The 69,830-nt window shown below is 41.7% G+C and overlaps 1 protein-coding gene across 1 annotated transcript; it reads left to right on the plus strand.

Annotated features, from left to right (window-relative positions):
• Positions 1-6,566: 6,566 nt before the first annotated feature.
• Positions 6,567-40,632, plus strand: wif1 (wnt inhibitory factor 1). The gene is made up of 10 exons (XM_080191733.1): positions 6,567-6,781; positions 8,879-9,018; positions 20,716-20,824; positions 23,750-23,890; positions 26,867-26,962; positions 28,707-28,802; positions 32,606-32,701; positions 35,066-35,161; positions 38,896-38,991; positions 39,490-40,632. The coding sequence occupies exons 1-10, from the start codon at positions 6,655-6,657 to the stop codon at positions 39,609-39,611; spliced, it is 1,119 nt and encodes a 372-aa protein (XP_080047859.1). The 5' UTR covers positions 6,567-6,654; the 3' UTR covers positions 39,612-40,632.
• The last annotated feature ends 29,198 nt before the right edge of the window (positions 40,633-69,830 follow it).

Consider the following 69,830-nt stretch of genomic DNA (forward strand, 5'->3'; position numbering starts at 1 on the left):
TGGAAGTCAACCCATGGAGAGCGACTGGCCCGGATGGGGTACCTGAATGAGCACTCAGATCCTGCACGGACCAGCTGGCTGGCGTTTGCGCAGACATCTTCAATCTCTCTTTACAACAATCTGAAGTCCCTATCTGCTCCAAGAAGACAACCATCATCCCATTACCAAAGAAAAGCCAGACAGCTTTAATGACTACTTAATGACGGACATCCATCATTATGAATGCTTCGAAAGGTTAGTCATGGCACAAATCAATTCCAGCCTCCCAGACTACCTGGATCCACTTCAGTTTGCCTATTGCTGCAACAGGTCCACAGCAGACACCATCTCCCTAGTCCTGGACTCAACCCTAGAACACCTAGATAACAAAGACTCCTATGTCACAATCCTATTTATTGACTACAGTCAGCCTTCGACACCATTATTCCTATGAAACTCATTTCCAAACTCCGTGGCCTGGGCCTCGGCTCTTCCCTCTGTAACTGGATCCTGAACTTCCTAACCCATAGACCACAATCAGTAAGGACAGGCAACAACACCTCCTCCACGATCATCCTCAACACCGGTGCCCCACAAGGCTGTGCTCTCAGCCCCCTACTATACTCCTGATTCCCCTTCAACCCGATTTTCAAGTTTGGTGGTGACACCACTGCAGTGGGTTGGATCTGAGATGAGACAGAGTACAGGAATAAGATAGAGAATCTGGTGAATTGGTGCGACGACAATAATCTCTCGCTCAATGTCAACAAAATGAAGGAGATTGTCATTGACTTCAGGAAGCACAATGGAGAACATGCCCCTGTCTATATCAATGGGGATGAAGTAGAAAAAATTGAAAGCTTCAAGTTTTTTGGTGTCCAGGTCACCAACAACCTGTCCCATGCTGACATTATAATTAAGAAAGCCCATCAACGCCTCTACTTTCTCAGAAGACTAAGGAAATTTGGCATGTCAGCTATGGCTTTCGCCAACTTTTACAGATACACCACAGAAAGCATTCTTTCTGGTTGTAGTACAACTTGGTATGGCTCCTGCTCTGCCCAAGGCCACAAGAAACTACAACAGGTCATGAATGTAGCCCAATCCATCACACAAACCGGCCTCCCATCCATTGACTCTGTCTACACTTCCCGCTGCCTCAGCAAAGCAGCCATCATATTTATAAACCCCACGAACCCTGGACATTCTCTCTTCCACCTACTTCTGTCGGGAAAATGATTCAAAAGTCTGAGGTCACGTACCGAGCGACTCAAGAACAGCTTCTTTCCTGCTGACTTTTGAATGGACCTACCTCGCATTAAGATGCTCTTTCTCTACACTCTAGCTATGACTGCAACATTACATTCTGCACTAGCCCATTTCCTTCTCTATGAACAGTATGCTTTGTCTGTATAGCGCGCAAGAAACAACACTTTTCACTGTGTACTAGTACATGTGACAATAATACATTAAATCAAGATTTACTGTACTTTGAATGTAAAATGACTTTAAAAATTTATACCCGTATAGACTTCTTGTCAGCTCTTTCCATTTGAAATTCTTATGTGCACATTTATAATTAAACTCCTATTTAAACTTGTTGTAATTATACCCTCCCTTCCGCGGTGGCTTTGAAATGCCTTAGTGTCATGTTTTTCAATCCCTCAACCTGCACTGTACAGAAACTCCTGTGCTCTGATCATTTTTAACCTTGTTTTTAATCTGTCCAAACTACTCTTCATTTTGCAACTTAATTACAAATAATGCCATGAGTTGTAGAGAAAAATGAGGACAGAGTGTATAGTTTAAAAGTGGAACTCAATTTAATCTATGTGACTCAGCCCAATAATCTACAGCCCTGTCACCCCACTGCACCTGAAAATTGCAGTTAGTCCTGCCTCCAGATGTGAAATGCCACAGTAGATCAATTATACTCTTCAAATATGAAAATTAAAAATAACAGTGCTAGCATATGGTTTACTTGAACTCCCACTGATGCAAGCATCCTCCCTTCAGTTTCCCTTACTTTAATTCTTAAAATTATACTTACATTTGTCATCTTTTAAATTACACCCATGTTTTACCATCTGCTGATTTTAAAGTATATATTTTTTTGTACTCTTTGGATTAAGCATTAAACTGAAGTCCCATCTACTACTCACTATTACATGTAAAATTAAAACCACAGCATTATTCAAACTGGATGGAACCTCGCTTGGTGTTTGGGCCAGTAATTATCCCTCAAGTAACATCACTAATAAAAGATTATCTGATGATTCATTTTTGATTTATTGCTTTTTATGAGGCCTTGCTTTGTGATAATTGGCTGCTGCATTTCCCTGTAACAGGGATAACACTTGATAAACACTTAATTGACCGTGAAGCATTTTGAGGTCATGAAGGCAGCTAGGGAAATGCAAGTTTCTTTTCCTTACAGTGTCACTGTGTCACAGAACTTTCACTTTAGACAAGCGTTCAGGCATTCAGAAAAAACCTGGGAAAATTTTCCCCAAAAAATGGCAAGGTGCCATGTCCAGTGTGGATCCCGTCGGCATGAACCGGATCACAAACTTTAGACACTTGGAAATTTTTTTGTCCCCACGTGAAAAATCAGGCCCTGGGGAAGGTGCCCCCCCCCACCCTGGTATTCCCGTCTCTACCTTTGCATCTCGTGCAGCAACGGGAATACCAGGGGGCCCCCAAGGGGACGGGGGGTGCAGTCATCTGAGCTTTTAAATGGTTCCAGAGCACTTGTTCTTATTCAAGCCAGGAACAGGGCAGCGAGGAAACCAGCCCCTTGATTCATTGAGAGAGCCCTCACCTGGATGTCATGGAGGAGAAATGGACAACAATATGGTTGGCAGGAGGCCCTCCAGCAATGTTACAAATCTGTGGCAGTGCCAGCAGCCTGACCAAGTAGACAGGAGTGCAATGTTGGAAGAAGATGAATGACCTACTACAATCAGCAAGGGTAAGTACTCCCTGTCTCCTGTTGGCACTCCACCCTTCCATCACCCCCAAAATGTCACTGGAACATACAAGCCTCTCCTTTCAGGTTTCCAGCACTCATTATCTTCAACTCCTCCTCTGGCACTCCTCATTAGAATCCCTCTCTCCTTAGGTGCAATGCCCATATGTACCAGTTATCATTGACCCCCCAGACCCATCAGGCATCTGGCTCACGATATGCCCTTTTGGGTCCCTGCAGGAGAAGATCGTCCACAACTGGAGGGAGAGAAAGTAAACGAGTGGTGGAATGCTTGAACTGAGGACCCTGACTCTATTCAAGGGGAGAGCCATGGAGCTCAAAGGGGAGGAGTGGGAGTGGACCTGTCCTGAGAACGAGGTTGGCCTACAGGAGAAAAGTGAGGAGTCACTGCACCTTCATTCAGACAATCAATTCATGTGAGCACTTTGTTGTTCAAACTTTTGACCAGGCCATGTATTAAGACCTTGTCCCTTTCCATGCAGGAACATCAACTGAAGAACCTGGAAAGTAGTGTCCCACCACCCTCCCTCAACACCACCTTGCATAAAATCTTGGAGGATACTAATGAAGCATCACAACTCTCACCCACCATCACAGAGATATCCCTCAGTGGGTCACCTTAGCAGGCAGGCTTCAGTGTCACTATCTGGTGAGCATCTCACTGCGCCTGATTTGGTGGATTTAGGAATATCCTAGGGATCAGACAGTGGGAGGTATACTCGATCCCAGGACACAGCTGTGTCCCTGGCAGGTGCTATACCTCTGTACACGTTTGTCCCTCAGCTGCATGAGATGCAAAGGCAGAGCCGGGAATACCAGCATTCCTGCAATTCCAGTGCTGAATGGAGGAATCCCAAAGCCTTCTGTCGCAGGGGATGTTGCCAATGATGCATGGCTCAGGGATGTATGGAATAGATAATGCTTCCTATAACATAAAGATTCTGACTCTGAGAGTTGTCTTACTCCCTCATATTAACCTAACATCATGCTTTGGGATCCTGATGAATTAAACAATTTGTGTCAAGTAATCCTGGTACATAGAATTTAAATTGCACTTTTAAAACATCAAGGGTGACTTGCACTTCACAGAAGCCCTTCACTGTGTTGAAGTGTTTTGGACTAGATGTGGGGATAGGCTGTGGGGACGCGCAGGGGGACAGTGGGAGAAAAAGGTGACATAACATAAACCAAAAATATTTGATGGGCAGCATGTTTCCCTCATTTCTTTCAGTCACTGTGCCCATGTCTGAACCGTACAGGGTACGATTGATGTTTGGTGTGGTGGTCAAAATGTGGGTATGCCGGCGTTGGACTGGCGTAAACACAGTAAAAAGTCTGACAACACCAGGTTTTAGTCCAACCAATTTATTTGATAATAGACTCACAAGCCTTCGGGGTTAGTCCGAAAGGGGTTAGTCCGAAAGGGACTAACCCCGAAAGCTTGTGAGTCTATTATCAAATAAATCGGTTGGACTAAAACCTGGTGTTGTCAGACTTTTTACTGTAGTGGTCAAACTCAGGGATAGTCAATCTGACACTGGGGATAATAATTATTAGCTTGGCAACTCTACACAGTGATGGGTTTCAGCATATGACAGGATGAATGAAAGGCGGCACGGTGGCACAGTGGTTAGCACTGCTGCCTCACAGTGCCAAGGACCCAGTTCAATTCCCGGCTTGTGTCACTGTCTCTGTGGAGTGTGCACATTTGCCCCCATGTCTGCATGGGTTTCCTCCAGGTACTCTGGTTTCCTCTCACAGTCTGAAAGGTTAGATTCATCAGCTATACTAAATTCTCCCTCAGTGTACCCAAATAGGCACTGGAGTGTGGTGACTCGGGGATTTTCACAGTAACTTAATTGCAGTGTTACAGTAAACCTATTTGTGACATGAATAAATAAGAATTTGCCATACTTCAGTATTTAAGAATCCAGTCTTGTAATTAATGAGGGAAAGTTAATGAATGGACGAGAAGGTAGTCAAGTCTGGCCAGGGAGGTACCGGGGGGGGTTGTTGGGTGCTTAAGAGATGGGAGGGGTGGTTGGGTAGGAAGTGATTGAAGGGTTGTGGACTTACTCAGATGTCATACCAAGTTTAAACTGTCTGGACAATATCCTGCCCCAGAAGGACAAGACAGTAACACTGGGAAATAAGAATACTATTTTTCTTCTTCTGCTGTATAAGTATCCAGGTAAGTCACACATATAGAGCCCAAAACCTTGGGGCAAATTTTCCTGTTCTGCTCACGACAGGGATTGTAGCAGGCGAGGGGCAGACTGTGGACAGATCCATTGACTTTGGATGGAATTTTCTGGTTTTGGGATGATCACAGCCGGAAAATCCTGCCCTTTGAGTCCAACTCAGTGTCAGAAATATTTCAGAGGGTCCCCCAGGCAGCAGGGAATGAATGTATCCCAAGGTATAAGCTTCCCACATACACCCGCAGGATTCTAGCACAGATGTACTGTCGCACATCCAACGATCCGCACACCGGAAAGTTCAGACCCAGGTGATTTTTTTTGCTTGCTTTATAGTTGCATTATCATATTAGTGGAAGCAATAATGTTTCTGTTTGAAACTTATTTCTCTTGAGGGGGTGTGGAGGTTTTGGCTAAGATCAAGTGTAGTATAGACATGCTGCGCTTGGTCGAAGTCATTAGGTTACATTTTAGCTTCATTCGAAGCAATTTTTAAAAGCCACATCTCGGCCTTTTGGCTAAGGTGCAAATGAGATCAAGCCTTGGAGGAGGTGCAACGCCTACTCCACTCAGCCTGGATCATGTAGATCAAGCCCAAGACAGGAGGTGAGAGCCCTGTCTTGTCAGCTTGGATCAGGAATGTCTCAACTTGTTGACACTCTGAATTGGACTTGATTTGATTGAATTGCAATAAAAACAAAAAATATATAGTTTTTGATTTGGTTAAGGACATGTGCAAGCCAGCGCCCGCTCCAGTAGGAAAGGCATCAAGGTGCTGGGGGCTGGGAGGAGGGCAAAGGTGGTGCACTGTAAGTGGATGGGGATGCTGGGGCACAAAAGTGGCGCACTACCTGTGGAATTTTCCCTTCCTGCCCGCCACGGGAACTGTAGCGGGTGGGGTCAGATCATGGCAAAGGTCCATTGACCTCGGGCAGGACTTTCCAATCTTGGGGTGAGCGCGGCCGGAAAATCCTGCCCCGAGAAGTCTGCGGCAGTGACACAGTGGTTAGCACTGCTGCCTCACAGCACCAGGGAGCGGGGTTCGATTCCCAAATTGGGTCACTGTCTGTGTGGAGTTTGCACATTCTCCTTGTATCTGCATGGGTTTCCTCCAGGTGCTCCAGTCCAAAGGTGTGCAGTTTAGGTGGATTAGCCTTGCTAAGTTGTCCCTTGGTGTCGGGGGAACTAGGGTAAATGCATGGGGTTGTGGGAATAGGCTTGGTTGGGATTGTGATGGGTGCAGACTCGATGGGCTGAACGGCCTCCCTCTGCGCTGCAGGGATTCTACGTAGTGCACTGGAAGTCTGCTGCGGGGAGCACTGGAAGTGGGCGGGCGCGCGCGGCGTCGTGCGTCCTCTCGTAGGCGGGGGCGCGCGGAGTTGGTCGGGGGCGCGCAGTGCTCGTGCCCAGAGCAGTCAGGTTGTGTGGGACGGCGAACAGCGCGGAGCATCACTGAGAGACAGACAGAGAGCCAGGCTGAGACTGAGCATGGGCTGCTCCGGGACCGTGGCGCGGGCTCTCAGCCTCTTCCTCACCGTCCTGCTGAGGGAAGTGGCTCAGGCTGAGGGCAGCCTCAACATGTGGATAGATGCTCATCAAGCCCGGATACTGATAGGTGAGCACAACCCTTCCTCTCTTAGCCATGTAACACCGAGAAACCTCTCCAATGCAACTGGGAGCGTTTGGAAAGTTCGTGTTAGCAGTCGGAGCCTTTTATCTATTTATTTCTTTATTAATTAATTGACTCATTTGGATGGTGTTGTCTTTGGCAGTGCTTGGCTGTAATGTCCGGGCGCTCCCACCCCAACAGCTCCGAGTGCGACCTGAAGTGAAATGATGAGTAAACACTTGTGCTAATTGAGAGAGAATGAAGTAAACTTTTCTGTTTTGCGCACACGCCAATGTCTTTGGAAAATTAACTTAGCTTATTTTTGTATTGCTATGTCTTTTTTTTTGGATCCCTTCAATCAGGCTTTCGCCCCTGTCACAGGCTTTTTATCCAAGCCATAAACAAATGATATCTTCTTGGGACTGTGACTAAGGTAAACTTTCCCTCTTTTGTCCTTCTAGATCTGCCTGCATCCTTTGGTATGGTTGGCCACACCACCATCCCTGCTGCCCACTGGCGTCCATCCATGTGGGACTGCTCTCACACTGTTCCATTCTCATGTAATCATAACCAGAGAATCACTTGCAGTGTTTTTCTTCCTGCTACCTTGGGTGTCAGCCTAGGATCAATCCTTGACACCTTGCCCTCTGCCACCTCCTCCCCCCCCCATCTCATCTACATGCTGCTCTGTGGCCACACCAGCTAAAGATGCACCATTAGCTTTCACATGTACGCTGACAACATCCAGCTATAGCTTATTGCCAACCATCTCGACAACTCCGCCGTTGCTAAATGATCAATCTGCTAATCAGATATCCAGCACTGGATGAGCAGAAATTTCCTCCAATTAGACATTGAGAAGGGTGAAGCCAGCGGTTTTGGTCCCCGCTCCAAATTCAGTTCCCAATCATCAATTCCATGCCCCTCTTGGGCAACAGTTTGAGGTTAAGTAAGTGTGTTCACAATCTTGGTGTCACACTTGATCCTGAAAAGAGCTTTTGACCTCACATTCGTGCCATTTGTAAGACCGCCTATTTCCACCTGCATAACATTGCTTAACTTCATTCCTGTCTCACCTCACTTGTTGAAATCCACATCCATACCTTTTTTTTGCCCCTGTCTTTGACTTTTCCAACACATACACATATTCTACCCGCCACATGTTCTACCTTCCATGGGCAGCTGAGTTCTGGATGACCTGAGGTCCATGTCTTAATTCATAGCAAGTCCCGTTTCCCTATCACCCCTATGCTAGTTAACCTACACTGCCTTCACATCAAGAAACGTCTTGATTTTAAAAATTCCCGTTTTTGTTTACAAATCCTGCCGTGTCCTTGTTTCTCCCCATCACTATGATCTTCTCCAACCTCACAACTCTCTCAGATGTAGTGCTCCTCTAATTCTGGCCTCTTGTGCATTCCCAATCACTGATTCTCCACCATTGATAACTCTGCCAAGCTCTGGAATTCCCTCTCTACATGTTTCTGCCTCTATAACAGAGCTTTCCTTTTTTAATACACTACTCCAAACTTACCTCTTTGACCAAGCTTTTGTTCATCTGACCTAAAATCTTTTGTGCCCACATGTTTTGTAATGCTCCCATGATGTGCCTTGGGACGTTTCCTTACATTAAAAGCGTTATATAAGTATAAGTTGTTGCCTTCATCCCTTGGATTTTTGTATGCACGTTGTGTTGTTCGATGCAGCCCTTCCTGCTTCTGGCTAAAATAAAACAGCAAAATCAGTTTATGATGATTTGAAAATATGCTTATCTATTGTGATTATTAAGACAGAATACACGTGATGTCCACAAATGTTTGTTGAACCAGTGTGGGCATCAAACAGGCTGAAACCTCCTGACAGATTCATAAGTTTTGTTAAACTGCAATGATCTTTGTGATTACTTCAGAATATAAATGTGCGTTTACTGTTCTCCTTGAGGGTCTGGAAAGTAGTGATATTCAATTAAAGAAAGATTTATTGAAGTGTATCAAACTTACAAATGATTATGTTTGATGATTTAGTGTTCAGATAAGTTGCTGAGAAGGGTCAAACTGGTGCCACAATATTGGGAATAATTCTTGATCGTCCTGAAATTACCAGGTTTTGAAGAGGATATTCTTATCGTTTCTGACGGTAAAATGGCTCCGTTCACTCATGATTTCAGGAAAGCCCAACAGAGAATGCCAGCGATTCCAGTCAACATCCAGGCCATTAATTTTACCTGGCAGGCGACGGGGCAGGTAAGGAATGGAGCCAACATGATTTCATAACATATGTTCCAGTGTAAGCCATAATTATATCTACAAGTTTTGCCTATGAACTTTGAATTTCTTGGGGGTGGTGACTTTATTATTCTCTTAAGGGGCCACCATATACATTGAAAATCATTATATTTGTCTATGCAATAACAAAGATGGCTAATTATTAATCTAAGATAAATTTGCAAATTCTATAGTATGTGTTTCACAACATCACAAACTTAGCTCCAATAAAAATTGTACAGCATGCCAGTAAAGATTGTATTTCATCTCGACTTAACTGTTTGGAAGGATTTGTTTTTTAGTGTAGTTGACAGCAAGACTGAAGCAGCTTCAACTTTAGGTTGCTTTTCCAAAATGAAGATTGTACCATTAATAATAGCATTGAAAATAAAACTCCTAACTTGGTTAATTATGGAAAGAAAAAATAATTATTTAGAAGCTTGGAAGTATCTATAAAATTATAAATCATTATTTACTACAGATGATTGATGAATAATGAAAGAACAAAGTTTATTCGTATACTGTAATTGTCAGTATGTCTGTCAAATATGAATACTCTAATTGGAAAGTTTTTTTTGTTTACCTTTTACTATATTGATATCAACCTTGATTGTTAAGAATGAACACATATGATGTCCATAAATGATTGTTGAAGAAGTGGGCATCAAATGGGCTGAAACCATCTGACAAATTTATTATTTTTGATAACTGAAACTGCAGAGGTCTTTGTGATCACTCAGAATGTAAATGTGCATTTACTGTGTTCCTTGAGGAACTGGGAAGTAGCGATATTCAAATAAAGAAACACTTCAAAAAGTCTATCGAACTTACAAATGATTGTGAATATATGCCCAATGTGTGGCCAGTCGTGTAACTATCATTTTGCCCCGATTTCCACCACTCCCATAATACGTTGTCCTTTCAGCTTTAATGTCACCAAACATAAGAAATACCTTGTTTGTGGCCTCTACCCAGTACAGCTTGAATGTGGATGTGAATTTTGCCTGTAGCTTGTAAGCTTTGTTTTACAGAAAGTAGTTCTTGTTGAAAATGAACTCCTTTGAAGCCTTAATATTTTTATCATGTTCCACTGTGGTATTTTGCATCTTAGTGTTGTGCATGCCAACCAAGATTAAAGCAATGGGCCCAGGAGATACCACTTTATTCAGTACAATATGCATGTGGCAGCCATCTGTTCCATCTACTAACAGAAAATAACAGTGATAAACTTCTCAGACTTCTGCCAAACTAAGAGTTTATTGCCTACAGAAGAAGGTTTGATAGTTATCTTGTGGTCTACATCTGGTTTCACTGGAACTGTACATCATACAGACACAAACTTGGTGTTTATGTGGCAAACATCATAGCTGGGTTATAGGCTATCAAAAACAGAAAACATGCACTCTGGAGGAAGAGAGAATATAGTGAAGTATTAGAATTCAGATTAAGTACACACTTTTATTTTTGTAGACATTGAATCTTTATGACATTGTCTCAGTTTAACAGTGTTCAAAGAACAAGACAGATTTTACGTAGTACAGAAGTCAAGAAGTAATAATATACAAATTTTATTATTTCCAGGTAATCACTTAATTATTAGTTGACAAACTTTTAGTAATTACCACACAACCATTACTTCTTCAGTCTAGACAGTGTTACGGATGAAGCAGCGTGGTTATTGGCATTTAAGAGTGATAACCTCACTGGAATCAACAGGATTAAAAGCAAAGTCAAATCACTGCTGTTACACACAAACATACTCTAATCTATACCTCTCATGGTGGAGACCACTTTTCGCATATATTCATTATGTTAGTTATGTTTATAAGTGGTATGTATGTAAAATTATTTCGGGAGCATAATCTCTTTCCAGGTTTAACACGGTTATAAATTCTTTGATATTGCTTCCTTGTTGTTGCTCCCTTTAACCTCTGTTTAATATTCAAATCTGTATTTTTCTGCTACTGGCCTTATCGATAATTTAAGCACATTTAAAGTTGAACAAAATGGTAGCAATTTGGTAAATGTTGTTAGTAATAGTGTGATATCTAGAAAGCGTTTCATAAGTTAACTAAACAGAATTACAATGGTAAAATGACCTCAAAACTTAAAATCCTTCCTTCACACCACGAAGCAGTAAGTGAATTATTTTTAATTCCTGCTTTACTACATCTGTTGACCATGAAGTATGCACAATAAGCATTTAACTGATGCTCTTGAAATAAATACTGTAGTCCATCTTATGTTTATGTAAGCAGAAGTTGCCCAAAGAACTAACTGCTTTCAGTTTCAAAAGTAAAACTATGAATAACTTACAAAGAGGAATGCTGTTTCTTTAACTTTCAGACTCATTTGAGATAGTTCAACATTGTCACCCAATAGTAGTCGAATTCCATTGACACTCTGCTGTTTTTGACGGGGTTTTGGGATTTCATGCCATGGCTCAAGGAATACTTAAAGAACCAGGTACCCAGGCTCATCAGTCTCAACAAGAAAGGGAATAACCCATGGTTTTACTTTAGATCCGATGTGGGCTTAATAAAGGAAGAGAGTACTCTGGGGTTAGACTTACGCTGTTATCTTTTAGGATTTTCATGGTTCAAATACATCCTGGGAACAAACTGAAGTTTGATGTCCATTTTCGGTTTTATTCAAATGCATTTTAGTCATGTTCAGTAATGTGTTCAAATTCATTTCATTAGTGGACTTTGAATGAGTGAAGATTTGTTGAACACATTTTTCATTCTTTTGGCCAAAAAGTTACTAGTGGCTGATTACCATTCCAAATGATCATAATCAGGGGAAAAAGCAGCTTGAAGGTAATGGCACATTAGGGGGATTTCATCCTGAACTTCAAAGCTATCTTTAGGGGCTTAAGAACAAAGGCTTTGGGACACGAAGCATGCCTACTTTATCCGTGACGATTACTATTCAACAGCTGGATTAACCTTTCCACACAATGTGAACTTTCTCTTGTGACAGATTCATGTGGCTTGTTAGGACATGAGAGTAAGTGTTTTTAGAAAGGGCACAGAGGAGGTTTACCAGGATGTTACCAGGGATGAGGGACTTCATTTACGAGGAGAAGGTGGGAAGTGTTAGGACTGTTCTTCTTTGAGCAGATTTAAGGGCGGTACTGTAGCACAGTGGTTAGCACTGCTGCCCCTCAAGTGCCAGGGACTCGGGTTCGATTCCTGGCTTGGATCACTGTCTTTGCAGAGTTTGCATGCTCTCCCCATGTCTGCGTGGGTTTCCTCTGGGTGCTTCAGTTTCCTCCTGCAGTCCAAAAGGTTAGGTGCACTGGCCATCCTAAATTCTCCCTCAGGGTACCCGAACAGGTGCCGGAATATGGCGACTAGGGAATTTTCACAGTAACTTCATTGTAGTGTTAATGTAAGCCTACTTGTGATACTAATAAATAAACCTCAACACTTTAAAAGTGATGACTTAACCAGGGTTTTTGAGATGATGGGAGGTTTTTGAGAGTAAATAGGGAAGTAAAATATTCCCTCTGGTGAGTGGATCATTAATTGGAGGTTATGGATTGAAAATCATTGGAAGGTCACTGAGTGGATAAGGAATTTTTTTTCATTTCAAGGATGTGGAATGCTTTGTCTGAAAGGAAGTTAATTCCATAAATAATTTTCAACATAATAATTCCGTAAATAAATAAAAGTTGAACAGTCACTTCAGGATGAGAAACTTGTGTGGATTTGGCAAAAAGTGGGTATGTGAGACTAAGCATGACTGATCTCTCAAAAAGCCTGCACAATAAGCTGAATGGCCTCCTTCTGTGCAGTCATTTGGCAGGCCAGGATTCATGGCAACGTTACAGTAGAAAGATATAGATCGGGCTTTTAATCAGTACTCACACTGGCACACGGCAATAATTAAAATTTCCCGAATACTTCTCAGTACATATAAACATGGTTTAAGTTTAGTGGTAAGTGCTGAATATTTCCATATCCAAATATAGAGCCTGTGCAGCCATGTAGCTCTTGGCATCACCTGATGAAATTAGATGGATTAAAGCTAATGATCTGGATCATTCTATAACTATGGAGCAAATTGTTTCTAATTCTAGGGATTAAATATCAGCACATTTGTATCTCTCCTCTAGGTTTATACAAAGCAGAGGAAAATCATAATTGTATCTTATTCTTATTTCTATAAATAGAAATTTAGCTTAAGTATCAGTCCTTTCTGTGTGTGCCATTTTTTTTTTAACTGTTCTTGGCTGCTTTAAATACAACTGATTTCCTCCTTCACTTTTCAACAACATTCCTGTTCCGTGGACAGAACTTGATGGTTTCCATTGATGGGTTTGCAGATGGGAGGAAGGAGGGTGAGGGGTATGTCTCTCAGACAGCTTTCCCACCAGTCTCCTGCCTGCTCCAACCTCTCTGCAGTTTTACAGTGGGCCCGGTGAGGACAAGGCTGGCTGGCCAGCCCACCCTTGGCCCAATTTGAGGCTCTTCGCTGACCGATTAATGACACTCAACTCCCCAGCTAGCCTCAATTTCAAATTTCAGTGGTGGGCGAGATGCACTTCTGGGACTCAGGAGTTGCTGGCCCTGCCCTGAGGCAGGACTGGGGAGCTTCTGGCCCTCCTGTGAGGCTGGACTCGGGAGCTGCTACTGGCCCCGCCCTGAGGCGGGACTTCCTCCCAGTGAAGAGTGACAGTTCTATCTCCAATGAATTATTGTGGGCAGTGATGGTGGCAATGCATTCTCTGCTGACTCTTGAAGTGGCAGGTAGGAAGCCCCATCATCCTAAAAACTCCTGTCCATGTTTCTCTTGTCTTCAGTCACACCTGTTAAATGATTTCTTTCTCCTTGTATCTTGGAGATCCTCATAGCTCTCTCTGTCTGTGATTGATGTTGTTGAATATCATCATCCACCCCTTGCTTTTTTGGTTTCCCAACCATAACAAAATACCTATTGATCTTTCAGCCTTCAGCTCTAATGAAAGTTTATACTTGTCATGTCACAACTGGTTTCTCTTCATAGATAATGATTTATTTCCAATCTTTTTTCTCTTATTAGAGACTGTCCTCCATGTGTGTGAGATTTTACCAAATGCTGTAACCAGATAGACCAAATTTATTTGGTAGCACGAGCTTTCGGAGCTTTGCTCCTTCTTCAAGTGAGTGAAGAGTTGTGTTCAAAAACAGGGCATACACAGACACAGACTCAATTACAAGATAATAGTTGGAATGCGAGTTTTTACAGGTAATCAAGCCTTTACAGGTACAGACAATGCGAGTGGAGACAGGGGTAATCACAGGTTAAAGGGATGTGAATTGTCTCGAGTCAGGACAGTTAGTGAGATTTTTCAAGCCCTGGCAAGTCATGGGGGTTACAGATAGTGTGACATGAACCCAAGATCCCGGTTGAGGCCGCTCTCGGCGGAATTTGGCTATCAGTTTCTGCTCGGCGATTCTGTGTTGTCATGTGTCTTGAAGGGCAGCCTCAAAGGGCATCTTGGGTTCATGTCACACTATCTGTAATCCCCATGACTTGCTGGGGCTTGCAAAATTTCTCTTAACTGTCCTGGCTTGAGACAATTCACACCTCTTTAACCTGTGATTGTCCCTCTCTCCACTTGCATTGTCTGTACCCATAAAGACTTGATTATCTTACTTGTACTCCAACTATTATTTTGTAAATTGAGTCTGTGTCTGTGTATGCCCTGTTTGTGAACACAACTCTTCACTTACCTGAAGAAGGAGTAATGGTCTGAAAGCTCGTGTTACCAAATAGACCTGTTGCACTTTAACCTGGTGTTGTGAGACTTCTCATTGTGCTTACCCCAGTCCAACGCCGGCATCTCCACATCGCAGACCAAGTTCCACCTTATTTCGGGGAGATGAAATGTGTAGTCAAATGCGATGGCACATCTGTTGGAAATGAAGGGATCTGAGAAACCTGAAGCTAAGTGTCAAGAGTAAATATAGCATGTACATAGTTATTGCTAGGATTAGGAATTTAATCTGCTCAATGGACATGGATGCTGTAACAGGCTGTGTGTATATTTAAAAAAACGGAAATATGAAATTCCATAGCAGGCAGTAAACTTATTGAGGGCTCATAACACAATTCAAATAGTTGTTTGGTTGTATGGAACTCGAGCATTGCTGAAAAGAGAGACATATTTTGTCCAAGCTTTTTATCTCGCATTCATCAGAGCATTTCTGATGCATTCTCCATGGTGATGCCTCTGCCGGTTACAGTCCACTTGCTAACCATTCAGTATAAATTTGTTGTCTCCCTTGATTTTGTATTCTTGCAAAAGTCCTGATGAGTAGAAGACAAAAAAAAACTTTGATTAAAAAATGACATTTTTCCAGCAACACTGAAGTTCAAATAGTTGACAGTGGTATCTAAAATAATTATTAATTATTCCTAGATAAACTTGCAGTAACAATATCACATCATTTATCTTTCAATATGGCTTCTCATGTCTCAGCTACAGGAAGTACATATGCATTCTGAGACTTACCATTAGAAAGTGAAAAAAAGTAAAGTGCTTTCCTTTTCATAAATAGCTAGTTGATCTCCCATGGTGTTGCTCATAATGAGTGATTTGCTCACCTAATGCTTGCAGCTTCTTGATGTGTCACTGTGAGCTCATTGTGCCTCCTCCCCTTTTATTCTCAAAGATATATTTTCCCTCCAAAATTGTGTTTTTATTTTTGTGAAGAACAATTCTGATCTTTGTTTTTATGTGTCACTGTTAGGGTTTCCAACTGTAGTTGGATCTATTCTGGGACACGACATTGCATGACCACCAGCTGTAATATAGCTCCACCACTAGTCACCTGATGTATCACATATTTCTTTTTAACACCGATTTACAGAATCTCTGCTGTTCAGAGTGAGGTCATTTGGCCCATCAATTCTGCACGCATTCTCCGACAGGTCATCTTACCCAGGCCCATCCCCATCCTGTCCCCGTAAACCCCGCGTACTTATCCTGCTCATCCGCCTAACTTACACATTTTTGGACTGTGGGAGGAAACTGGAGCACCCAGAGGAAATCTGCACAGACACGGAGAATGTACAAACTCTGCACAGTCAGTCATCCAAGGCCAGTATTGAACCCAGGTCCCTGGTGAAGGAGCAATGCCACCCATAACTGTAAAAGCAAACAGACTCTTCTATCTAATTAATTTTTGACTGTCAAAGCCAAACAACCATTTTCCCCTTAACTAATAGTTTTAAAACTAACAAAAGAAAGTGTGCAAAGAAAGTTGACAAAATGCAACTTATTTAATGCTCTAAGGATATTTATCCTTGGTTTCTTGCAGTCATGTCCAGGAGATTAGTCTCCAATTCCTGGAGATTCTAGGAATATCCTCCAAGCAACCATAGTCCCTTCTGTGACTCTTTATTTCAGTGTTCTAGATTGTTTATCTATGTTTTTCCTCTAAACTTTCTCCAGGTGTCCCCAGTCTTATTGTCTATTTCTTTGCTACAGTTTCTTTCTCATTACAGGATATTGCTTTTTTCCTATGTGTCTCAACCTCTCTTTCTTTCTCTTTGTGCCTCCATGTATACTTCTGCCCATCAATTTTTCCCTGTGACTCAGACCCTTGGTCTGTCCCTGAAAACGATATCCATTTTCCTAGTAATTCCGAGTTCCTGAGTTCAAATCAAAGTTGTGGAAACTTATTGTGATAAATCTGGCAATTTGTGTGCTGGCACAAGCGAAAATTTTGATTTTATTTATTATTGTCACCAGGCATTGGGATACAGTAACAAGTGTTGTTTTGTGTGCACTATACAGAAAGCATACCATTCATAGAGAAGAAAAGGAAAAAGTGCAGAATGTACTGTTACAGTTATAGCTAGGGTATAGAGAAACATCAACTTAATGCAAGGTAGGTCCATTCAAAAGCTTGATGGCACAGGGAAAATGTGATAATTGAAAGCTACTTGGTGAAGCCACACCTGTAGTATTGTGTGCAGTTTTGGTGTCCTTATCTGAGGAAGGATGTCCTTGCTATAGAGGGAGTACAGTGAAGATTTACCAGGCTGATTTCTGGGAGGAAAGAGTAAGTCAGTTAGAACTATATTCACTGAAGTTTAGAAGAGTGAGAGGGAATCTCATAGAAACTTAAAATTCTAACAGGGTTAGACAGGGTAGATTCAGAAAGAATGTTCCCAATGGTGGGAAGTCCAGAACTAGGCGTCATAGTTTGAGGATAAGGAGTAAACCTTTTAGGACTGAGGTGAGAAAAAATTTCTTCACCTAGAGGGTGGTGAATGTGTGGAATTCATTACCACAGAAAATAGTTGAGGCCAAAGCGTCTGATTTCAAGAAGAAATTGGATATAGCTCTTGAGGGTAAAGGGATCGAGGGATATGGGGCGATTAAGGATATTGAATTTGATGATCAGCCATGATCAAAATGAATGATGGAGCAGGCATGAAGTGCTGAATGGCCTACTCCTGCTTCTAGTTTCTATGTTTCTATTTAGATTGTCATAAAAGCTGAACTGGTTCTCACATGTCACTCTACTGGGTCTGGCCTACATAGGACTGTGTTCCTACTCTCCAAGGGGAACTAGGGCTGAACAGCACATGCTGACTGTCCTGTGTTGTCCACATCCCAAGAACAAATACAAAAAAAATTCTGTAACTGTTGACAATCTCGTTTTCTCTGGTCTGTGAGTTTCTTTTTCTTGCTCATAAACTCCCTTTCTCTAGCACTCTAATATCACTTGTTGTCTTTCCAATCTCTCTTTTTGGCTCCCACTATCTATTTCATAGAAATCATAGAACCCTACAGTGCGGAATCCCACCCAGGCCCTACCCCCGTATCCCTACATATTATACCCATTAATCCCTCTAACCTACACATCCCGGGACACTAAGGGGCAATTTTTTAGCATGGCCAATCAACCTAACCCGCACATCTTTGAACTGTGGGAGGAAACCGGAGTAACCGGAGAAAACCCACACCGACATGAGGAGAATGTGCGAACTCCACACAGACAGTGACCTGAGCCGGCAATCGAACCCAGGACCCTGGAGCTGTGAAGCAGCAGTGCTAACCACTGTGCTACAGTGCCGCCCTGTTCATGTTTAATGTATCTGTCATGTCCTCTTATGTTTGTATCTGACTCCTTATACCTGGTCCTTAAGTCACCTGTCTGGTCCTAAAGACAAGCCCAGGCTTGCCTTGTACATCAACAAAGCATCACTGACCTAAAATGTCCTTCCCTCCAAGCCCCAAAGTTTTCTCAACAAAATAGTTATGAGTAAGAGTGAGTTTCTGACTTCTTTTCAGTAGGAGATAGTATGGCAGGAAGTGGAACTCTCCCTCACTACAAGCCCCAAATTCTTATTTTTGGAAGCCTCATGCATAGCAGTTTGCAGTGCTATGAGTTGAGGGGGGGTGGGGGTGGTGGTGGTGGTGAGAGGGTTTATCAGTCATGAGCTTAGTGTTGAGGAAGAGGAGGCAAACATCCCCTAAGTTCATCTGGAGGGGAGAAGAGAGGATGCCGAATCTGTGCTGAGACTGAGTAAATATGCAGTCTTTCAGATGGCCAGTATGTGGCAGCACAAAACAATTCGGGGTAATAGATTTTTCCTATCAAGTGAAGCCTTTGGCATCCTATTGTTGTGACCCACTAAATATTTGTGAGTACTCTACAAAACAGAAATACCCAGGATTGATTATGGGCCAGAAATAATGTTGGGATGTTAATTATGTTTTACCTGAATCTTAAGATTTCACCTGAACCAGTTGGAGTTTACTATCTACAAATACTTCAGGGTGTCTATAATCTTCTGATTATTCTAAATTTTTATTCTAGATTATTGATTATTTTAAAGAAAACACAATAACCTGATTTTTATAAAATAAACCTGAAGTAAATACCTCATAAAATTGTTCAGGCTTCAAAAGCCATTTTGTGTTTCTTCCTTCAGACTTCAATTTAAAAAAAATGTTTTATCACACCTAAATATTTCTGATAGCAAATGAAAAAAAACACATATTTAAACACTAAGATGATTATGGGTTTGAAATAGACAACTAACGTCCATTAAATTTTTTATTATTAATCATACAATTTCCCACCAAAATTGAGCAGAAATATTATTTTTTTTTATGGGCTGTGGGTGTCGCATTTAAGACTTAACCATATTCCTGTGAGTCTGGAGTCACATGTAGGCTAAACGAGGTAAGGATAGATTTCCTTCCTTAAAGGACATTAGTGAAGCAGACGGGCTTTTCCAGCATTGGTTTCATGGATCATTAGACTTTTAATCATTAGATTTTTAATTCCACATTTTTATTTCATTCAAATTTCACCATCTGCCCTGGTGGGATTTGAACCTGGGTCCCCAGAGCATTGGCATGGATCTCTGGATTATGGGTCTAGCAACAATACCACTACGGCACTGCTCCCCACCAGCAGGATTATAAATGTTCTGCATCAATATATGATGCAAGTTCCATGACCTCACTGTGAGCATTCACCTTGGGTTAAATAAAGTTGCATTTTACAATCCATGACTTGATTTTGAATTCACAAGTTTGACATCCCCTCTCCCAGAATTCTTGATGATTGGTATGGTTCTATTTATTTTTTTGAGTCTTTCTAGTGAGGAAGTAATAGATTCTGATCTCTAATTAGTAACTCACTTTTTAAAAGAAGGTAATTTTTACTGCACCTTTGAATTTTTCCCGTTCTGGTCATGTTGATAGTTTTACAACTTTTTGGTTGTGATCTTTCGGTTTTTGGATGTGTTACTTGCAGAAATTTAAACGGTCAAACGAGCCCTGTTTTGATCTGAATTGGATTTCAGGTGTTTGAATCAAAGTCTTGAATTTAAATTTATTTATACGTTTTTTTTACCAGTTTTGCTTCTCTCCTTCTGGAAGTGGTGCGTCTTACCAGTATACACTTCCACAGGCACAAATGTCATCTAAAACCGTGTCTATATGTGACCCTGACAGCCAATACTTTTAAGTTATTCATCTATAAAGGGCATTATGTTTCACCTAAAACTGACTTTATATACACACGTGAATTCCAGCAGGAACAGCACTTAGGAAGGTAACCTGACTGTTTGCTTTCTCCCTTGCCATGCTACTACCTTAACAGAGATTAGCACAGATTGGTATTTCAACTACACTAGGTAATACATTCACTCACTGAGTTAACTGGACACGCTGTTCCTTTTTGTAAGGTGCATGCATAATCAAAAAACATAAAACTGCAATTACTTGAAAGAAACAGAGATAACATTTATAATATAAGTTTATACAATCTGGACAAGTTGTGAAATATTCTAAAATTCTCTGTTAAGACTTGAAAATTACTGAAAAACTAATCTGTAGAGGTGTGAAAAAGATATTTTGTGGCAGGTCACGTCACAAAAATGAACCATTAGAAAACAAATTTTGTAACAAATCATTTCAGGCTCTATACTTTTATGAATTTCAATAACTTCAGTCATTGGATAATCAACAGATGTGTGGTTAGGTTGATTGGCCATGCTAAATTGCCCCTTAGTGTTAGAGTAAATTAGCAGGGTAAATACATGGGATTACAGGGATAGCACTTGGGTGGGATTGTTGTTGGTGCAGGCTCGATGGGCAGAATGGCTTCCACACTGCATGGATTCTATGAATATTAATTCTATAAATAATCATTACAGGCTCTGTATTTTTATGAATTTCAATCACTTCGGTCATTGGATAAAGATGTAATGGGAGATCCAACTGTGAACATTCCATTGCGGGCAACAATCTCTCAGAAGGCCACAGGTCAGTAAATCTTAGGTGTTTCTTATTTTCTTTCAGTATTAAATCGATTGTTTTTAAATTCTAAATGTTCGAGTTACCACCCCTGCTTTACCTGTACTAACAAGAACTAGTTTAGAAAGTAATGCTACAAAACTGATTTTAATTATAAAATATGCTCAGTTGTGAAAATAATTAACAATGAAACAAGCAGACTGAATATAAGTAGATTTAAAAGGTCAAATTAAAATTGAAGTTTGCTTTTCCAAAAGTTTGGGTGTTTAACACACTGTTGGTAGTGACATTGAGCCACAAGACTGGAGGTGTTTAATTCTGAATTCCTGGTCTGTGCTGAATTAGATGATTCTACTCTGGACATTTGAACATGAGGCCCCGTCATCACTGGTAAGGAAGGGAAAACAAACTTGACACAGTTCTGGATCACCTATATAAATGACCCCTGCTGAATTATGCATGTGAAGACATGATACAGTTTGATTGTAATGCTTCTCTCTTCTCCATCCCTGCCACCACCTTATTTCAAGTACCTGACAACACTCAATGTTAGGCTGTTAGAATAGTGCAAGGCGGTTCCCTATATTAATCAACAACGCCAGAAGGGGAGAGAAGATTGTAATTTTTAAGCTTCTCTTATTTTTAATTTTTTTCTTATTTGTCACAAAACCACCTTCGCATCTTGAGCACCTTCCTAATTTTTACTAGATTTTTTTTCAGTTCATGGAAGACTATGTTGAAAATATACTTCAATGAAATGTAGCTTGCTTGATTTGAGTGGTTCAGAATTAATTTATATTTATGAACTTACTGATAAAATTGATTGAGTCTTGGGTAATTTAAGCGACCACCCTATTCAAAATGATCTCGATTAACATTACTTTTCTCAACACAGTAATATAATTTGCTGATCTATTGTGTTACTGGTAAAACCACTTGGTTGTAGAGATCACTTTACTGGGTAGCAGAAATTCACACGATCCTCTACAGTTTGGATTGCATAACAGTACTTATTCAACAGTGTAGTTGTGTACTAAAGTTACAGGACCCCTGTGTTTCATCCTCTAAGTTGGAATTCTGTCAGAGGAGAATCAAAAGCCACATTGTTTGAAAAAAAAACACCGATTTGGAAATTTTAAAGAAGTTAAAATATATGCAAAGCTTAAATTCCAGGGAGGTGCAGTTTAATTCAGTGTAGAAATGTTTGACAACTTTGACGCTAGTTCAGTAATTATGTAAGGCTTATTTCTCCATGCTTTCAGTGGAGAGGATTGTTGAAGATGAAGGAAAGTCTCAAAGGAGCATCTTGTGTTTAAAGCTGTGTCCCTATTTATGGGAGAAATTAATGTATGTTTTCCAAAATCCTTGCAGCTTTGGTAAAAGAAATTACAGTAATTTTCTTAATGTGTGAACCCTCTTCAGCTAGGCGGCAGTTGGATTTCATCTGCAAAATCACATGTTCAAAGGCAGCTGTACGGGTAATACAACTGGCCATGACTTAGAGCAGCCCAAGTACCTTGCTGCTGTAGGGTAGGTCCTTCCATCCATAGCTATTCATAGTCCACAAGGAGCCATGGACATCTCTCTCTGTTTGTGCAAATTCTGCATGTGGTTGTCATTTCACCACCCACCACCAGTCCTGTTTCTGATGTTACCCATCAGTCCAGTCCTGCCACCTGATATTCTTTTGTTGCCGGCATCAGGCTCCCACTTGCCTTTTCCACTTTCCATTATCCACGCAAGGCCACGGTCACTGTCCAAACAAGTTAGCAGCGCGTTAGCTTTCAACCTCTCTTTGCTGGCAATGGTCCCACTCCAAAAAAGGTGGTGACCTTTTCTTTAGGTTTGCCAGGTTGAGACCCAAAATAGGTATTTGTCTCCTTAAATATGTTAATGAGTTAACTCCTATTCAAAGACCGGTAAAATCTGTTCTCAATGAGCAGCTCAGGATTCTTCAGCCGCCCCTGTGGCGGCACACAAAGGGGAGCTGCTTCAGTTTTAAAACAGAACACCTTCTACAGGTCCTGGAGGGACAGGAATTACCAGAGCTCCCCCCAATTCCACAGTCCTCACAATTGAGCCCTCCTCAACTTTTGACAGCTCCAGTTTCCTTTCAGGTGCTTAGCTGAAATAATTTTTCTCTTGGGGCAAACTGCTTTTGGAGGAACAGGAAATGTGGATGGAACCTGTGGCCAATTTCAGGGCAGCAGTGGGCCTCGCTGATTGGGCACATTGCACTTGTGCGACATAGAGTCTGGGCTTGTGTTTTCCACAAGTGTCCCTTGGAGATGGGTTTGTTCGGTGCCAGGAATCAGAACAGATGTCAAACCAGCCTGAAATGCCCACTGTTTCCTGTGGAATTATTCGAGGACACATCCCATCAGTGGTGTCTGGATGGCACAGTGGTTAGCATTGCTGCCTTACAGCGTCAGGGATCTCAGTTCAATTCTCGGCTTGGGTCACTCTTGGGTCACTCCCTGTGTCTGTGTGGGCTTCTTCCCACAGTCGGAAAGATGTGCTGCTTAGATGCATTAGCCATGCTAAATTCTCCCTCTGTGTACACGAACAGGTGCTGGAATGTGGCGACTAGGGGATTCTCACAGTAACTTCATTGCAGTGTTAATGTAAGACTGCTTGTGGCACTAATAAATTAATTTTAAACTTCTGCAGAATGGACTAAGAGGGGAAAGAGAAAACATCCTATCTCAGGGGCTCCATTCCTGCTACAAAATTACTTCTTCAAGTAACACATCAGAACACTTTCTTGGTTGGATGCGTATGTTATTAAAAAGAAGCGAAGTGCCCTTTGATTATTTTCCCTCAGTATTCCCTCCTCCTAAATTTTGGAAAATTTCCAAGGATGTGTAAATGCAGATAGTGAAAAGAATTGCCTACTAATTTTCAGTATTGATGCAAGCTGCTGTGACATTTTAGTTGTACAGATTGGATTTCCTTGCCTTGGCAGCCAGGATGGGGTCGCAGCTTTTGAAGTCACTGTGGTCATAATGGATGTTGAAGGGAATGTTGTTCTTCGAACACCTCATAATGCAATATTCTTCAAAACCTGTCAAAGAGGTAAATAATTTTTTTCCTAATCGCTATGTTGCGTTTGTCATACAAATACATTTACATGTTTCCATTATTTATAGTAAGTCTACCAAATTCGTTCTTTTCTGATTCAGATTAGTGCTTTGTAAAATTATTTTGCCAGAAGTTTGAATTCATGAAAAAAGCAAATGCATTACCTCAGCAATACAAAATAAACAGTCACACCAAAGAGATCAAATACTTGAAGCCAAGGTGTGCCTTGCCGACGTAGCTGTGGGAATTGGTGGGCTTGTAATGAACATTTGTGGTCAGTGAATCACTGGAAATGGAGACAGAGTGATCAAGGAGGTGATGGGAAGTGTCAGATTTGGACCATGTGAAGGTGAAGGAGGGAATGAAATAGGAAGCAAAATTGATAATCTTTTCCAAGTCCATAAAACCCCTATGGTGCAGAAAGAGGCCATTTGGCTCATCGAGTCTGCGCCGACAACAATCCCACCCAGGCCCTATTCCCGTATTTTACCCCCAATCCCTCTAACCTATGCATCCTGGTACACTAAGGGACAATTTAGCTTGGCCAATTCATCTCACTCTCACATCTTTGGACTGTGGGAGGAAACCGGAGCACCCGGAGGAAACCCATGCAGCCACGGGGAGGATGTGCAAACTCCACACAAACAGTGACCCAAGCCGGGAATTGAACCCAGGTCTCTGGAGCTGTGAACCATCAGTGCTAACCGCTATGCTACCGTGCCATCCAGATGAGAGTATGAAGAAGCACGCAAAAAGTTTTCGAGTGAGCCGGAGTATTGCAGGAACAAGCAGTGTTCCACATAACCCACAAAAAAGATAGACATACTGAGGCCATGTACCCATGGTCGCACATTTTATTTGCAGGAAGTGTGAAAGGCTAAAGGAGAAATTGTTGAGTGACAGAGCATGTTCAGCCAGTCAGGCAAAGGAGAATGGTGGTGGACAGGGATTGTTTGGGCCTCCACTCAAGGAAGAAGTGAAGAGCCCTCAGACCCTCTTGATGAGGGATGAAGGTGTAGAGGGATTGGACGTTCATAGTGAAGAGGGAGGCAGTTAGGGCCAAGGAATTGGAAATTGTTGATATGATGTAGAGCATCGGAGGAATCACAAATGCAGTTTGGAAGAGAATGGACAAAGGGAGAGGGGATGGAGTGAAGATAGGTAGGAAGAAATGAGTTCAGTGGGGCAGGAACAGACTTAGAAGCCCACCAATTCCCACAGCTATCTCAACTACAGCTCCTCATACCTTGCCTCCTGTAAGGACTCCATCCCTTCTCCCAGTTTCTCCGCCTCCATCATATCTATTGTGATGATGTCATCTCTGATAGCGGTGCTTCTGACATCTGCCTTTTTCTTTAACTGAAGATCCCTCCCCTCCCCCAACTTCTGTGGTTGACAGGGCAATCAGCTGGGTTTGATCCATTTCCCGCATCTCTGCCCTCACTCCTGCCCCTCCTTCTCAGAACTATGATAGGGCTCCCCTTGTCTTCACTTTCCACCCCAGCATCCTCCATTGATTCCACCAACTGCAGCATCATCACACCACTGAGCAAATCTTCCCCTCAGCAATCCACATCCCCTCCCTCCACAATCACCACTACCACCATGAGCATTCTACAGCGCACAGGAATCAACATTGAGTTAGACCGTGACTTTTCGCCTCCATCCTTACATTTTTATTTATATCCCAAACATTTTTTTGTCCCTATTGCAAAAACCCTCTGTCCCCAACTGAGCCATCTTCACTTATTCTTAAGTTTTGCTATAGCTTTGTTGCACTCTCTCTCAGCTCCTACTAATCGCTGTTCCACTGCCTCTGAAATATAATCACGTTTTCCCCTCTCTTTAAGTCTGAACATAAGAACATAAGAACATAAGAAATAGAAGCAGGAGTAGGCCATCCAGCCCTTCGAGCCTGCCCCGCCATTCAATAAGATCATGGCTGATCTGTCGCTGCTCAGTTCCACTTTCCTGCCCTCTCCCCATAACCCTTAATCCCCTCTCCTATCAAAAACCCATCAACCCGCGTCTTAAAAATATTTAGCGAGGAAGCCTCCACCACTTCAACGGGCAGAGAATTCCAGAGATTCACCACCCTTTGAGTGAAGAAGTTCCTCCTCAAGTCCGTTCTAAACCGCCCCCCTTTTATCTTGAGGCTGTGCCCCCTAGTCCTATTGTCTTTTTTGAGCGGGAAGAGTCTTTCCACCTCTATCCTATCCATCCCATTCATCATCTTATACGTCTCAATGAGATCTCCTCTCATTCTTCTAAACTCTAACGAGTACAAGCCCAGTTTATTCAGCCTCTCCTCATAGCTCAACCCCCTCAACTCCGGTATCAGCCTAGTAAACCTCCTCTGCACTCCCTCCAAGGCCAAAATATCTTTGATATCTGATATCTTTTTGATATTTTGATATCTGAAGATGGGTCTCGAAATGTGAACTCTGTTTTCTTGCCCCCATAGATGCTGCCAGATCTGCTGAGATTTTCCAACCTTCTGTGTTTTGTCTCGGATCTCGGCATCTGCCATATTTAACTTTTTTGTTATTCTTTAGTTAATCAGTTTGACCCTTGTGGTACAAGATTATAAAAGGAAAGATTCCATCCTGCTATCTGTTCACTCTGTACTTGCTTTTTTTAAAAGAAGAACTAACTGGAAAAAAATAGCAATATTTAAAAGGTTGTAAATTCAAATTGAAAATGAATTTGGCATTTTTGCCAGGAAACACTTTAATTGAAACCCCCTGCCCTAGAATCATTTACTAAGTATAGGAATGAACCTTAACTAGCTGAAATTTTAAGAACGAAGTAACTTTACTGCATCTGTGCTTACAATAATTGGTACAGAGCAAACTACTTCTGCTTATTGTTACAAATGCCATCCTTTATGAATCACATAAATAAGACAACACAATTATGCATGCATTTGTTACTGAAGATTTATGCAAGTATTCTTTCTTATGTGCAAAGCTAAATGCCCAGGAGGTTGTCGCAACGGAGGTTATTGTACAGAGAGACAGGTCTGTGAGTGCCCTGATGGATTCTATGGACCTCATTGTGAGAAAGGTAATAATAAAAAAAAAGCACATATACTATCATTTAACTGTGAATTTTTAAACCCAGTGCAATCAGGATGGACAAAAGTTTTACGTGCATTTCAAAGATTGATCAGTTCTGTGACTGACTCACTACTTTTCTGTTCAACAAGACAGTATGCCTTTTCTCTTGAGTTGTTGCTTTAAGCTAGCTGGAGAAGGGAAGGAAAGTTGGCAGGCAAATCACCTGGCGGCTCTCGCACACCTTCTAGCAGCCAGTCACAAGGCTGTATTTGTCTGGCCTCTTGGCAGCGACATGATGCAGAAAGCCTACAGAACAGCGCAGATGAAAGGAGCACAAGAATGAGTTTCAGAATGAATAAATAAATTGAGAGCTATTTGAGTTACTCCGTAAGCTAAAATAGTGGATTGAAGTTGCGTGTTATGTTAGAAATATAAAACATTTCAAGTTCACCTCTGCCCTATATCAAGATGCACAGCCTTGTTACTTGAAATGAAAAGTGATGGCTTGTGATTATGCCCGCTTTGCTGGCTTAAAGAACCTGACCAAATGTATCAGCTCAAAGTAATCATCACAGATTTGTACACTTCACCACAGGTATATACTTTGGCATATTGTTGCCTTCTTTGTCCACATTTGCTAAAAATTCTAGAAGGTGCAAAGATTAAATGCTATAGAAGTTAATATTTTGAACCGTGTGAAAACTTTTTTGTCAATCTTTTTATTAATTATAGTAATCTTGGAAAAAAGATGCCTAGATGGCCTGTTCATCTGCATCTGATTTGTGGTGTTTTTAAGTTTAGCCCAGTGAAGTCAACAAAAAAACATTTAATATTTTTTAATTATCTGATGTAATCCAGACATTTGAATTTTTGTTCCTTACCCTGAGCACCCTTCAGCTGCAATGTTTCTGAAGTGTGCTGCGGCTGTTTAGCGCCAGGATCGATTAAAGTTTCTACTATTTCCACAGGCTGGCTCCCTCATGGGACCTAATGCTGGTGGGAAGGGCTGGAAAATGAGATACAGTAACAGATCTCTCAAGACTACCACTGCTTCTGAGGGACAGTACATGTTCTACAGGAGCTCCTATCCTGTGATGTCCAGCCAGCAAGCTCACCAGAGAATAACATGGGAGGCTGGGAACACTACCTCATCTATATTAAATACATTCCGTCTCCAGCTGTCTTACCAGACTTCACCATGCAGGAAAGGCACTCAAAATCCTGCAGTAATATTAAAAGGGGAGGTGTCTGATCTTCTGAGACCCGCACACCCCACTGTGTTTCTGACTTTCACACCCGGGGTGCATCAATGCCTTCAAATTTTACTTTTAAGATGCCAACCTAAAATGAAATATATAAACTGGTCCCGAAAATGTGCAAGCCAGTCAGCCCAATAATTATATTAGGATTAAGCCTGTTGTTCATTCCACCAAGTATCTGGAGTCATCCAAGATAGGACTGTTTATTGGCGGGCCATTACCCAGAGTAAATTTACCTTTGCATGTTAGACCACTCCAGCCCACTTCCCTCACCTCATTGAAGTGCCTTGGGGCGAGGTTGTCTGCTGTCTTGGTTGGTTGGGGAAGCAAACAAAGATGGAATAAATAATGAACGAAAAGTGCATCCATCTTTTCAACTGTATTCTTTGCGATGAACTACCAATTAGTAAAACATTTCCAGGACAAGCTGCTCTGAGAATCAGTGCATTTCTAAAAATTGATTCAAATTTCCCTCTTGTTTCATTTTGTTAGCTCTGTGTGTCCCCAGATGCCTAAATGGCGGACTCTGCGTCAGTCCTGGATTGTGTATCTGCCCTCCAGGATACTTTGGTATTAACTGTGATAAAGGTAAAAGAAGAACATGGCTGCGTTTCCTTCATTTCATTCAGATATATTTGTTGAATATTTGTGTTAATCAATGTGAGAGATGTCTGTGGAAGTAGAATACTTCTGGCCATGGGATCAATGAACACAATCAGGTGACCTATAACATTAAGGACACTTAGAAATGCACCACTCTCACAACAAAATCTGGTTAACAATTACAAGATAACAAGTGTGTTTTTGTCCATCGTAGGTATGCATATGTTCAAAAATGTTTTCTGATCAACCAATTATTGTCAGCTATAATTCAGCTCTTCCACAACCGTGATGTTTAAATAATGACTTTCTTCTCACTCCTTCCTTCCCACTTCAGTCCAGACTCCTGATACTGATTTAAAATTTGGCAACAGCCCTTGTAGAATAGATACAGGGAGAGGAGATTTAAAGTCAGTAGCTGGACTGGAATCAGGAAGGAAAGTTGGCATTAAAATATCAGCGTACTGGAGAAGCCAAGTTGTTGCTCCACTCCCTTTGGAACTTGTTAAAAGGAAAATGTAATGCTGATCATGTTTCACAATTGTATTATTCAGATTGTAGCTTTATCCCATACAGATGGAGCAGTGTGGGATGCTTGGTGCGCTACAAATACAGCAAAAAATCTTCCTCCACTCAAAGCCTGTAAACCCAATCTCAATAAAGAGATTTGCTGTATCAGTGTGAAATTATTCATTTCTCACAGTAATTTCAAGTGATACTGCTAATCAGGTGCCAAGTTATTGTTGTGGAGTGTTGGTTACATCTTGGTGGGTTTGAAGGCGTCATCGTAGCTATACATAGGCTAACTAACTACTAGAATTAAGTAGAAATATACAATAAAGAATCCAAGCTGGGAGCTATCTCCATGCTTGTTTCTGTCCAACACTATACTGACCCCCAGGTGTGGGTTATATGTTCTCTTGCGCCACTGTATTTTCAATACTGTACTTAGTCCCATGTTAACCCTATATTTGCCAGACCCTTATTCTAATCCTCCCCCTCAACAAATCTGTATGCAATGTATATTTTAAGTGATGAATTATATTGTTATTGCTATCATACATTAATATTGTCATTATTGCATTATCATTATTACTACACTATCACTACCCCATCTCCCCTATTCAAGAGCTTTAATTTTAAAATTCATGCACTCAAGAGGCCTCATATCCCCACCAAAACTTATTTGCATTATTGTTGGGAGGCCTGGTAGACTCTTTGACCACTGGTTCTTTCTGTTTGTTTGGAGCTTAAGCTTGCATTGAAATATCTTTTTATTCTTTTCTTCTATTCCTGCATGTTTAACCATAGTTGGTCAGTTCAGCTGTTCCATTGATTGGTGGCTGCTATTCTAACTCATTTCTTGCAGGATGGACAAAGACTGCTCATCTTCTTGTCCTTCTTTTACTTTTTGAGGTTCAATGAATACATGCACGATCTGCTGACTGCTGCTATTTGGCTCCAGAAAGTCTGCAGATGGGGAGTTGCAGTGTATTCTTGATGGTTTTAGTGTTAACCTGTTGTGTTGCCATTGGAGCCAGTGAATAAGCCTCATTGGACTTCTGATCTTTTGTATCCTTCGCTTGAGTCATCTTGGCTCCTTCCTGGGTCGCTGGCTGGTTTGATCATTGAAAGTTTTCTGATGCCTCTAACAAGAATAGACAAAGCTGCTCTGCAAAGAGAGAAGACAGTTCACGGCTGAAGTCTCAGTCTGGACATGTTAGTTTGTTTGAGTACTCGGCAACATACAGTTCTGTTTGGTCAACTGCCATGATTAACGACACTAGTTACCTTGGCATCATCTGCCATGTTGAAGAGATGCAAGGCCATACATGCATCCCTGCTCAAGTGGAAGAAAGACTGTTATGGATGACATGCATCAACTGGAAAATCAGTTTGCCGGCATCTCTTAGTGGTTCCAAGATAATACCAATGACTCGAACCTGGTTTCCTCCAGGCTGATAAAAAGATGTGTTTGTTTTTGAAACCAAAGGTCTTTTAGCCCGGTTCTTCATCTGACAGTCTCCTCTATCTAATTAAAAAATTGTTGAATGGCTATTGACAGAAAGGTCTGCATTCCAAAATGAGAAACCAAGATCTTTGACCTCACCCAGAAGCAAGGCTGTGTTTCTTCTAGGTTTATAGTCCCAACCTTGTAGATAATCTTTGGGCCTTCTGCGTGCTTTTGCCTTTCACAATTTGCCATTGTGTCCAAACCTGTTACACTGGAAACTGAACTTGATCTCGCCTGATCTCGTTTTGTTCTACAGCATTGATATGGTTGCTCTGATGGCCAGGTCAGGTATTGCCTTTCGTGGCCCTTTGTTGTTTAATTGTTGAACTGTAGGTTGGTTCCTGCTTTGTGATTTACTTTCTCTCCTTACAATGGTCTTGTGTTGCTCATGGAGTTTTGACTGTCTAACTTTTTCAGATTTAGATTGCCCTTTGCATTCAAGAAGTCAAGTTCAAAAGAAAAGGAAAACCACAACAAGGGGAGCAGTACAGAATTAATGATGAACTGCAGGACATCATTGCTATCCACAGAGCTTAGAAAAGATTTATAGAATCATTATGGTGCAGAAGAAGGCCATTTGGCCCATCGAGTCTGCACCGACACTCTGATAGAGTTTCCCACCCAGGCCCAATCCCTGTAACCCCATGCATTTACCCTGCTAATTCCCCTAACCTGCACATCTTGGGACAGTAAGGTGCAACTTAGCATGGCCAATCCACCTAACTGGCACATCTTTGGACTGTGGGAAGAAACCGGAACACCCAGAGGAAACTCCCGCAGGCACAGGGAGAACATGCAGACTTCACACAGACAGTTACCCAAGGCTGGAATTGAACCCGGGTCTCTGGCGCTGTGAGGCAGTCTCTGCCACCATGCCACTTGTAAAGCCTTGACAGGATTGTCGAGCAACATGAACAATTCATCTAGATTAAACCATGGAATAGAAGGATATAACAGGGCATGCAACATTTCAATAGCTTTCAGGCATTCAGCAAACTGTAGCGAAACCGCTGTACCTCCACTGTGTTGTTGCCAAGAAACCCTGGTACAGAGGGAACCCAAGCAAGGACCCATCACATCTGGCCATCTCCAACCCTTCTGCTTACAGTCCTACATTTAGCTATCAAAAGCCAGTTTATTATTAATTATAGCAAAGCCAGTGCAATTATTTGTATGAGTACTTACTACAAAATCTGCAGGATCGGACGCAACAGATTTAGCTGCAGTTTTAAAGTACGTAGCAAATAATGTTAGTTGCACTTCTCAGTGCAAGTTGCAAAAGAACTACATTATCCTGTCTTGGAAATGTCTCACCATTCCTTCATCATCACTGGTTCAAAGTCCTGGAAATTCATTCTTCACTGCACTGTGCGTGCATCTTAAACATAAGCGATATACCATTCAAGACCAAAATGAATAGGAATTTCTTCTCTCGGAGGGTAATTAGTCTTTGGACTTCTCTTCTGCAGAGATTTTGAAGGATTGAATATATTTAAGGCTGAGATGTTTTGACCTGCTTGGGATTCGAGGGTTATTTATGGGTGTCGGGCAGGAAAATGAAACTAAGGCTACAATAAGTTCAGCCATGATCTTGTTGAATGGTGGAGCATGCTGAGTGGGCTGAACAATTTACTCCTGCTTCTCTCTCTCTTATCCTATGTTCTTATCCTGATCACGGAACATTCAAGTCATTTTGTGGGCAGTACCTTTTGTGCTACACTATCTGTTATTAAGCATTATACCGAACACCTTATTTTGAAATTAAATTTTATTTCAGCAAACTGCAGCACAACCTGTTACAATGGTGGAACCTGCTTTCATCCTGCCAAATGCATTTGCCCACCAGGCTATGAAGGGGATCAGTGTGAAATCAGTCAGTATCAACTTTGTACATTTACATATACCAGTGGTTTGTTTAGTTGTTTGTATTTGCCAGAAGTGTTTGTCAAAAATGGTTGCTTTCTGATAGCAGATTATTTACAAATTATACGCTTCAACTATTCGCTGTTATTTGCAGTTAGTAGTTGCTTTGTGCCCGCAACTGACAAATGATTAAACTGATCAAAAGATTTCCCATGCTGGTCATTTGTTGTTGCTCACACAACTAACTAAATTTTTTAAAAAGTCAAAGTAATTAAACCTTGATGTTATATTTGCCAGAAAGATTGTTAACTTTTAAGAACAAACATGAACTTTCAATTAGTAGCTGAAAGGATGATAAGAGTTCATATTACAAGATGTTTACTGTAACAAAAGACTAAAAGCACTATTTAGTAAATATTTTGTTTGTAGGCAAACAAAATGAAATACCCTTTCTTTCAACTATGAAAAACATGTTTTATGACTATACATTACACTATCCTTTAAGATTGAAATCTTCCAGAATTAGCCCAAAATAATTCTTAGCTCCTAAGTGTTTAATCCTTTTTTTTCCTTTCCCAGAAAAGGTTTTAATTCCAGAGTTGTTTTTCACAGTGTGAGTTTTCTACAGATTTCTCCCTTAGCTAAAGCTAGGCAAATATTCTAGCCTCCTTTTAACTCCTCACAAAATTTGGTCCTTTCAATCCAAGGATGAACTTCCAACCACATTGTGATGCAGTGAGCTGTAGAGATTTTCAGCCTCTCGATGCTCTTGCACTTACCCTGGCAGACTACCGTGCCTGTAAGTTTTCAAAGAAATCTTCGACATCCTTCCCCTCTAGGAACCTATTTCCATGGCAACATGAATCATACAGGCCTTGTATCTGGGTAGAGATGCTGATTACTTATCCTTAGAGCCAAAACTCTTTCATCTTGGAACAAAATGGACAGTTTAAAGCACAACTATTTACAAGTTGACATTCTCAATACTTTAATGAGACTTTGGAGACTCGCAGTCTATCTACTGTTAGTACACAAGCTGCTGCCGTTGTCTTGTAGCTTGCACCTTCTTCCCAGGAAAATAATCTAAGGCCTCTTTAATCTCAAACAATCAAACCACCCAGGTTTGTTGTCAGACAGACTGCATTCAACAAAGGTCACATGACCCTCTTCATTTTCCACTAAATTTATCGACAGTATCCCAAAAGATAATCTTATAAACCTCATAATTCTAACATTTGCATTAATTATTAAAGAAAGTGTCTACAACATGTGCATGCAAACATTAAATCATTTAAATGAACTTAATGCTATACAGATCAGTCATGATGTTATTACCGTGCCAGTAGAATAGGCTTGAGGGGCTTAATGATCTACTTTTGTTCCCACGCTGGCCACAACATAAGCTGTGCCTGGCTCACTCACGCAACAATGCAAAGCTCAGTGGCATCCTTATTCTAGCATGTTGATTTCAAAGGTTTTATTTTTTGTTTACAAATTCATTTTATGACCTTGCTGTACCTGACCTCAATAAGCTCCTAGCAGAAACATCATCTTATGCTGTCCTTTTAATCTGAACTATATTGTGTTCTCTCACTCCCCTTCATGGTTATGATTTTGGAAATCCCCCTAAGCATTGCTATATCTCTCACGCCTGCAAAGGTACCCTCTCAATATACTTTTCTAACCAATCTCTCATATTGTGTTTAATGTTCAGTCTGTTGAATGCCTTGTATCATTGTATATTTGTACATGTTAAAGGTGCAGTAACCTCTAAAATATGTTTCAAATTAATTCTAAATATATCGCACAATAAAGCAAGCATAAAATACTCAAGGAATCATAGAATCCCTACAGGGCAGAAGAAGGTCACTCGGCCCATCAAGCGTGCACCAACGACAATCCCACCCAGGCCTTATCCCCGTAACCCCATGTATTTAGCCTGCTAATGCCCCTGACACTAAGGGGCAATTTAACATAGCCAATTCACCTAAGCTGTACATCTTTGGAGTGTGGGAGTAAACCCACACAGACATGGGGTGAACATGCAAACTCCACACTGACAGTCACCCGAGGCTGGAATCGAACCCGTGTCTCTGGCGCTGTGAGGCAGCAGTGCTAGCCACTGTGCCACCATGCTGCCTGGAATAAGTACTGCAAACAAAAAATATATCCTGACTTTTAGCTGCTTGGTCCTAGTTCACTTGGGTATAACAAATGTCAAATCCTTTTGTTTTTTTATATTGCATCCCACGTATTGAACTATTTTTCATTAGCTGAGTTAATTCTTTCTTATGTACTCTTGGAATAACTGAAATATGTTGGATAGTTAGAAATGTGAATCTCACAGCAGAAATCTGTTCATTCTATTGCACAGGTAAATGTCGGCAGCCGTGCAGAAATGGAGGGAAATGTACAGGGAGAAACAAATGCAAATGCATTAAAGGTTACCAGGGCGACCTATGCTCTAAGCGTAAGTATCTTGCAATTTTAAACAGGCCTTTCTTTTTTCAAACTTCTCAGTACAGCATAGCCAATGTCTTTTAATTTTCTTTAACTATCATTGAAAGAATCATGTAAGGAAGATGAAGGAAAAAAGATGTCATAGAGTAGTGCAGCCCGGAAACAGGCCCTTCGGCCCAACCTGTCCATGCCGACCGTGGTGCCCTCCCAGCTAATGCCAATTGCCCACATTGACCCCTATTCCTCTAATCCTTTCCCATCCATGTACTTATCCAGATGCTTTTTAAACCTTGCTATTGTACCTGCCTCAACCACTTTCTCAGGCAGCTCATTCTATATACTCCCGAGTATGCAGCAACTTTTAAAATCAAAACTAAAGTTCAATTTCCCTGGTTGGTTATTTTATCCTTTGATTCTCCAGTAATTGTGCTGTATGTTGTACACTGAAATTTGTTGCATGGCATGTGCTTTAGTGACTGAGAAATACAGTGATCCTGGAGATCAGCGCTCCTTTGACTTCAGAGTGAACTTTTGTTTTTATTCATTTGTGGGACACAGGTGTTGCTAGCTGGCCAGCATTTATTGCCCATCTCTAGTCATAGAATCTCTATAGTGCAGAAGGAGCCTTTCAGTCCATTGAGCCTCCATCAATAACAATCCCACCTAGGTCCTACCCCTATAACTCCACTATTTACCCTGCTGATCTCCCTGACACTAAGGGGCAATTTAGCATGGCCAATCAACCTAACCTGCACAATTTTGGACTGTAGGAGGAAACTGGAGCACCCGGAGGGAACCCACACAGGTACGGGGACAACATGCAAACTCCACACAGAGTCACCCAAGCCCAGATTTGAATCAGGTCCCTTGCGCTGTGAGGCAGCAGGGCTAACTGCTATGCCACCCTTGAACTGAGTGGCTAGCTGGGCCACTTCAGAGGGCAGTTGAGAGTGAACTGCATTGTTATGGCTCTGGAGTCACACGTAAGCCACACCAGATAAGGATGGCAGCGTTCCTTGCCTAAAGGACATTGGTGAGCCAGATGGCTATTTCTGATAATCGACAACGGTTTCATGGTCACCTGTAGATTCTTATTCCAGTCGTTTTTTTATTGAATTCAAATTTCACCATCTGTCGTGGTGGGATTTGAACCCTGGTCTTCAGAACATTAGCTGACTTTCTCAATTAATGGTCTAGCAATAATACCACTGGGCCATTGCCTTCCACCAGCTCCAAATAGGATTTCATTGTAAATAAATTGTGCTTTCAAGAATCTTTGGGAGTGAAATTGGCCAAAAATACAGAATGAGCCATAGCTAATCAGTGAAGTTGAAGTTAGTGAGGAGGAAAACTGGGGGAAATGTGAACTGAGCTGCTGATTCGCTATTGCTGGTTCTGCAGCTTTGTTGAAGACTAGTTCCATCCCTTTTGCTTCCTTTGATTGTTCAGTGAATAAATGTGTGACTGTACGTGATACAAAATGACAAGCTCTTTTGATTTTTTTATTTTGCTATCCAAGCTTTTGCATGCATTATGACTCTTTTAGTGAGACTGGCAGGCGCTTGTAGAGTTGTACTATATCAAGGAGTTGACCCAGTTTTAATACAGCCTTTGCTTTCAAGTGTACTCAGTGCTCTCAATTACAATTTGACACCCAAAGCTTTAGTTTGGAATGAATTTGACACCAAATTTGATAGTTAAAGATACCCAGCACCCTCAAGCCTGTAGCCAGCGCACTCAAAAGTTCCAGATGTGTTCAGCAATCTGCATTGAAAAATATAAGGAACTTAATTACTTAAACTGAATAAACTCAGATTTAAAAAAAATTGTCCAAAACAAACATTCCACTGTATAGTATATCCTTAAAAGCATAATCTGAGCCTGGCAGTTCTTAATTCATTTTATTCTGAGTCTGCACTTTTCACCCAACCCCTCAGGCCTCAGGGTTGAAACAGTGTCTCTTCCCTTGATATCAACTCTCTCCCCCCAGCCTTCAAAATTTCCTTCCTCTCTCCAGCCTCCAAACTCTACCCTTGATTCTCCTGTCAATCTCCATTACTTTCCGATGACACCCCACTCCCCCAGTCGCGGCCCCCATGTCAACTACAATTCTGCACCAGGACTGGCTGGAAAATGTCATTTCTGTGAACAGATCTCCAGGTAGGGGTGGAGTGGGAAGAAGGGTGAGGGGAGGAGGCAACTGGAGAGATAAAGGAGAGGAGGAAGGATGGGAGTGGGGGAGGGGTAAGGTGAAAGGAGGGGAGCGGGAGTGAGGGTGGGGAGGAAGGAGTAGAGTGGGATGGAAGAAGGGGAATGGAAGGAGGAAGAAAAGGGGGAGGAGGGGTGTAGAGATGGAGACTGGAGTTGGAGGAGGCTGCAGGGGGAGGGGTAAGTGGGGATGGGTTGGGGATGCTGCATGGGAAAGAGGGCTGGGGAAAAGAGGTTAGGATGTATGAAAGGAGAGGATGGGAATGAAGGGAGGGGCACAGACTAAAGGTGAGGGGAAAGAAGTGGAGTGGGAAGGTATGGGCAGGGGAAAGAGAGGAGGGGGTAAGAGACAAGTGGGGGGGATGAGAGGGGAAGCGGGAGAGAGATTTGGGAAGAAAGGAAGGGGGAAAGAAAGTGGGAGGAGGAAGACAGGAATAAGAGGTGTTTGCGGGAGGCGAATAAGGGATGTGGTGGGAGGAAGGGGTGAGAGAGGTTGGGTGAGATTGTGTGTGTTTGACTCTGTACACTACTTATATAATCAGTTGGGATTTAGGAAAATTTTAGTTTAGTTGAAAGAGTCCATTTTGTAGTGATTACTGCAGGATGGCAAATTGATGATAATAATGTCAGTTGATAACTATTATTTGACATCCCAAGGATGTTTTTAAGTGAAAATGATCCCCAAATGGTCAGTTCTGACTGAAAATGAAATAGAATAACAGTCAGATGATTGCTTCTGAGTGCAAGTGATGGCAGATGTTGACAAAATGATTGCATTTGAGAACAATTGATGTAAAATGATGGCAACTGATTTCACTTGACATCAAAGAAATGCTTTTGAAAGCAAATTATGTCAAGTGACATGAGGAAAAATTATGAAAAATAATTTTTGAACGGATTAAATTCATGGGAATTCATGATTGCTACACAGGAGGCACTTGGGCCAAATAAATTTTCAGGCCAATTGTCACTGGTTTTATTTCAAAAAATGAAGGTATTTTTGCTGTAAATGATGTGGTGTTGACATTTTAGCCACAGTCTAAAATGTAAACTTGGCATAAATAAAGTTAGGTGAAGACAAATGTATACTTAATAAATTATACCCATTTTGGGAAACGAAAGATATTTTTTAAAAAGTTTATTTCTTAATGTCACAAGTAGGCTAACATTAACATTGCAATGAAGTTACAGTGTAAATTCCCTAGTCGCCCAAACTCCGGCACCTGTTCGGGTATACCAAGGGAGAATTTAGCATGGTCAGTGCACCCAACCAGCAAATCTTTTGGACCGTGGGAGGAATCAGGAGTACCCAGAGGAAATCCCATGCAGACATGGGGAGGACATGCAAACTCTGCATAGTCACCTAAGCTGGGAATCGAACCTGGGTCCCTGACGTTGTGAGGCAGCAGTGCTGGCCCATATATCCATATGAACTGCAACTTCAATGAACCCACTATGCTTATTGTGTGTGCGAAATCCTTAAGCCCAGAAAAAAAATCAAGACAAATTAAGCTTTCGTAATTTGCACTTTTGCAGCTGTTTGTGAACCTGACTGTGGACCACAAGGATCCTGTATTGAGCCCAACAAATGTGAATGCAGAGAGGGCTGGCATGGAAGACAGTGTAACAAGAGTAAGTGGGAACAGAGGGTTATTGCTGAAACCCTGACCTATTTCACAGCCTTTTTTGCCAAATAATGTGGACAACGTATTTGATCTTAAGAATGTATTAAATCCCAGGTAATTTGATACCTTTCAACTAATTACCGTGGTTCTTTGTCCCATTTAATAGAGACGAATCTAACCAATAAATCACCTCCGGAATAAATTTAATGCTTTAATGCTGGATTTGGTTTCTCTTGCAAGCCAAACTTCAGTAGAACATCGAGTAATCATTAAATGGAAAGTATAGCTGGTTACTGTAGCTAATTGAGACTGTAGATTGAATGCAGAACATATCTTTGAAATCCTATCGGTTTAGCGTATATTTGTTGACATATTCCTGCTGTCCACTGGAAGCGTATTCTGTCACCGAGTCTGCTTTGCAGCTAATCCAAAAATCACATGAATTGCACAGATGCTGGAGACGCATCAGTTGGCTGTTTTTAGCCTCTTACTATTTTTTTTTAAGGATATGGAGCAAGCCGATTGAACACCCTGAGGTCAGCAAACTTCAAGCACAGACAGCATACGCCTTTACCTAAGGAGAACATTGAGAGTCACGTACCGCCCGAATCTAATTACATTTGGTGAAGGAAAACATCTGAAACGTTTTTACTGTATGTACAGTTTACGACTCCACTAAACCCACTGAGTACTAAGTTTTAAAAAAAATCTGTAATGGAAAAACCACTCCTCTATTTTGCCATATCTCCAGAACAATACTTAGGTTGGAGCAAGAAGCTTTCTAATGATATGGGAATATTCTTTCCCTCTTTTGCATTTTAAGGGAATCAGTGTACATTTTTAGCTCAAATATTTTAATATTTACACCTACGAATTTAAATTAATGAACTTATAGAGAATACATACATTTGATGCAGCAATAAACATCAAAGAAGTATTATTTATACACAGCCTCTACTACTTACTGAAGCCAGGGTACCTGGCACAGCGGCCAAAATGAGGTGCTGGTTTATGTATTTTAAATATGAAGATATTTGTACACAGAAAATACATATTAAACAAATTAAGTTTTCAGAATATCTTTGATATCAGCATGAATATTGCCTAGAGATGAAGTAAAAAGTAGTCAGTTGTAGAGCAATATTAGCCTGTAATGCAAACGTTCCATTGGAAAGCAGACCTGTTTTGGTACACTATTCTGTAGTCTGATATAGACTTCACTGCAAACAACGTAATCTACTGTCTAGATTTTTTGCTTTCTGGCACGAATCTGTGCAAATACAATTGCCCGGAATTCTTTGTAAGTGAAGGTAGAGTGTAATATATCACTGAAAACTCTTAAATACAGCTGCTACCTGACAGCAGGCTAGACACTTCGGTCCGAATAGCTCCTAAGCACAGCCACAAATTGGCTTTTTAGATGAGGTGGAAAACTTACATCGGTAGAAGTGCCATATTTTATGATTTTCTGAATTAATGATATTAGCAATCCACATTTATCTAAATGTTATGTTCACATTTCATTTTGTCATTTTTCAAAATGCTAAAAGACATAACTTTTTACTATGTTTAATATACAAGACAAATTAAGAAACTGCTGTATGCATCTGTATAAATATGAACAAAATAAAGACTTCATAATCTCATAAAATTTGGGTGCAGTATAACTATTAAATACATGATGCTGGTTATTTGAAAGTGCTCAGGTTGCTATAAATTTATTCCCTTGCTATACAATTACACAATAAGTCTGTGGGTTGAATTCTCTCAGTTCTGCTGTGACAGGCTTGTTGAGGCGGGTGCAGAGAATCTGGTGGGAGCCACAGAGTCAGAAACCTGTTGGAATAAAATAACATTGCAGTTCTCCCAGTGGCTGATTAATGACAGGTTGGTCTTCCAATTGGCAGGTGGCAACAAATGCTATTTGCATACATTTCCATCTCATGAATGCTCATGAAAACAGCTGGCCATCAGAATCCTGTAAAAAGTCTGACAACACCAGGTTTTAGTCCAACCTATTTTCCCCACCTGATTGTCTGAATAGTTCTCCCACCATTGATAAATTTGGCAGCAGGGTAAGATAATCCTTGGAGTACCTGTCTTCTTGGGGATGCCACAGATGCACATTGAGGAAAATAAGGTTGGAAGGGAGAATGTCCTATTCCATCTGGTTAGAATCCTAAAGCTGGCACAGGCACAATATTATCAAATAAATAGGTTGGACTAAAACCTGGTGTTGTCAGACTTTTTACTGTGTTTACGCCAGTCCAACGCCGGCATACCCACATCAGAATCCTGTCAGGCCTTCCCATCTTGCATCCTGCCAGTGGGTAGTTGCATTTGACTGATAAAGAGTAGCATGCACAAGATAGTCCTCAGTTCGATACAAACTTCGAAATAAGTGCAACATGCATAGCCTACTTGGCATTGTGTTGCGTTGTTCCTGATGCGCTGTACACCAGTTTCTGTCCTCCATCTCCAGGCCAAGTTGGTCTTCATGGACAGCATCATGTGGCTGGACATAGGGACGCTCCTGTGCCACAAATTCAGGTCAATACTGTGCTGGGGTTGGGGTATGCAAAGTGCCACACACTAGTGTCTACGTGGACAGCACTATGCTACAGGACTGGTGCAGCCATCAATGAGTGTGTACATGCAGCGGATGGGATCATTTATCCATTTCGGCACTTGCGATGGACGACATTGACATCTTGGGCAACTGCCTCCCAGGCCAGGAATGTGGGGCTAGCCAGCTTGTTTGAGCTGTTCCTGGGTAAAAGGAGACACCAATAGGGTCACACTCCCTGAATAAGAACCCCGGGGATGGTGAAACTGGTGCTACCTACTTCCTAAGGCTGCTGGCCTCTTCCCTCTGGATTCTGGACATGAGTTGGAGGGAAATTCATCTGCGAATAATTAATGAGCTTCCAAGCACTGAATCTGGCACAACTGAATAAAAATATACTATATGTTGTATACTTGTACGCTACTTTCAAATAATATTCATGTCTAGTGTGAATATCTAACCATCCTTGGAATTTCAAGGCATGTTCCAGTACTTACTGGTCTCCACCTTGTGGGACAAAATAAAGAATTATCAGATTTTAGTCTTTGAATATTGCTGACCCTGTACTGCAAACTACTTAAAAAGTAGCATGATTCCAGATTTGACTTGCTGAAAATCAACGGCTGTGTCAAGAGGTTGTATAATATGTGTGCGCATAAAGAAGAACTGAACAAAAAGAGTGTACAAATCCATGTTGAAGAAATTTTCCCCACCTGATTGTCTGAATAGTTCTCCCACCATTGATAAATTTGGCAGCAGGGTAAGATAATCCTTGGAGTACCTGTCTTCTTGGGGATGCCACAGATGCACATTGAGGAAAATAAGGTTGGAAGGGAGAATGTCCTATTCCATCTGGTTAGAATCCTAAAGCTGGCACAGGCACAATTTAGAATCAGGGAAATGGTAGTGGAGACCTATTCCACATGTCCTTTTCCATCACTTACTCTTCACTATGTCAAAATAGCTTTCAGTGAAAGTTTTCAAACACATGATTCAATAAATTACAAAATATGTCATTATTTGATAGTTTAAATTTTTTTCAAAGCCATCTTTGGGTATTAAAATTGAAAAGTACTGAGTGTAAAAATGTATGACTTTTTTTCACAATGCATTTTGAGTGATTTGTAAGAAAAGAGCCTCTACCACCTGGTAATATTACAGTGACCATTGCTGGGCAATGTTATAATCTCATATTATTGTGCCATCTAGTGGTATCTTATTTAAGAGAAGACAATTGCATTTGAAGCAGTTCAGAATTCACTCATTCAATTGATTCCTAGGATGAAGGGGTTATCTTATGAGGAAAGGTTGGATAGATTGGGCCTGTGTCCATTGACGTTTAGAAGGAGGAGAGGTGGTTTTATTGAAACACATTTCAAGGGCAATTAGGGACAGCAAAAAATGTTAGCCTTGCCAGTCATGTTCCCATCCCATCACAGAATCCCTACATTACAGAAGGAGGCCATTCAGCCCATCATATTTGCACCAACTCTCCAATAGGGGGTGGGGGGGTCTTGACATGGTGGATGCTAAGAGGACATTTCAACTTGTGAGAGAAGTCTAGAACTGGGGGAATAGTTTAAAAATGAAGGGTCTCCCATTTATGATGGATATGAAGAGGATTTCTTTCTCTGAAAGTTATAAATGCGTGGAATTCTCTTCCCTAGAGAACACTGAAGACAGGATCAATGAATGTATAAGTCAGATGTCGATAGATTCTTGACTAACAAAGGAGTCAAGAGTTAGGTAGGAAAATGGAGTTGAGATCACAGTCAAATCAGCCATGATCTTATTAAATGAGCAGGCTTTAGGGGCTGAATGGCCTGTCCCGGTTCCTAATTCATATGTACAGGCAGTAGTCTATTTTACTCAAAAATAGCTAGTCACCTCATTCATTTTATTAAACAGATGGTGATAGAGTGGTTGGCACTGCTGCCTCACAGCACCAGGGACCCAGGTTCAATTCCTGTCTTGGGTCACTGTCTGCACGGAGTCTTCTCCCCATATCTGTGTGGGTTTCCTCCGGGCGCTCCGGTTTCTTCCCACAGTCCAAAAGACATGCTGGTTAGGTACGTTGACCATGCTAAATTCTCGCTCAGTGTACCCGAACAGGTGTTGTCGGAGTATGGCGAGTAGGGGATTTTCACAGTAACTTCATTGCAGCCAGCTGATCCAGCCAATCATGTAAAAAATACCATTTACAACAGAACAAAAATAATTTAATAGTTCACGATTAAATCAATAAGAGGCAAGGAAAGATACTTAGAGGAAGATAAAAGGAGAAAAAAAAAAGCGATAAGGTGCTGAGATATTATTTTCTCCATGGACAATGCCAGGTGATCAGCTAGTTATTTTCCTGCTCATTTGTGTGAAATGTATACACTTTCATGGATTGAGTTTTATTTTAAAACCAGACTCTTATGGTGTAAATAAATGCACAGCATCAAAAGAAAAATATATGGAGTGCACCTTGCAACAAGCATGTAGTTTCTTAAAAAAACATCTGGTACAGGGCATGGTTTTAATGAGCCACAGCTGCCCACCTCAAAGAGTGAAATCTGTGACCTGTAGTTGTTCACCTAGACTTTAAATCTCATTTATTCATATTACTAGAAGTAAATCGTTTATTAATATAATTTTATTGCCTTTTTAAAATTTTGCCCAGTTTTTAATCTTCCCCTGGCAGCACATTTCCTGTTGTTTTAATGTGTAGGTCGTGTGGTCCACACAAATGCCATTCCCTATCCCATTCTCAGTTCAGTGCCTGAAAACAAGTGAGAGAGAGGTCGAGTAAAACATCTCCCGATTCATTTTCCATCCTTCACCTCCACCCATTCATTCATGGGGTACTGGCTGATTTCTCCTCACCGGCGCCGCACAGCAATGGCCAGCGTTGTAAATTCAGCAGAGTGAGAGATGGAGGCCAAAGTTCTCCTGGCTGTTCATGCCATACCGTCGCTGCCAGCGAGGATGGAGAATTTAGCGCTCAGCAGTGAGACCAGAGAATCCCGCTGACGTGAATGGCTGGAGAATCCCACACAAAGTCTTTGTCCCATTAATTCTTGGAACCTGCATTTGGGCTCAGCTTTACATGTCAAGTTTCTTATTGTCAATATTTTCTTATATTCTTCCATGGGAAGGATATGAGAACTGTGTGGCACTGCTGCCTCACAGCACCAGGAATCCAGGTTTGATTCCAGGTCTGGATCACTGTGCGGAGATTGCACGTTCTCCCCGTGTCTGCTTGGGTTTCCTCTGGGTGCTCCGGTTTCCTCCCACAGTCCAAAGATGTGCAGGCCAGGTTGACTGACCATGCTGATTTGCCCCTTAGTGTAGGGATGTGTAGGTTAGGGGATTAGCAGGATAAATATGTGGGGTTACAGGGATAGACTCTGGGCAAGATGCACTATTGGAGAGTTGGTACAGACATGATGGGTTGAATGCCCTCCTTCTGTACTGCAGGGATTCCATGATGGGATGGGAACATCACTAGCAAGGCTAGCATTTTTTGCCATCCCTAAGTGCCCTTGAAATGGGTGGCTTTCTAAGCTATTTCAAAGGGCAATTAGGAATCAACCACATTGCTGTGGGCCTGGAGTCATATGCAGGCCAGACCAAGTAAGGATGGCAGATTTCCTTCCCGAAAAGACATTAGTGAACCAGATGGGTTTTTACAACAACTGATGATGGTTTCATAGTCACCATTCATAAGACTAGCTTTCAATTCCAGATGTTATTAACTGAACTTAAATTTCACCAGCTGCTGTGGTGAGATTTGAACTCATGGCTACAGAGGATTAGTCTGGGCCTCTGAATTAATGGATCAGTGACATTACCTGTATGCTGCTATCTTCCTAACTTATAATTAACACTGCAAGAAGCAGTGCCATTTTCATGGCAGTCTATGAATATATTGAAGAAATAAGGACACTGGCAATGGGAAATGTCTAAGATAAATGGAAATGGAAAATTAGAAATGCTGTAAATTGTTCATATAGATTTGCTAGAACTAGCAGATACATAATTCAACATCAGAACGATAAAAGCTTTAAGGAGCTTGTTAGGGCACTATGATCCAGACAGTTCCCAAGCTTTTTAGTTTGCTTACCATGCACATTCAACTGGAGCATAAAATACATTGCGGGCGGAATTTTCTCACAATGTCCAGAGTGTCAGTCTCCAACTGAAAACTGGCATGTATCTCTCCTGATGCACAGCTGAGTTTTCAGACCAGAACTTGAGTCACTCAGGCAGGTTGGGGCCTGATAGAGTTGGCAGGGCCAACCCCACAGAGCTCAGGGCATCATCTTTAAAGGGTGTCCCTGATCAGAACTAAGGTGAAACCACCCCTGCCCACCCCCCCAACTCCCTCCAGCCCCTGCACACCTCAAAGGTATTGGGGGGCTCAATCCCCCCCACAACAGTTTTTGGGGTCTCCCCATCTGCCCCCCATGAACCAATTATCATGGGCTCTTGTCCTACTCCCCCCCCCACCCACAACTACCAAGACAGTATCGCCACAGATCCCCCCCTCATACCCATTCCTCACTGAATGCCTGCTTCCTGTTCAATGCCCGCTCCCCATCCTTACCCGTTCCTCTCATTACTGCCAAGTTCCCCCCCTTCAAAGACTTTGACTCTCATCAGCCCCCACCACACATAATGAAAACCACTCGCCCCAATTGGGCTCTCTAGAGGGCCAGCCCTGGCATTGCCCTGACAGATGTTGGTAGAGATAGGTTGGCAATGTCCAGGCATGCCCCCCCCCACCTCTCTCTGGGGGCCTTAGTGACCTTGGTGCCTCCAGCAGGACCTCTCAATGGTTTCTTGGTAAAAATGTTGTGAACCTCTCTGACCTGAGGTAACCTCGACAAGGTTTGAATATTTGGTGAGGGAGAATCATGTTATAGTTGGCTTTAAAAAAATTGCATCAGCTAAAGCCTCGGTTCTATTGGCCACACTGATCCTTTATTCCACCTAAGCCTGGGTGAACCACCATCGCAGACATCAGCTAACGCCAGGTACAATGGGTTAGCCTCGTCATTTGCTTGACAATGGTTTCACCCCTGCCAGGTATCAGGCCATTCCCCTCATAGGCTTGGGTCTACTTTGGGCATGCCATCTGCTTGGCCAACTGGGTGCTGGACAAAACTGTCCCTCAGTCTTTCTGTGAGTATTTCCCAGTGTCTCCACAGACAGCAATTATTCTGAATGGCAAATTCCCAATCTTAACATCAAGGAAGGTACCAAGTGAAAAGCCAAGGGAAAATCAGTGCCAGTCTTACGTAGCTTCTAGAGTATGCTTCAAAAGTGTCTGGTAGAAATCTTGGGTCTGCCTGTCTACCTTCTTGGCTAAGAATATGTGGTGCAAAGACTTCTAAAGAAGATAACTCAGAAATGTACAGACCCTCAGTATCTAAAACCTGTAGGTAGCCTGAAGTTTTATATTTTAATTAATATATATCCTTCTTAGACTTATTCTTCCTTTCTCTAAGACAATGAAAACATCGTTATTTTGTCTTTGAAAATAACACATTCCAAATGGTGATTTTAATGCGAATAACATTCTTTGACAGTTATAGTAGAGGAGGATTTTTTAAAAAAATGTGTAATCTAAGCCTCATGTATGTTAGACATATATGACAGCTTCAGGAATGATGAAAAAAACAGGGCATTTAAACAAGTGACCCAATAACATCGGGCTTCATTACAGTGTTAGCTTGAACAGTACTGCCTGTGAACCTCTTGCTATTGCAAGCATGACCTGGCTTTCTGTTAATTAAAGAATGTGAAGACAAATAATCACAATCAGGATGTGGATGGTAATCTTGCAGTACACTGAAAAGGCATGCCATTTAATTAAACTCCCCCACACAAGCGCTCTCTTCATCCAGTGAAATCATCAGGCGCACTCTGTTTGTTATCATAGCATCGGAGATGAAAAGCATATTATTACCAAATTGCTTCGCTTTAGCTTTAGAAGTGAGGAAAGTAAATATTGTGGGTTAGCATTCCCAAAGTTAAAACACAATCGTATGCCTGTCAGAGCTGGAGTTTGTGAACTCTTCATTGCACAGCCCAACCATCTGAAAAAGATTGAGGTAAGGATAGCTAGTGTTTGAAACATTTTGGCAAGATTACAGAGAATTTGAGAGGGCGAGTGGTTTTCATCATTCTTCCCAGTCAGGTTTAGGAAAAAGAAACAAAACTACACCAGAAAGATGTGGTTAATGAATGCTGATCTGACAGCGAGCAATGTTCTTGACCCGTTGAAGCCAATGTTTACCCTGGTACATTTGCATTAGATAAATATTATTTAAGTTTTATAATCTGCATAGTTTTTTAAGTTAAGAATCTTAATTTTGGCTACCTGAGCACTGCTATAATTGTGAAATTTATCGCTCTGTCCAAGACTGCAAGAAACTACAAAAGGTTGTAAACAAAGCCCAGTGCATCATGCAAACCAGCCTCCCATCCGTGACGCTGCCTATACTTCCCACTGCCTCAGAAAAGCAGCCAGCATAATCAAGGACACCATGCACCCCTGACATAATCTCTTCCACCTACTTCTGTTGGGAAAAAATACAAAAGTCTGATGTCACATACCAACCGATTCTAGGGCCCTAATTTTACTGGCACAGCTGTCCCAAAATCGGAGCAAGTGAGGTTTGCAAAACGGCATTCCCCGTTGGCCTCAGCATGATCTTATGAGCCTTGGGCGACCATGCCTGTAAAATCAGGGTCAAGAACAGCTTCTACCTTGCTGCTGTCAGACTTTTGAATGGACCTACCTTATACTAAGGAGATCTTTCGCTATACCCTAGCTATCACTGTAACACTACATTCTGTACCCTCTCCTTTCCTTCCCTATGTACAGTGTGCTTTGTCTATATAGTGTGCAAGGAACAATACTTTTCATTGTATGCAATACATGTGACAATAATAAGTCAAATCAATCATATTACAGTATCGTGTTAATTAAGACAAAACATTCTAAACATTCTGATGAATGAGCCACCTATGTCCAGGAAGACCTGAATTGAATCAGATTGTCAGTCTGAGTCCAGTTAACAGTGATAGTGCTAAAAATGGTGCCTGTGACCCTGGAATAAGTGGAGAATAAAAATCAGCTATAGTTCCCGCCTCTGACCATTAGCAAGTGACCTCTGTTAAAAAGAAAGTTCATAGCTGAAGGACAGAATGAGCTTGGCTGTGACCATACCCCCATGACCAAACAGCTTAATTGCATGTAAAACCTCACCTCAAACAATAGCAGTTTGGACAAGGTTATGGTTGTGCACCCACCCCCTGTGCACATCATCAGAAGAAAATGGACAATGGAATTGATAATGTAATAGCTTTATAAAACATTTGCTGCTTTTGTTCCTCAATTGCCATTATAATGTGGCCAGTCGTTAATATCTAGTGAAGTTAATTTACCATAGTTAGAATGGATAGTGACAGGCATGATCATTTCTCCCAAACTTTTAGGGCTACTGTCAGTGTCCATGTTACGTGAAATATCAAAACAGTTTTTGATTGCTATTGAAGATAGTTTAGCTGTATTACTCTAATTCTGTCTTATCACAAATACTTTGCAAAAAAATGGACAGCTCGTGGCACGGTGGCACAGTGGCTAGCACTGCTGCCTCAACGGCCCAGGGACATGGGCTGAATTCCTGGCTTAGGTCACTGTCTGTGCAGAGTCTGTTAAAGTTAATTTATTGGTCACAAGTAAGACTGATATTAACACCGCAATTAAGTTACTGTGAAATTCCCCTAGTCACCACACCCCTGCACCTGTTTGGGTCAATTAATCTAACCAGCACCTCTTTCAAACTGTGGGAGGAAACCCACGCAGACACGAGGAGAATGTGCAAATTCCACACAGACAATGATCCAAGCTGGGAATCAAACACAGTCCCAGGCGTTGTGAGGCAGCAGTGCTAACTACCGTGCCACCATGCGTGGATTTCCTTCTGATGCTCCAGTTTCATCCCACCGTCCGAAAGACGTGCTGGTTCATCATGGAGTTCGGTTACGAGTGGTGTGCCTCAGGGATCTGTTTTGGGGCCACTGCTGTTTGTAATTTTTATTAATGATCTGGATGAGGGTATAGTTGGGTGGATTAGTAAATTTGCTGATGACACCAAAGTCGGAGGTGTGGTAGATAGTGAGGAAGGGTGTCATAGTTTGCAGGAAGACTTAGACAGGTTGCAGAGCTGGGCCGAGAGGTGGCAGATGGAGTTTAATGCGGAGAAGTGTGAGGTAATTCACTTTGGTAGGAATAACAGATGTGTCGAGTATAGGGCTAACGGGAGGACTTTGAATAGTGTGGAAGAGCAGAGGGATCTAGGTGTATGTGTACATAGATCCCTGAAAGTTGGGAATCAAGTAGATAAGGTTGTTAAGAAGGCATACGGTGTCTTGGCGTTTATTGGTAGGGGGATTGAATTTAGGAGTCGCAGCGTTATGTTGCAACTGTACACAACTCTGGTGCGGCCGCACTTGGAGTACTGTGTGCAGTTCTGGTCCCCACATTACAGGAAGGATGTGGAGGCTTTGGAGAGGGTGCAGAGGAGGTTTACCAGGATGTTGCCTGGTATGGAGGGGAGGTCCTATGAGGAGAGGCTGAGGGATTTGGGGTTGTTTTCGCTGGAAAGAAGGCGGCTAAGAGGGGATCTTATTGAAACATATAAGATGATTAGAGGTTTAGATAGGGTGGATAGTGATAGCCTTTTTCCTCTGATGGAGAAATCTAGCACGAGGGGGCATGGCTTTAAATTAAGGGGGGGTAGTTATAGGACGGATGTCAGGGGTAGGTTCTTTACCCAGAGGGTGGTGAGGGATTGGAATGCCCTGCCTGCTGCAGTTGTAAATGCGCCTAGTTTGGGGGCGTTTAAGAGATCCGTGGATAGGTTTATGGACGAAAAGGGATTGGTTTAGGTTAGTGGGTCATTGTTTTGTAACTGGTTGGCGCAACATCGTGGGCCGAAGGGCCTGTTCTGCGCTGTAATGTTCTATGTTCTATGGTTAGGTGTATTTGCCATGCTAAGTTCTCCCTCAGTATACCCGGACAGGTGCCGAAGTGTGGCGACTAGGGGATTTTCACAGTAACTTCATTACGGTGTTAATGTAAGCCTATTGTGACACTAATAAACAAACTTAAACCTCAGACATCTCATTGCTATTTAGCTATGGAGGGTATACTATTGCTTCTGCCCAACCTGTATCTCAAAATACGAATGTGCTTATTTACTCAGCAAATCTTCTTTGTTATGATAATTAAGTACAAGATAACTTTGTACGGCCCTGAATCATTTCCTTTCAAACATTAGGGAGTTTGGATTGCTTGGAGGTGCTGGAACTACTTCAAACAATGAGAGATTAAAGAACTTTGTGGACAGATCTTAGCTGTGAGGCACAGAGGCCTTCTAGGACTGTATGGTTAAGATGACAAACAAAGTTTAACCTTAACAAATATCATAGTGATATAGAAAATAGAACCTTTTTTAAAAAGAAGGAACTTATCATCAGTGTACTAAGAGAGTGTAATATTAATAATATCTTTCTGTTGACTTTCCTCTAACTTGGGTCTTCATTTTCTGCATGAATGTGTTTGTTATCTAGCTAATCAAACAATTCTGACAGAACTAATCTGGTGTGTGATTAATGGTGGTATTGCTTTGCTTTTGGAGTAGGCATGGCTTCAAAGAAAAAGAGCGGGGATTTGTACAGCGCATCCAGATTTAATTCAATTGTTTATTTGTTGGGTAGACATGGCTTTAAATTTTTATTAAATGATGAGATTCTGAATTTCCAGTTCCATTGGGTTCTGTGGAGTGCAGCAAGCCAATTTGTCAAAACAATTAACTCTATTCTTACACCATGGATGGGATTTTCTATCCGTGCTTGCCCCCAAGACTGGAAAATCCCGCCTGAGGTTAACAGACATTTGTATGGTCCGTTCCAAACTGCTATGATTCCTGTGACAAGCGGGACAGCAAAATTCCACCCTGTATTTTGCATCCTATTTTTCTTCTCCTTATGTAGTGTATGAATGGTATGTTTTGTCTGTACAGCACACAAGCAACAATACTTTTCAATGTATCCCAATACATGTGACAATAATACATCAATTCAAATCAACTCAATTCAAATAAAAACACTTTCCAACAGGTGGAATTTATTAAAATCAGGATTAGGGACCAGGGTGTTTTTTTCTCGTCTCCTTATAGAACCATAGAACATTATAGAACAGAAACAGGTCTTTTGGCCCTTCTTGGCTGTGCCGAACCATTTTTCTGCCTAGTACCACTGACCTGCACCTGGACCATATCCCTCCAAACCCTTCTCAACCATTTACCTGTCCAAGTTTTTCTTAAATGTTAAAAGTGAGTCCGCATTCACCACTTCATCTGACAGCTCATTCCACACTCCCACCTCTCTCTGTGTGAAGAAACCCCCCCTAATATTCCCTTTAAACTTTTCCTCGTTCACCCTTAACCCATGTCCTCTAGTTTTTTTTCTCCTCTAGCCTCAGTGGAAAAAGCCTGCTTGCATTCATTCTATCTATACCCATCATAATTTTATACACCTCTATCAAATCTCCCCTCATTCTTCTACACTTCAGGGAATAAAGTCCTAACCTATTCAACCTTTCTCTGTAACTCAGTTTCTCAAGTCCTGGCAACATCCTTGCACTTTTTCAGCCTTATTAATATCCTTCCTGTAATTAGGTCAATGTCTTATACAACCTCATCATAACATTCGAACTCTTATACTCAATACTTTGATTTATAAAGGCCAATGTACCAAAAGCACTCTTTACGACCCTATCTATCTGTGACACCACTTTTAGGGAATTATATATCTGTATTTCCAGATTCCGCTGTCCTACTGCACTCTACAGTGTCCTATCGTTTACCTTGTCTGTTCTACCTTGGTTTGTCCTTCCAAAGTTCAATACCTCAGACTTCTCAACATTAAACTCCATCTGCCATTTTTCAGCCCATTTTTCTAGCTGGTCCAAATCCCTCTGCAAGCTTTGAAAACCTTCCTCACTGTCCACTACACCTCCAGTCTTTGTATCATCAGCAAATTTGCTGATCCAATTTACCACATTATCATCCAGGTCATTGATATAGATGATAATGTTGAGACGGTACAGCTAGGTATTCTGTGGCTGCCTATAATTACAATCAGTTGGCCTAACATATATTAGGGATTGTACCTGGTTTCTCTGGCAGTACATCTTGAATATATTGGTTATCTCAAATGTACCTCAAGTCAAATGCAACAACCACTAGCTTTCTCCCCTCCTTTCATATTAGCATTGATTCTAATAACCAGACAATATATTTTTTTTAAAAATAATACTCAATATATGTCAATATTGGCAAGGCAACATTGTCCAAAGATGGTAATGATAGATTTACTTGATTCTGTAGACCATTAAGAATAAAACATGTAGGGGCAAAATTTAAATTACTCCAAGCCCATTCATTTATACAGAGTTAAAATTGGACCTGCAGTGTGAGACTGGAGTTACATTTAGACCAGGCTGCATAATAATGACAAGTTTCCTTTCCTGAAAGATTGGAGCTAGATTGCATTGTTGGGCCAGAGTAAAAAGAGCTTTACCTCTGTGACGATGCTGTGCCTTTAAGAAATATATTTGAGTCATGTTCATGTGCAGGATTTCTTTTTTAACAGTCTGTTCTAACACCAGTGTCACTGGGTCTGCAACCTCTGTTGTTACTGCAGCAGCATAATTGCTCCTAATAGTTAGAATATTTGTTTTAACTGGGACTAAAGTTTATTTATTACATTAACATTGCAGTGAAGTTACTGTGAAAATCCCCTAGTCACCGCACTCTGGTGCCTGATCAGGTACATTGAGGGAAAATGAAGCATGGCTAATGCGCCTAACCAGTACATCTTTCGGACTGTGGGAAGAAACCAGAGCTCCAGGAGGAAACGCACACAGACACAGGGAGATGAATATGCAAACTCCACACAGACAGTGACCCAAGCTGGGAATCAAACCCAGGTCCTTGGTGCTGTGAGGCAGCAGTTCTAACCGCTGTGCCACCATGCCATCCTATTGTTCTCTTATTATAGTGTTCCCCTGGGGTTTTGCAGAGTAGGACAGAGTAGGTTGATTGATAGAAAATCATGTGAACTAGGTTTATGCAGAGAAATCAAGCTTAGATGCTGCTTGGAGTTGTTAGAGAGCAGTGCCTCTCTTTCTCTCTCTGGAATTGGAGACTGGAATCTGCTAGGAAATAAGCCTCTTTCTCTGAGATTGTGCTGTCTGAGAATGGATCTTTCTCTGGAGGTGGTGGTGAGAGTCAGAAGCCAGGCATCTAACTGGATCTCTGCCCAGAGGTGCTAAAAGGCTGGAAATCTAGCATCCATGTGAGCATATTTGTTTTTGGTGCTAACTGGTTCTTGAAGAAGGGATTTATGTCTTGGGGTAATGCTTACATTGGAACTATAGAGATAGCTAGCTGTTAAGAATAACTTATCATAAAAGTATTTAAATTGATATAAGATTTGCTAATTATTTTTGTTATATTTTAACTGTGTTGTTAAATAAAGTTTGTTTTGATAAAAGCTTTCTAGTAGGTCAATTGAATCCTACCTGGAGTGAAACACATTATGGTCATCCTAGAGCTAAAAGCAAAAGGAAAAGTTAGGATCCAGGCTAATTTCGTAATATACCTTGGAGTTTCTGATCCGGTCTCTAACATCTGTACCCAGTTGGAACGATAAGGGTACAGAACATTTGAATTTTTATAACACCTTTCATAACTTCAGGGTGTCCATAAGTACTCCGTGGCCAATATGTTCTTAAATGTGCTTTCCCTGACCTGAATCAATTGATCCTAATTTTGGTTACCTGAAATGGAAAGTACATAACTACTCATTATTTACCCTTTAATTTGAGAAAGTGAGATGGTTGATGTAGAAAATATGCAGAACGTCATGTGCAGGGAAGTTACCCAGTTAAGTATTGGACTCAAACAAGACTATACCTTGCGAACTAGTCAAGTGTTTATTTAAATTAATCTTCAGTAAGTTAATGGGGCATTTGCTACAAGTTGGACTTCCTGATTGGATGAAGGCAGCCGCAGATGTCCAACTTAGGGTGAGAGGCTTCAGTTGGAAGATTTATTTTTCAAAAGCAAATACTTCCCCTCATCGTCAAGAAACGCTTAGCTGGAAGCAAACCCCTTTGCAAAGGGATTTGAAAGTCAAAAGGGATGTTCACTAATTGGCCCCAAAACATCTCGAAATGAAACGTGGGAAATTAGGAACAGGTGGCAATTCTAAAAGAAACATTAAGCCCTGAAGCTGTTAAGTCAAAACATCTGGGTGGTTGATGCTTACTTGTTCTCTGGTGTAAATGGGGTAGTAAGCCCCACTTTAAAGCACACAGCATGTCTCCGGAAGTAGGTGCCAAAGTATCTTGTTTGCTTTTGGTTTATAAGCCATGAAAATCACCTGATTCTATTTGAATTTTATTCCTCTTATTGAGAGGGATAGGAGTCGACTCAGAAATCTTTGGAGGAGCCAGTTGAGGTGTAAACAGCACTATGTATTTTATTTGTGAGAAGATTGAAAACACTGGAATAAGTTTACACGATCATGGGCAGCCTCTTATGCTCTGTCTGTGTCCTTGGCAAAAAAAGAGTTGATGGTAAACCCTCCCTGGCTCCTGTAGCAGGCTGATGCTCGGAGGGGATTATAATGGGTCACAGTAAGACTTCCACCCCTATCTGGGAAAGGGATCCTGCCTCTGAGAGCTGCTAGCCAATTAAATGGCCTGGAACTCTCTGCTCTCAGCAACCGCATGGGGAGCAGTGGCCATTGCTGAGATTGTCACTCGAGCTGGATGGAGAGGAAAGTTGCTGGATATTCTTAATGGGCAGATAAGGAGGCTGCTTCAAGTTGTGGGGGAGGGATTGAGAGTATAGCAAGGGTGGTGGTGGCTGGGTTATACAGGCCAGGGTGGGGGAACCTGGGTTGGGGGGGGCAGAGGGGAGGGAGGGTTGGAAAGACTTTGGGGGAGCCTCCAATGGACTTAGGGAACCTGTACAGAAGGAGTCCCAACCCTTTCCCACAATAACCTGAGAGGTGGGGCATGCCTCACTTAAAACTTGGCTCTCCCTCTTCCGCCTGCTGAGAAAGGATTTGCCAATAATTGGCCATTAAAGGGCCTCAGTTGGCCCAAGGGTAGGTGGGCTATCCAACACCTACCCTTCCTTATGTAAAACTGTGGTGAGTCGGGGCAGGTGGGTGGGCAATTAGGCACTCATGGCATCATGCACATGCCCTGCCTGCCTGCAAATCCACCTCTGGTGGAGAGGGGAGTTCTGCCCCTTGAGTCAATAGAGATAAAATCAGGGTAAAGTGTATCAGTGTTCAATCTAATATCACCTCTTTAACACATCATCAAAAGTTAAGATTATTCCCTTGCCTTCTCCGTTCATGTATGTGAAATAAAGGAGCTTAACAATTTGTCTCTACTGTTGGTTTTCCAAATTTTTTTTGCATTGCCTTCTAAAAGGATGAAGAAACATATGCAACAACTGTGATATGCAGTTCATATCAGCAAGTGAGGTGGATTGTTCAATTCTCTTGATCATAGGCACGCCTAAGAGTTCTCTGCAGAAATAAGGGAAGTGGGATCTGCACACAGTAATAACAGCTGCCATTGAACCTGGGAAGGCATTTACAGCAAGCCCCCAAATTTTGCACAGTGTTATCTGTGATTTGTCTGCATTTATGAAGGTGTGAAGTTGGGTTTCTTGTGTTAAATGGATGTTGTGTTCAAGTATTTGGGTGGCACGATGGCACGGTGGTTAGCAATGCTGCCTCACAGGGACCCGGGTTCAATTCTTGGATGACTGTGGAGTTTGCATATTCTCCCTATGACTGTGTGAATTTCCTCTAGATGCTCTGATTCCCTCCCATACTCCAAAGATGTGCGGGTTAGGTTGATTGGCCATGCTAAATTTCCCCTTAGTGTCAGGAGGATTAGCAAGGTAAATACATAAATTTTTGAGGATAGGGCCTGGGTAGGACAGTTGTCAGTGCAGGCTCGATAGGCTGAATGGTCTCCCTCTGCACTGTAGATATTTTATTGTTCAATGCTTAGTCAAGCACTAGTCTAACTTCATTTTCCAGCATACTGTCTCCTTGTCCAGAGTCATGAGTGGTTAAACAGATCATATGATGATTCACACATTATTATGAAACTCTGTGACTGCTTTCCACAGCAGCAGTTCTTCAGGGTAGTACAGCCAGTACTAAGCATTGTTTATCTAATCAAAGATAGCAAATTGCTTCACAAATGTCTGCGTATGGGGAAAGGAAAGTATTTGGAAGATGCTTGTTGTCTATTGGGCAGCTCTGGAATATCAATATCATTCCTACCTCAAAGGAGGCAGAAAATGTGAAACAAGTACGAGAAATGCAAAATCAAGAAATCTATGAATACTCTAAAAAATCCATTTCCTCAAAAATATACTTTATTCATACAATATATGATTGTGGAGATGCCGGTGTTGGACTGGGGTGGGCACAGTAAGAAGTCTCACAGCACCAGGTTAAAGTCCAACAGGTTTATTTAGAATCACGAGCTTTCAGAGAGCTGCGCTTTCTCAGGTGAGTCAAGGTACAACTACCTTGAGAACAGCATGCAAAGAGGGTAAGTCTCTTGGCATGTAGGAAGGACTTGATGGGTGGGAAGTGGAAATATCCCTCCTGGTGAAATTTCTGCACACAGCCTGTCAGCTGCAATAATGTGACGTAAAAGCAAAATACTGCAAATGATGGAATCTGAAACAAAAACAGAAAAATGCTGGAAAATCTCAGCAGGTCTGACAGCATCTGTGGAGGGACAGTAGAGCCAACATTTCGAGTCTAGATGACCCTTTGTCAGATGACCCTTCACAATAACATGACGGAACAATTACTTAGCATGACAGTCTGCTCAGGAAACCATCCAACAGGATCTACCGTCTCTTTTTCCCATGGGGCTTCGAGGACGTTACATGCAGACTATTGCCTGATGGACTTTTGGTCAAAGATGTTTCTCAGCATAAACTTTTCCACAAGGGATTTGTGGTATGACATGGCCCAACTGCTTGCAGCATTTTGTGGCAATGTGGACAGAACCATCCTTCACAACACTAGAGACGGTTATATTCTAGCACATAGTCACACTTGGTGTTTGTGTACTGAGGGGCAATACATAGCTAGATGTGGCTGCGCTCAAAGCTGGCCATCAAGGTGAAGGCAATGTTGGGCACATTTTCTCCCCCCTTATCTAAAGATTTGTACATTGTGTCCCTGTGAATACATTTGAAAATTCACCCACACTTATCCAAAGAAAAGCTGTTCAAACATTTTAACTTATTTGTCAAAAAAGCCTGTTTTCCACACATGATAATCACTTTAATAGTAATATCAGATTAGACAAACTGAGTAAATGTGAAAAATGGATATAATTTGTATTTGCATTTTGATAGCAAATATAAGACTTCTGTAATTACAATGTCTCCCAATTTAAAAATATGTTTTTAATTTTGAACTTCCTGTAGATAAGCAGTCCCATTCCTGAATACTTGCAGGTACAAGAGGTACAAAGTGGCCCGCAATCTGATTTTCCTTTTCTTTCCCCAAGCCGCTAATGAGCTGTTTTAGTCTCTACTTGGTAACAGCCCAATAAATGAAGCTGCCACTTTACCCTAACAAGCATGTCTGCAAACATATTTGACTTAAATGTATACATCACCACATTAATATACACAGTCAAAAATTGGTAACCATGTACAGATGTATGTTAACAGTCAAAGCACAAATTGATTGTCAAAGCAATTGAGTTCAGAGAGTGTAAGATTAACTCCTTGACACTTTTAATATGCTGTCATTTGGTGAATGAGTCTGTAGCCCTGGAAACAACAAGGGTGAAATACATCTTGTGCAGCAGTGCAAGCCTAGTCCATCACACAAACCAGCCTCCCATTCATTGACTCTGTCTACACTTCCCACTGCCTTGGAGAAGCAGCCAGCATTATCAAGGACCCCATGTACGCTGGACATTCTCTCTTCCACCTTCTTCCATCAGGAAGAAGATACAAAAGTCTGAGGTCACATACTAATTGACTCAAGAACAGCTTCTTCCCTGCTGCTCTCAGACTTTTGAATGGACAGCTGTGACTGTAACATGACATTCTGCACCCTCTCCTTTCCTTCTCTATGTATGGTGTGTTTTGTCTTTATAGCACGCTAGAAACAATACTTTTCACTGTATACTAATACCTGTGACAATAATAGATCACATAAAATCAAAAAGCTGGTAATCATGCAGTAGACTGGCTGTCAGTAACATTACCCAAGATAAATTTCACATTGAATGATTTTATTTGAAAGCTGCTACTGTCAGGGACAGAATATGTGTATTTTATAGTTATCCATGATAAATGTGCTTTTATGTGTGAAGTTGGGTGTGTTCTTACCCCCAGACTGTTTTTTTTCCAATTTTAATCATTCCAGAACAAGTCTTTGTGAATTTGAAAATAAAGAAGATTATTTATTCTCACATATTTGTCCTGGAGGTTTAAATCATGACAGCACAAACCCACTTACACACACACAAATGAGGAAAAAAGCGATATGATTACAATCTGAAATTATTTCAGCCTCTTTTGTCAGAGGCCTGTAGCTTCTTAGATGAATTGATACTTTAGTTGGAGTGTAGGTTTTACTTTTATTTATTAATTAGTCTCACAAGTGGGCTGACATTAATACTGCAATGAAGTTACTGTGAAAATCTTCTAGTCACCACAATCTGTCACCTGTTCAAGTACGCTGAGGGAGAATTTATCATGGCCAATGCACCTAACCAGTGACAGAGGGATTGGATGTTCATAGATGTGGTATGTCATAGAGTTATAGAGGTTTACAGCATGGAAACAGGCCCTTCAGCTCAACCTGTCCATGCAACCCCATTATGCTAGTCCCAATTGACTGCATTTGGCCTATATCCCTCTATGCCCATCTTACCGATGTAACTGATTAAATGCTTTTTAAAAGACAAACTTATATCAATTGTAGCAATTCACCCCCTGAAATTTTCAGACAGCCAAAGTTCTGTGTTTAGCATGAGAAGCCATCATGAAGAGTCGGCAAGATCCATTCCATATTCGTCTAACACACATTGAGTTTTGTCGCCTCTATTGTCCATGGGGAGCAAAAGGAGAGTCGCTTGGTATATTATAGTCCTTTCTGTTGACCGTCCATCCTTAAGTAAAGGGATGTGTGAATTTCACAAATGGATGTAATTGTCCATATTTTGTAGATAATTGCTTGAGCTTCTCAGTCTGGAGCTGAATACTATCAAGTCACCTGAGTTGTTCCTGCAGAGGAAAAGCATGAATACAGTGGGTCGAATGAGCTCCTTCTGTGCTGGAACCATTCTATGCTTTATTACAGCCATCTGAAACAGCTTTTGGTGTCCACTTTTAAAAATATAGCTTTATAATTTGTGAGATTTTTGTGTCTGTTCTGGGCATGGCTATAGACAGAACATAACTTTACAGAAAGGAGATATGCTGATGTTATTCTAGAATCATCTGTCACAAGCAACTTGCATTATTTCCTGCAGTGTGGATAAACCACCTTGTATCACATTTAGACTTATTACAATTAAGTGGGTACATATCTTTTAATTGGAAAATAACTAAGAAACATCCAAGGGGAGAACAGACACTAAGTAAATTTGTACTGGCTGGAGCTTTTTGGCTGTTCACGCTGGTGGGCTCCTCTGGTCCAGCCTACGGTGCACCTCTGCTGCGTGTTTCCTGGAAGCCAGATTGAACTGGATCCTGCACAGCAAGATTGTCAACTAATCCTTTCTCATTTCACAGTATCCAGTCTAGAATAGCCTGTTCTCTAGCTGATTCCTCAACATATTGGTATCAAAAAAACCACCATGTACACACTTCAGGAACTCCTCCTCCACTATACTATTGCTAGTTTGGTCAGTCCAATCTATGCGTAAATTAAAGTCACCCATGATTACAGTTGTATCCTTATTGTATGCATCTCCGGCTTCTTGTTTAACACCTTTCCTTATATCTGCACTACTGTTTGGGGCTTATAGACAAACCCCAACAACGCTTCTGATCTCCACCCATACAGATTCTATATCATGCTTTACTGAGTCAATACACTTTCTCATTATTGAATTGATTTCCTCCTGTCCTAACAATGATACCACCTCCTTTCCTTTTGTCTTTGTCCTTTCTAAATAATGAATAACCCTGGATGTTCAGTTCCCATCCCTTGCTAACCCTTCAGCCATGTTTGTCATTACAACTATATCATAACCGTTTATATCTATTTACATTGTTAATTCATCAACTTTATTGTGAATGCTCTGCGCATTAAGGCACACAGCCTTTAGACTTGTCTTTTAAATCCTGTTAATCATCTTGACTTTATTTTGCATTCCATTTGTTTCTCTGTCTTCCATTTTTGTTTCTTGTGTTTCAGTCTTTTGTTTCTATCCTTGTTTCTCCCTCCTCTGTCTCCCTGCTTGGGTTACCAAACCCGTGCCATTCTAGTTTACAAACTCTCTGACAACACCAGCAAACTCTTCCCTGCCCCTACCCCCCCTCCATTCCCCCTGAGGACCTGGTCCTACCCAGATGCAACTCGTCCTCCTTGTACCAGTCCCACCTTCCCCAGAACTGGTCCCAATGTCCCAGGGATCTGAATCCCTCCCTCCTTCAGCATTCCAAAATATAGAATCAGGTGAATTCGTAATGGACAACAAAGAGATGCAGACTAGCTGAACAAATACTTTGAATCTGTCTTCATTAATGAGGATACAAATAACCTTCCAGAAATACTAGGGGACGGTGGTTCTAGCATGAAGGAGGAACTGAAGGAAATCCTTATTATTCAGGAAATTGTGTTGGGGAAATTTCTGGGATTGAAACCCAATAAGTTCCCTAGGGCCAAATGTTCTGCATCCCAGAGTAATTAAGGAAGTGGGCCTAGAAATAGTGGGCACATTGGTGATCATTTTCCAGTATTCTATAGAAGGTGGAAGAGTTCCAATGGATTGGAGGGTAGCTAATGTAACCCCACTTTTTTTAAAAAAGGAGGGAGAGAGAAAACCAGGAATTACAAACTGGTTAGCCTGACATCAGTGGTGTGGGAAAATGCTGGAGTCAATTATTAAGGATGCAATAACTGAGCATATGGAAAGCAGTGACAGAATCGGTCCAAGTCAGCATGGGATTTATTAAAGGGAAATTGTGCTTGACAAATCTGGAATTTTTTGAAGATGTGACCAGTGGACAAGGGTGAACCAGTGGATGTGGAGTATCTGGACTTTCAAGAGAGTTTTGACAAGGTCCCAAACAAGAGATTAGTGAGCAAAATGAAAGCTCATGGCAATGGAGGTAATGTATTGATGTGGAAAGAGAACTGGTTGGCAGGCAGGAAGCAGAGAGTGTGAATAAACGGGTCCTTTTCAGAGCGGCAGGCAGTGACTAGTGGGGTACCACAGTGCTAAGACGTCAACTGATTACAATATACATTAATGATTTGGATAAAAGAATCTAATGCAATATCTCCAAATTTGGTTGGCAGTGCGTGTGGTGAGGAGGATGCTAAGAGGCTGGAGGGTGACTTGGATAGGTTGGCTGAGTGGCCAAATGCTTGATAAATGCAATATAATGTGGATAAATGTGAAGTTATCCACTTTGGTGGCAAAAACAGGAAGGAAGATTAATATCTGAATGGTAGCAGTTTAGGAAAAGGGGGAGTGCAATGTGACCTGCATGTCATGGTGGGACAGTTGCTGAAGGATGGCTTTCAGATACAGCAGGCAGTGAGGAAAGCTGGTCTTCATAGCAAGAGGATTTGTATAGGAATAAAGATGTCTTGCTGCAGTTATACAGCGTCTTGATGAGGTCACATCTTGAGTACTGCGTACAGTTTTGGTCACCTCATCTGAGGAAAGACATTCTTGCTATTGAGGGAGTCCAGCAAGTGTTCACCAGATTGATTCCCGGAATGGTAGGGCTGACATATGAAGAGAAATTGGATCAAGTAGGCTTGTACTCATTGGAATTTAGAAGAATGAGAGGGGATCTCATAGAAATGTATAAAATCCTAATGGGACTGGACAGGCTAGATGCAGGGAGAATGATCTTGATGTTGTGAAAGTCCAGAACTAGGGGTCACAGTCTAAAACATAAGGGGTAATCATTCAGGACTGAGATGAGGAAGAACTTCTTCATTCAGAGAGTTGTGAACCAGTGGAATTCTCTACCACAGAAAGCTACTGGGGCTAATTTGTTAGATATGTTCAAGAGGGAGCAGGACGTGTCCCTTTGTGGCTAAATGGATCAAGGGGTCCTAATTCCCTATTCTGCTTGTAGAACCTCATCCCTTTCTTTAACCTATGTCATTAGTACCAATACAGTTTACATGCTGTGAATGTAGACATTTTCTTGACTTTAACAATGAAAGAGATGAGCTTTATTATACTTCAACTAATATTAGTAAAATAATAAATATGCACTGACTTTCACACACACGCACACATGCACACACACACATTACAGAGTGGGGAAGGGTAAGGTGGCAAAATTAGTTTATTTATTAGTGTCACAAGTAGGCATGCATTAACACTGCAATGAAGTTACTGTGAAAATCCACTAGTTGCCACACTCCGGCATCCGTTTGGGTACACTGAGGGAGAATTTATCATGATCAAGGCAACTAACCAGCATGTCTTTTGGTCTTTGGGAGGAAATTGGAGAACCTGGAGGAAACCCATGCAGACACGGGGAGAATGTGCAAACTCCACACAAACAGTTAGATAGTATTCTGGGCAGGATTCAATTTCTACATGCAGTCATTATTTTCTGTGAAAGTATGGGACAGCACAGTGACACAGGGGTTAGCACTGCTGCCTCAGTGCCAGGTACCCAGCTTGGGTACCTGTGTGGAGTTTGCACGTTCTCCTCGTGTCTGCATGGGTTTCCTCTGGGGAGAGGAAATTCCACATAGTGCTAGGAACTTGAATTCGATTCAGTTTTTTCTTCAATATATAAAAGGTAAGAGAGAGGCAAAAATAGACACTGGATCACTGGAAAATGAGACTGGGGAAATAATAATAGGAAACACAGAAATGGCAGAGGAACTGAATTGTTACTTTGCATCAGACTTCATGGTGGAAGACACCAGTTGGATGCCAGAGCTCCAGGAGAACCAGGGGGCATAGCCATCCATAAGAACGTTCTGGGAAAACTGAAAGGGCTGAAGATGGATAAATCACCTGGACTAAATGGACTACACCCCGGGGTTCTAAAAGAGATAGCTGAGGAAATTGTGGATGCATTGGTGGTGATCTTTCAGGAATCACTGGAGACAGGGAGGGCACCAGAAGACTGGAAAGTAGCTAATGTAGCACCACTGTTTAAGATGAGAGGGAGGCAGCAGATAGGAAATTACAGGCCGGTTAGCCTGACTTCAGTCATTAACAAGACTTTAAATTCCATTATTAAAGATGAGATTGCGGAGTACTTGGAAGTGCATGATAAAATAGGACTGAGTCAGCATGACTTTGTCAAGGGGAAGTCAATCTGACCAATCTGTTAGAGTTCATTGAGGAGATAACAAGTGGGCTAAATAAAGGACAACCAGTGGACATGATTTATTCAGATTTCCGAAAGACCTTTGACAAGGTGCCGCAAAGAAGGCTGTTAAATAAGTTAAGAGCCCAAAGTGTTAATGGCAAGATCCTGACATGGATAGAGGATTGGCTGACTGGCAGATGGCAGAGAGTGAGGATAAAGGGGTCTTTTTCAGGATGGCAGCCGGTGACTCGTGGTGTGCCTCAGGGGTCATTGCTGGGACCACAACTTTTCACAATATACATTAACGATTTGAAAGAAGGAACTGAAGGCACTGTTGCTAAGTTTGCAGATGATACAAAAATATATAGAGGGCAGGTAATATTGAGGAAGCAGGGAGGCTGCAGAAGGACTTAGACAGGCTGAGAGAGTGGGCAAGGAAGTAGCCGATGGAATGAAATGTGAGGTTATGCACTTTGGAAGGAGGAACGAAGCATAGACTATTTTCTAAATGGGAAAATGCTTAGGAAATCAGAAACACAAAGAGACTTGGGAGTCCTTGTTCAAGATTCTCTTAAGGCTAACATGCAGGTTCGGTTGGCAGTTAGGAAGGCAAATGCAATGTTAGCATTCATAAGGAGAGGGATAGAATATAAGAGCAGGGATGTACTTCTGAGGCTGTATAAGGCTCTGGTCAGACCCTATTTAGAGTATTGCAAGCAGTTTTGGGCCGCGTATCTAAGGAAGGATGTGCTGACCTTGGAAAGGGTCCAGAGGAGGCTCACAAGAAAGGTTGTATGAGGAAAGGTTGAGGACTCTGTGTCTGTACTCGTTGGAGTTTAGAAGGATGAGGGGGATCTTATAGAAATTTACAGGATATTGTGAGGCCTGGATAGAGTGGACATGGGGAGGATGTTTCCACTAGTGGGAAAAACTAGAACCAGAGGGCACGACTTCAGGCTAAATGGACGATCTTTTAAAACAGAGATGAGGTGGAATTTCTTCAGCCAGAGAGTGGTGAATCTCTGGAACTCTTTGCCACAGAAGGCTTTGGAGGCCAGGTCACTGAATGTGTTTAAGACACAGACTGCTGGGTTCTTGATTAATAAGGGGATCAGCAGTTACGGGGAAAAGGCAGGAGAAAAATATCAGCCATGATTGAATGGTGGAACAGACTTGATGGGCCGAGTGGCCTAATTCTGTTCTCTGACATATGGTATTATGATTCCTATCTTGGGTCACTGGGTGTGCAGTGTCTGCAGTTTCCCTGGACTAGGGAAGTGATTTAAAAAAACCAATCAATCAAATAAATCAATCTGTGTTTTCACTTCCTCTGCTCAGCTGTAATTGGTCTTATGATCACAGTGATATAACTCCACAGATACTGAAGCAGTCCATGTCCATATGCAGAAAGATCTTGACAATGTTTAGGCTTGGGCTGTTGTGTGGCGTGAATATTGCTTATTACTTAAGTGCTACTGAATGGATTTCTCCAATAAGAGAGAATCTAGGTACCACCGCTTGCTATTCAATGGCATTACCATCATTAATGGGGGTCGGAGTGGTTATCATTGACCAGAAACTTAATTGGACTGGTTTGTGGTAAGTAACTTACCGCCTGACTCCCCAGATCCTGTCCACCATCAACAAGGCACAACTGCAAATCTCTCCATTTGCCTGGATGGATGCAGCACCAACAATACTCAAGAAGCTCGATGCCATTCAAGACAAAGTAGCCCACTTGGCTATCACTCCATCCAGCAAGTTAACCATTCACTCCCTCCACCACTGATGCACAGTGGCACCATTGACAAGATGCACTGCAGACACTCCCTAAGGCTCTTTCGACAGCACCTTCCAAACCCGTGATCTCTACCACCCAGGATAGCAGATACATGGAAACACCTTCACCTGCAATTTCCCTTCCAAACCATATACCATCCTGACTTGGGACTATATTGCTGTTCCTTCATTGTCACTGGATCAAATTCCTGAAGTTTCCTTTCGTAACATTGCGGATGTAGTTACATTGGATGGACTGCAGCAGTTTGGGAAGGCTGCTGACCAGTTCCTTCTCAAGGGCAATTAGGGATGGGCAACAAATGCCAACAATGCACCACATCCCGCGAAAGATTTTTTTAAAAACTTGCTGATGGTTGTTTAGACTCACCCCTGCTGAATATCCACTTGCATGGGATATCATTAACCTTAATTTGACTGCACCCCCAGTATGCTTTTAGGGTGGGGGACAGCTGATGAGAGAAAGGAAATATGAAACATGATCACAAAGGCCGCTGCCTCAAAGCACGATCATCAGATGTGCATCTTGTTTAAATATACTTCAGAAATATAGAAAAGTGAAATGATATTTATAAGTTGTGACAAGCATCTGCACTGTAACTTTCCAGACTTAAAAAACAGAAATTGCAACATCTCTGCTTTTGATTATCAAATTTACTTCTAACTGTTTAAGCGTTTCAGAGACACAGATTTTGGACATTTGGCTTAACAAAAATATAATTAAGCAGATTCTACTAATGTGACATCAAGGGCTTCAGCAAAGCATGTAAGTATTTCAAAGAGCCCACATCTTGTTACTGCTCCCCACCTTAGACATTTCAAGTAAAGTGATTTCCATTTTGGCAGACTTCAGTGCTTCATTTCACATACAAGTATGAATGTTGACGGGACATACAAAACTGAGAAGTGCAGCTAGGGATGTTGAAAGGCTGCACGGAGTCTTATTGTTCAGAGTGGCTTTTTTTTAAGGCTTTTTGATGTACTTCCTCATTTCAGCTCCTCCATCTGTTGCTCGCTGCGTCAAGGAGACAAAGCTGTTCACTTGATGCAAAGAATGTGCTTACAAGCACTCTCAGAAAAGCTCGACTGACTTTGGAGCGGTTTCAATCAGCAGGTAAAGGCCATTTCCTGTGAAGACCGGAGTACTTAAACCACCTCGACACTGTCCAAAACAATGGTTAAACAAAAAACAAATAGATTAGGTTTTCTTGTCTTTAAAACTAAAAGGAAGTTGTCAGCCTTTTCCCGTCAGTGACAAATCTTTGCAAAATGCTAAGCGGCCTTTCTGCTATCGGGAGCTGCCACATAGCAGGTGACTAAAGCCACCTGCCCTCTCCTCCATCTACTATATAAACAAGTAAGAGGATCTGAGAGGAGAGTTTCGCCAAGATCAAAGCTAGGGATAATCCATCTGGAATTTCTCAAAGCTGGCAGAGATTTATAAAACTCTGCTGGAATTTTAAAAGGAATTTTAGGTCCCTTCTCTTCCAGCTGAGATAGGTTCGAGAGGAGCCTTCTACTCACAGTTGGTACTTTTATTGAGTGTGAGCTTATCATTCAGACAGAAAACTTCAAACATATTAACACTAGGCCAGTAACTAAATAGAAAACTTCCCAGTTTTTTTTTCTGAGTGACATTCCTCTGCAAATCTAGGAAACAAAAAGCATACCTTTTTAAATTTTGGTCCCTTTTACTTAACTCTGTCCCAAAAATATCAATCCTTGTCAATAATGTTACGTTTAAGAATTGTACTAAAATACAATGTTTTTCCACCAACAAGGGGCTTTGTGTGCTGTCGTTAAAATATGGTACTATTTTGGATGTCATTAACATTAATCCACCATATTCAAGCTTTTGTTGATCTGCAACAAAGGCAGCACGATGGCACAATGGTTAGTATTGGTGCCTCACGGCACCAGAGATATGTGTTTGATTCCTGGCTTGGGCCACTGTCTGTGCAGAGTCTGCATGTTTTCCCTGTGTCTGTTTGGTTTCCCTCGGGGTGCTCCAGCTTCCTCCCACAATCAAAAGACATGCTGGTTAGGTGGATTGGCCATGCTAAATTCTCCCTCAGTGTACCTGAACAGGTGCTGGAGTTGGGGGACTGTGGGAATTTTCACAGTAACTTTATTGCTGTGTCAATGTAGCCTACTTGTGACCAATTAAAACGTTTAAACTTAAAAAAAATCATATGCTATCATGTTTATTTTTTTATTTTAACTGAGCCAAAAAACTGTTTTTAAATATTCAACTGCGATACTGTAGGTCAGCATAAAATGCTCTGTAGTATGTTGGACATCATTAAAAGTTTTAAGGTGAGGAATCGATATACGTATGGGGAGAAAACCTATACAAGAGAAGGAGGAAAGCGAAAAAGCAAATTTAATCGTAATTTTCTTCCATATGGAATGTCTTTCTCGCAAATTTGGTTCTTGTGCTTGCCACAGCCCTTGATCTCCCAGAGCTGTAGTTAGGTTGCAAAAACCCTTTGTAGCATAAAGCCAACAGCTTATTAAATCAAACACATGGCAATTTGATCAAGTAAATACTTCCGTTTCAATACACGGCAGGAGGGAAGTGATCTTGGCAGGGGAGATGCTGAATGCTGTGCCTCCATCTAAAATGAGCATTCCCATATTTCCAGAACTTCCCATCACGAATACCCTCCAAGTGTACATTCTGCATTGTGTATATGTCAGGTGCACAGAGAAGAAACCAAGACAAAAAGCAGTGGTGACAGTGTTCAGCTATTGCAGGCTGGAGTTAGCTATGAAGGTCATGAGTGCAGAATGGGTTAAATATAGTGATTGGATGCATCGCGCACAAGAAACTGGCAAGTGAATAAGAGGGTTATCAAAGAGACAATAAACAAAGCATTGTAGAAGCAGTGGGGGGAATGAGGCAGAGGGAGGGTGAGGTTTGATGGGCTTGTGGGGGGGAAGAAGGGGAAGCACTCCCTGAAAAATAGATGAAATTCATAGAATCATAGGTTCTCCACAGTGCAGAAGGAGGCCATTTGGCCCATCGAGTCTGTACTGACACTCTAACAGAGCATCTTACCCAGGCTCTATACTCATAACCCCATGTATTTAACTCTCTAATCAACCTAACCTACACACCTTTAGACCCTAAGGGGCAATTTAGCATGGGCAATCAACCTAACCTGCACACCTTTAGACCCTAAGGGGCAATTTAGCATGGGCAATCAACCTAACCTGCACACCTTTAGACTGTGGGAGCAATACTCGGAGAAAATTCACGCAGACATGGGGACAAAGCGCAAATTCCACACAGACAGTCACCCAAGGCTGGAATTGAACCCAGATTCCTGACCACTCTGCCACCCGTCAGAGAGGGAAAAGCATTAAAAGGAAAAAAGCTACACAGGAGTGCGAAAGAGAAAGAATTTGGTGAGAAAAACAAAAAGAAAGTGAAGAAAGCCTTCAGAAAGGAACAGAACTGAAGAATTCTCGTAAACAATAATTCAAATGCATCCTTTCATAAAATGTGGTCAGTAAATTTCCTGTATACAAGTGTATCAGAACAGAAGAAAAATATGAAGAAGGTTTCATGGGGCTGCACTTATTGCAGCCCATCACAGCGGGAACCATGGCAACCAGCCTCACTTAATCCGAGGGGAGGCTGTGAATCCTCCCGGGATTAAGTTGGCGGCTGGAAGGGCCCCACGGGGAAAGCTGTCAATTCATCTCCTTATGGAGTCAGTTGACACCACTTACCTGTGAGCCCACTGCAATTTACTGAGCATAAATGAGGGTGGTACAGCTTTGCCATGTCAAAGGACATCCAAA

Source organism: Carcharhinus amblyrhynchos, chromosome 6 (genome assembly GCF_965287045.1).
Source record: "Carcharhinus amblyrhynchos chromosome 6, sCarAmb.v2.hapA, whole genome shotgun sequence".
NCBI classification, from domain to species: Eukaryota; Metazoa; Chordata; class Chondrichthyes; order Carcharhiniformes; family Carcharhinidae; genus Carcharhinus; species Carcharhinus amblyrhynchos.

Bases quoted from the DNA above. Each gene is read 5' to 3' on its own strand.
- wif1 (XM_080191733.1), top strand. From the start codon at position 6,655: ATGGGCTGCTCCGGGACCGTGGCGCGGGCTCTCAGCCTCTTCCTCACC. The intron at 26,963-28,706 runs GTAATAATAAAA...TCATTTTGTTAG, and splicing joins TGGACCTCATTGTGAGAAAG to CTCTGTGTGTCCCCAGATGC. The intron at 38,992-39,489 runs GTAAGTGGGAAC...TTTTTTTTTAAG, and splicing joins TGGAAGACAGTGTAACAAGA to GATATGGAGCAAGCCGATTG.